Source organism: Chenopodium quinoa, unplaced genomic scaffold, assembly GCF_001683475.1.
Source record: "Chenopodium quinoa cultivar QQ74 unplaced genomic scaffold, ASM168347v1, whole genome shotgun sequence".
NCBI classification, from domain to species: domain Eukaryota; kingdom Viridiplantae; phylum Streptophyta; class Magnoliopsida; order Caryophyllales; family Amaranthaceae; genus Chenopodium; species Chenopodium quinoa.
In genome coordinates this window covers 945564-1006511 of record NW_018744143.1, presented here as the reverse complement: position 1 = coordinate 1006511, position 60948 = coordinate 945564, and the positions used below count along the sequence as shown (strand labels likewise).

Genomic DNA, 60948 nt, shown 5'->3' with positions numbered 1-60948 from the left:
AATTAAACAACGGGAAGTATAGAAGAAATTGAACTTTGAGGGTCGATTCATTTTTTAGGTTAAGTATTGGCACATAGCTGCTATTTATATGGCAAGTAAATAGCAGCTATAAGACAAAAGAGTGGTGATTTTTTTTTTCTTCTAGTGGTACAAATATTGTACCATTGTTATCTATAATGGCTATAAATAATACTACTAAAACAACTTATATTTTAGTAGTATAAAATACATGTATAATAGTACATTAAAAATACCATTGTAGCAATAAAAAATCACAAAAATTAAGTGAATTTACCAATTAGCCCTCCTATATACATCCCAAACAAATAGCAGCAATGTGCCTAATTGCACTCTATTTTTTGATTGTGTATAATCTCTTTCATTATTCTAATTTAACTCGCTTGATTATACGTACATGTGCGCACTAATACCTTATTATTAAAGCTAAGAAAGTTGCAATAGTATAAATAGTTTCCCTTGAGCTCTAAACTTTACCATAACTCTACTAACTTATTAGCATATCGATCCATCCCTTTAGTTAATTGTTCCTATTATGACTAACTTGCATTGCTCTTCACAATTTCTAATGACGACAAATCTTTAGAATTAATCTGAGCTTTCTCCTTAATGGTAATCTAGAATTAACATTCTTTGTACTGCCTCCATTCCACAATGTTAAAGTCATTATATATTCACTAATAGCTTAATCAAGAAAAAATTTCATCAACAGTTCTTTTTATTTTGTTGCAAAACTCATCCACAATCCACCAAATGAAACTATATATCTCAAAACTTTACTAGCACCTCGTCTTTGTTCCAATATGATTCCAAGGAACGTCTATATTATCACATACTTTCCATGAATAAGTTCAAACTTTACTCCAATTGTGTTAATATGTAGAATTGTGTATTTGTGTAATTCCCCTTGAGATGGAGTATTTCTATTGATCAAGATACATAGTTTATACAACTGTAATGCGAATGGAATTATATTTACACAAATATATCCATAGATAGAGAATCTTTACACCTTAAATTGGGTTCCCTCTAGGTTTTCTCCTTGGAAGGGTTTTTTTGGTTCCTTTTAGGGTTTCTCCCTTAAGAGGGTTTTCCTAGCCTCCATTGTTAGGTTTTTTCAATTTTTTTTTTGAAGGTTTTCCTTTTCCCTTCTCCCTTGCGCAACTTTGTAGGGGCTTTCCCTGGTGTTCTTACCGGTGGTAAGCCCCAAAAACCTTTTATTTGCTTTCAATAAATAGATCTCATCCTTGAGATGATGATTTTTCTCTTGAGTTTATTTTCTTTTTATGTTTGTATGGCGAGAATTGAAAATTTAGGGTTCCATATGCATAATATCTATAAGAATCCGAAGAACCACATGAGTATTTTCACTCAAACGACTACGTATCAGTGGATTTCAAGCCGAATCAGTGTGAACTCACAGATTTTATTGCTTCACATGAAGTTTTTTATTAAGGCGATTGTTGATCAAATCTACGATGCATTTAGTTTTAAGGTGTTATGTACTTGTGTTGGAATCCTCGATTTCTTAGGAATTATATGTAAGTCTTGTTTGGCTATATTTTATTAATGATATCTCTTTTCTTCTTGTACAAAAAATAAAAAAAAATAAAAGAAGAAGAAGAAGAAGAAGAAGAAGAGAATCTTTACACCTTTATGGATACATACATAGTCAATTACCGTGAAATGTAAGCCCAATATAATTTATACTCCGTATATTTAGAATATCTTATTACGTGTATGTTATGAAGTATATCTTATTTGTATCAAAGTCATTTCCCAAAGATGACTTCCTTTGTCAAATAGAAGTATCATTTCATACTAATTAGCGTGTTTTGAGCTTTCTACTTTTATTTTGATGATGATGTACAAGTTGATAGGGATTGTTGGTTTAATATAATGGTTTTATTCACTTAACTCATTTTAGACAAGTTAGGGTAAAAATGCTTGAAACAAAATTATCATGTCCTAGTACATTGTACCAACTTAATAAACAACAAAGATATTATATCCTTGTTGAAACAAAGATATATATATATATATATATATATATATATATATATATATATATATATATAGATATATATATATATATATATATATATATATACCCTTGTTACATGGAATAAATTGGTCCAAATATGAGAAAAATTTATTTCTTGGATAATTTCTTTTACATTGCCATTTGAAGTTGCTATTAAAATGAAGATATATATATTCAATTGGTAGACCGTAGACTTAGATCAAGGGTGGACATTTTGAATACATGTTAATTTTATACTCCGAAGTACATTAATTTGGAAAATCTACTAGGATATCTATTTTAAAGAATTATTGTTTAGTACAAATTTATCATTCACTGAAAATCATGATTACAACTTTAACTTACATAAAATACAAAAAGGGATAAATGGAGCAATTAATTAAAGAAATATTAATGAGATATATGTTAGTTCTCCTGATCTTATTGTTGCAAACCTTATAAAAAATCAAATGTACTTCGTACTTTATATATATTTGTCCGAAAATAATAATCACATATTTCGTCCTCTATTCGTTTTAAAATTTGATTTTTGCACTATTTAAAACATACACTACTTTTGGCCTTTGTTTGTGCTTTAACTTATACAGAATACATACATAAGATTAAACATACGGAGTAATCATGTCCTATGTGGATATTTGTTATAATCGTCTTAATGATTTTTCAAATATGGAGCATCAATAGTTTTCTATAGCAAGTATTTTATACATTTTGATAATTTTTATACTTCGTACTAGTGTATCATTGGTCATCATGATACATTAATACATTTGCCACATTGTATTTCATCTTAGCATTTCCTTACATAAAAAAACAAATTCAAAAAGAGAGAGTAGCACTGAAAAGGACATCCAAAAGACCAAATTTCTTTCTGACTGAAATTCATGTTATTTGGTTTAACCTTTATATACCACACCACACCGCACTTCATCTTCATATTCTTTTCTACCTTCACTCCACTCCTTCATTTCCTCTCTCTAACTATCTCTCTCTACACAAATAATGGCAACCCCTCTTCATTTCATGACCTCAAACAATGACCCAAACACAACCTCCTCAAACACCAACACCAACACCAACCAATGGTCCATCATCAACCCACCACAACCCACCAACCATCACTACCCCGTCCTCAAGCCGGTTTCGAACCCCAAACCTCGAGGCCGAAAGAGCGGTAACAAGTCCCAAAATGGTCCCAAAAACAAGACTCCTCAAAGAGGTGTTGGAATGGCTGAACTCGAACGCCTTCGCCTTCTCGATGAACAACACTCTTCCCCTTCTAGTGGTAATATTATTAATAATAATGTTGCCGTTAACCATCCGGTTGTTTCCGATCCCCGGGTTAACCCGTCTTTTCATCACCCGAATTACCCGCTTTCCGGTGTACCGGTGATTCGTTACTGTTTACCGAGTCAACCCATTTCTGACCCGAGGTTGACTCACCGGGTCGGCATTCCTGAGTCAGCTTCAGCTCCTTACTATCCAGAGCTTCCTTCAATGCCAAACCCTTCTTCACTTGATCACTCAATTCTTACTTCTTTCAAGGTTTGCTTACTATTTTTACTGTTCCATTGATTTTTTTGGGGTTTTGGGTTATTATTGTTATTAGTGGATTCTTACTTCTTTCAAGGTTTGCTTAATATTTTTACTGTTCCATTGAATTTTTAGGGGTTTTGGGTTATTATTATTAGTGGATAAATGATTATATCTGTAGTAAAAATAATTGTTATTAACTGAAATTTGGTTTAAATTTGATGTTGCAGAAGAAGAGGGTAATTGGTGAGGAAACAGTAGGGTTTTCAAAAGGGTATAATGGTCATTTTGGTGGCTTTGATATGAAAAATGGAGACAATTATAATCAATTCTTGGCATTTAACAATGGAGGATTTTCTGCTCTTTCTACTACTATAAATGGCAGTGAGGTATGCATATTGAATTTATTTATATTTCATCACTTTTTTTTTTCAAAAAAAAATTAACATAAATTATTAATTTCTCAAAGTTTATACTATATGATCATGAGTACCTACTTACAAAAATTCTTGTAATATTTAATTTCTCAGTTTTTAATTTATGGAATTGTTAAAAGAATGGAGCTGAGTATATTTGTTGATTTGTAATCACCTCTCCTTTTTTTCTTTTTTTTTTTCTTTTTCTTTTGTAAAGGAAATGATAGCATATACGAGTAATTTCTAATTAAATTCTCAAAGTTTAAATCATGAATGATAACTAAAATTTTATGATTTGAAAATTTGAGTTTTAATAAATTTTCCATGAAAATTGTTGGTTTTTTATGCTCTATTTTTGAATACAAATTGGTCATAATAATGAGAAAATGATGAACAAATATATTTCAGGTGGTAGCAATTCACAGAAAATGGAGTGGATCAGGAAATGTAATGATGGAGTATGGATTTTTCCCAGGAAAATCTGAAGAAAACATGATCAAACTCGACCGCGACGACAATGATAACACCATCAACAATTACTACAACAAAATGGAAGATTTAAACCTTAAAATGGGATTTATTTCAGATTCTTCATCACCTTCTCCATCTCCCTCTTCATCATCATCCCTATCTTCTCTCACAACATCAACTACAACCACTTCCAACTCTTCCGTTGACTTGTCCTTAAAGCTTTCTAATTACTAAATTAATTACAAGTTTTTATTATCCTTACTAAAATCTGTTCTTAATTTGAAGCCGTAATTATAAATTAATTAATGGGTTTTTTTTCCTTTTTTTGGGATGAGAAAATTAACTTTCTGTTATTTTACATAATTTAGTGAATTGATCAGACCTAAACCTAAAAAGTACTGATTAAATTTTGCTTCTTTTGCTTACTCCTTTTCTTGCAGTAAGTCTGTTCTTATTCTGCTACCAAAACTGTAGTATGGCATTAATTATCAATTTATAATACAGTACAAGTATGTTTTTATATTGGGTATTGTAGTATCTTTCTTGGGTGTGATTATTAAATGAGTGAATCTTATGTTATTTATGATAATAATGATAAATATAAAGCCTAGACATTTATTGATTGGGTATGTACAGTATATACTTCTATAATTCATGATTCATAAATAAATATGCATGATTTTAAATTTAATTTTTTTTTTGTTTTAGCAATGCAACATTAATTAAAAGTGGTCAGGATCTATGATTCAGTTTTTAGATAGCCAGTGCGGTTAGTGTGATTGTACTTTTACAAAGTTTTTGATGTTCAGCACTTATTTGCTGTTTTGTTAATCTAGCACACAAATTAAGCATTGCTTTAAAGTTATGACATGATCGATAGTACTTGTAGTATCAAGTATGTTTCTACTCCCTTCGTCTCTAAATTGTGTTTCTTCACGTTAATTTAATAGTGTATGGGACATTAGTGCAAGGATTGGACCTTAATTGTCCATATATCAAAGTCTATAAATTAGAGTTAAAAATAAAGAAATTCATATCACGAGGTTAGCTAACTTAATGTATGTACTCATATGAATGAATTAGTGTGAAACAGTCTCGATTAGTCAATCATACATTCATACAAGACTTTATCCAATTATCATTACATTTCCACATTAAAATAAGTAGCTAGCTTGTCATGGATCAGTCAATTATATGTTGATGATGAACAACATTATTTGTGAAGTGAGATTGACCAAATGATGAAAAAGTTTACATTGACACTAACACATTATAAAAATGTCAAATCAATAGTACTCGATGAGTTCACTGAGTATAAACTTCAGTTAAAATGTGCCTTTTTGCACAAGTAGACAGTAGTACACAAAGTTCTTGAGATAGCAAAACTCTATCAGAATAAGCTTTTCCCTATCTAGCTTTGTGATCTCAAGGCATGAGTTAACTTTGTTTTGCACATATTTGTATAAGTGCGTATGCTGATAATGTATGTGTTGATGGATTTTAAACCAATTGGTAAAATTAGTCGGTAAAAGCACGAATATATATATATATTTTGAAACGAAGGGAGTATATATCCAAACTCCTGAGTACGGAGAAGTTTGAAGCTAAGGTTAATATCATGCCAGCAGACAATATTATCTACAGTACTTCTCTAGGGATGTAAAATTCCATATGCCCCTATGAATGAAGCAGCAGATCAAGGTTTTTTCCGATCCCAAGGAATAATATAGGGATAAGGGTTAGGGTTGAGGAGGGTGCCTTTTCATTTAAGTGTTAATGTCCTCATTAATTTGGAGTGATTTTAGCTAGCTAGCTACCTACAGTATATATATGCTAGTGGTTATATGTCCTAAATAGCTTTTGGCTTGATCTAGGGCATTCTATTAATATATGAGCTATGAAATCTCCAAGAGATATGGGGTTAATAGTGTTTTTAATTGAAGGGTTGGGCTGGGCTGGGCTGGGCGGGCTAGCAAAGACAACATCATGATCAATTGTCTACTTCGTATTATCGTAAAGATGTACAAAACTCCTACAAGCGTACATATATAGCATCAAAGATTTTCTAGGATTTCACTAATATAGTTGTCTCTTTTCCATCATCACTTTATCCCATTCACAATTATCACTAAGAAGTGCTATACAAAAAGTTGATTTAATTGACAATATTTCCCGACTTTCATAACTTGTATAATTCCATTTTAAATAAGATTTTGTATTTATTTATTTATTTTTTACTCGTATGTAGTGATTTTTTTAAATGATCATTTCAGATATTCTTACATCCCAAAATGGTGAATTCTAGTACCAAAGTTGAAGCCAAAAAGTAGCTTAAATATAGCATTGGCTATATACCTAGAGACCAACACCCTTAGACTAGCTACCAAATCTCTCTGTAGTATGTGCCTCTTTAACAGCAGACTCTTGAAAGTTCAAACAAATACTCCGTAGGCTTTTTTTTTTTTAGTTCTACTTACAAAATTCGCTATATTCTCTCCGTGTTTTAATAAGTGTAACACTTCCTTTTTTTTGGCAAAAGTTACATTTAAATATAATATCTCTCTTCTCTTATGATCCCCAATACTACTTTTTTATTATTTTTTTCCTCTCACATTCATTATTTTTCAATAAACTATTAACCCTACTATCTTATTTTTTTTTTACAATTTTTTAATACTCCAACTACCCCACTCACCTCTTATTTTATTTAAGTCAACTATATTGCCTAAAACTATGTGCCAGACAAAGTGTAACATTTATTAAAACACGAAGGGAGTATCTTATTTTAGGTAATGCATAAAAACCCATGAAGATCATATATATCATATTTATATTTACATTAATATTATGTGAATAATACATGAAAAGAAAAAAGAAAAAAAATAGAAAGAAAAAAAAAAGAAATGAAAAAGCAAAGTTAGAAAAATGAAGCATAAGAATGGTAATGTAAGAGGGGCAGCAGAGAGCAGACTGATAGTATGTCTAAGCTAATCGGCTCATCATCTGATATGCCGACTTTACTTTACTTATGCTAATAGCCAAATACCATTGTTATTTATTTTTATCAATTCAAACAAAAAAAAAAAAGTGTGGACTTTTTTTTAAAAAAAATCTTCTCTTTTGATTGGCTGATGTTGGATAATGATCTTGATCATCTCGTTGTTATATGATCGGCGTTATCTTCGGCAGCTATTATTATCCATGTAAATATTGTTAGCTTAGTTTTCCCTTAATCTTAGGGATAAATATTAACTTTGTATATTTTGTAATTATCCATGTAAACTCAGAATTTATGACTAGCCAGTCTTTCTGTATCTTATTTCATTAAAAATGTTGTTTGTTGGCTACTACAATACGTAGTACATTGTTTTTACTAGTATGTACTTGATTGACATTACCGTTGTAGTACATCTTCTAATCTTCACTGTTTTCTTAAGTACTAACATTTTACCAAAATTCATACGAGTACTAGTAGAGTTCAAGACTCAATATAAGGTGGTCTAATTTCCTTCAAAAATAAAAGTTTAAAATCTTAGACTGTTATTTGTACATGTATATATATTGTGTTATGTGTTATCAATTAACTGTACAAGTGCAGTTCAAATGATTAATATGCTAAGGAATTAAAAGTGTACGACTAACTATTAGGTATAATTTTCAAAAATAAATAATGCATGGTATTTGAGATGATTCTAATGTACGGAGTTTTACAAATAATGAAATTTTTTCAAATAAATCGTATCCTATCTAGAAATCAGATTAGAATAAAACGTTTTACTTATATATTAGTGTAAAAACGTGGTCAAATTATGATTAGATCAATAAATACATACGGAGAACGGAGTAAAATCAAACAAGACTTATGTATAGTAAACAAATTAAATCATACTTAAATTCATAAAATATTATAATTTTTATTTTTTGTCAACATACTGTAACAAAGGGGGAAAAAAAAGAAAAAAAAAAAAAAAAAAAAACTTGTAAAGGAAAAAATAAAAAGCGTGGACGGCAGGATTCGAACCTGCGCGGGCAAAGCCCACATGATTTCTAGTCATGCCCGATAACCACTCCGGCACGTCCACTTTTGATAATTGATTTGCTTACTTTAAATACATGACGCCTTTTTTATCTTCTCATTAGTGTGCAGGACGACATAAATTACGGATTATATCAACAAATTATGTCGGAATGTTTACTTTTTTATTTATTTATTTATTTTTATTATTTGATGTTAGAAATTTAACTTTATATGGAGTAATTCTTTTTTTTTTGTTACGAGAAGGCAAGAAGCTCTAACAAATAAACACAAAACACACAATAAAACTAAAAGGATTAAAAAAAAAAAAAATACTATCGTGTCGACTTTTCACAGCCAACCAGTAAACAGGAGCAATTCAACCACGACAAACCTTACGAATTCGGCAAGCTGAAAACATCAAAAGAGTAGATCTATTGTCCTGAAGTAACCTAATAATAAGCAATGCAAAGTCATCCAAACCGTAATTCAAGTATCAAGTATATGAAAAATGTAACACAAATGTAGCCATGTTATTACCAAGTATGAAGTATAATTTAGAGTCATAAAGGTTGAGAAAAATCTTTAATCTAGTGTTTTAATACCATTCATGAATTTACTATGTCTTGTGCACTACTTTTAGAAAAGCCCAAACGCTCATGATAGAGTATAAAACATATTCCTGGGCTTTAACCATCAGCTTAAGTTTTTGGTTGAGATGGTCCTCTAACATGGTATCAAGAGCCAGCGTAGCACAAAGGTCACGGGTTCGAATCTCATTCATCCTTCCTTTCAAAGTGGAATATTAAACGCTGGGTATGGTGGGCCCATGCTACATCCACCCATCAAGCCCAATGGGCTATCTTGTGAGGGGGTGTGATAGAGTATAAAACATATTCTTAGGCTTCAACAATCACCTTACATTGGTGGGAAATGAGAGTCTTGCTCTCTTTATATATATATAGAAGTGTGTAGTATACTTGGGTGTGGCCCAAGGGCTACCCACATTTTGTGGAGAGGTAAGACTTACCTACACACACGCGCGCGCCGAACCGAGCCGGGCTGGGTTGGGTCGGGTCGGGTTTATTAAACAAGCTTAATTTTTTATACAGATTTTGAACAAGGTTTAATTGAGTAATTAATGCCTTGATTTTGGTAACTGATTTCCTACCATTTAAAAACGGTTAATATGCTATTATTCCAGATTTTGTGCTAACTGATTACCGTTTACAAATTGATTCCAGATTTTATTACTTACCGTTTTGTAAATTAAATCTTATTTTAATTTTTGATTTTGGTAATTGTTGGTCTTGAACGGATTTAATGGTTGGTTTAATTGATTTAATTGGTACCGTTATGCTGCCATTTTTTGCTGTAAAAGATCTCCTTGTTCATGGTTTTCATACACAACAAAAAACAAAAATACAAATAATATCCTTTCTTCCTCTTTCAAAGATAATTCAAGCAGTAATTTTCTGGCATTTTTTGGTGTTTGGTTGCCCGGTGGTTCTGTGCAAATCCATCAGTACGTTATACTTTTGAGAGGCTGTTTTATCTTGGGGGACATCCGGTTGTAGTTCGATCTGCTTGCACAATTTAAAGGCAGTACCGTGAATGTTCTAAAGAAAGCGACATAGTCCGCGACTCAACCTTATTCCCGATAACATTGTTCTTATTATTTTTGTTCCTGCAAGTTTCGTTTATAACAGTTTTAGAACAATTCTTTTCTGCCTTCGTGAACATTATGTCTACCGAAGATATGACTATGTTCAATGACCTCAACAAACCCTTCTGTTTTGAAGGCGCACACTTTAAAAGGTGGAAACAGAAAATGCAATTTTTCTTGATTGTTAAAAAAGTTCATTCTGTATTGACTATTCCTAGGCCTGTTATTCCTGATAATGCTGATGAAGGTGAAATAGTTTATCTGAATAGTGAAATCGAAACTTGGAATGAAACTGATTTTATGTGCAAGAACTACATTCTTAATGGTCTGTCTGATAACTTGTATGATTATTACAACATGGAGAATTCTGCTAAGGATTTGTAGGATGCCCTGTAAAAGAAATATGATACTGAAGAAGCAAGTGCCAAAAAGTATGATGTCAGTAGGTACCTGAAGTTTCAGATGACTGGTGAAAAGTCCGTGGAAGTGCAATCCCACGAGCTTCAGAAAATTGCCCATGAGATAATTTCCGAAGGTATGGCCCTTGATGAACAATTTCAAATTGCTGTTATTATTGACAAATTGCCTCCTTCTTGGAAAGATTTCAAAAATAATCTCAGGCACAAGACTAAGGAATTCTCCTTAGAGAGTTTGATCACTCGGCTCCGTATAGAAGAAGAATCCAGAAAACAGGGCCAAAAGGAAGAAATCTTACAGGTCACTGCTAACAATTCTCCTAAGCGATCTGCTGCAGTTCTCAAGCCTGTTGGTAAGAATTTCAAACCTCAGAACCGGAAGAATAACTTCAACAAAAATAAACAGAATGTTCAAAAGAACAATGGAAAGCAACAGTCTCAACCCCCTAAGAATGGTACTGGTCAATTTCTATGCTATAGGTGTGGAAAACCAGGCCATATGGCACGATAGTGCAGGAACATGCCTAACCCTGCACCTACGCAGGCAAGCATGATTAAAGAGCCTCTTGTGGCTATGATTACTGAGATCAACCTTACTGGTGGATCAGATGGGTGGTGGGTAGACACTGGTGCTACACGCCATGTCTGCTATGATCGACGGATGTTTAAAACATACACTGAAAAGACCGATGATAAGAAAGTGTTGTTGGGTGATTCCCATTGCACTAATGTTGCTGGTATTGAAAATGTTGAGTTGAAGTTTACTTCTGGCAGGACTCTCATTCTGAAGGATGTACTACACACTCCGAAAATGAGAAAGAATTTAGTTTCTGGTTTTCTTCTTTCTTTATAAGGCTGGTTTTACACAAATCATAGGTTCTGATTTGTTTACTTTAACTAAGAATGGAATGTTTGTAGGAAAAGGATATGCTACTGATGGTATGTTTAAACTGAATGTTGAGATTAATAAAATTTCTGATTCTGCTTATATGTTGTGTTCTACTATTAATGTTTGGCATGCTAGACTTTGTCATGTGAACAAAAGACTCATAAAAAATATGAGCAATTTAGGCCTTATTCCTAATATTTCTCTTAATGATTTTGATATATGTGTATTTTGTAGTCAGGCTAAGATTACAAAAACACCTCATAAGCCGGTTTTGAGAAATTCAGAACCATTAGACTTAATTCATTCTGATATTTGTGAATTTGAAGGAAAGTTAACCAGAAATGGACAACGATATTTTATCACCTTTATTGATGATTGTTCTGATTATACTTGTGTTTAATTGATGAAAAATAAAAGTGATGCTTTTGAAATGTTTAAGTTGTTTGTGACATAATTTGAGAACCAGTTCAACAAGAAGATAAAAAGGTTACAAAGTGACCGTGGAACTGAGTATGATACTAATGCATTTACAGAATTTTATAACTCACATGGTATCATACATGAAAGGTCAGCCCCTTATTCTCCAGAAATGAATGGTAAGGCTGAAAGGAAAAATAGGACTTTTACTGAGTTAGTAGTTGCTATTTCCTTAAATTCTGATGCTGCTGATCATTGGTGGGGTGAAATCCTTCTCACCGTTTGTTATGTCTTGAACCGTGTTCCAAAGACTAAGAGTAAGGTTTCTCCTTATGAAATACTTCATAATAAACAACCTAACATTTCTTATTTCAGAACTTGGGGTTGTCTAACATATGTTAGGATTCCTGATCCTAAAAGAGTTAAGTTAGCTAGTAGAGCTTATGAATGTGTATTCATTGGTTATGCTATTAATAGTAAAGCATCTAGATTCTTTAATTTAAATGCGCGTGTAATTATATAATCTGATGATGCTGATTTTTATGAGGACATGTTTCCTTTTAAATCTAGAAATAGTGGGGGTTCGTCCTCCTCTATTATTCCTGAAGTCAGGTCTAACTCACAAGACTTGGATGCTGAACCCGAACTAAGAAGGAGCAAACGGGCTAGAGTAGCAAAAGACTTTGGCCCGGACTTTGAAGTTCTCAATGTAGAGGAGGATCCATCTACCCTCCAAGAAGCCCTAGCCTCAGTTGATGCAGACTTATGGCAAGAAGCTGTAAATGACGAAATGGATCACTTGAGTCTAATCGAACTTGGCACTTAACTGAGTTGCCACCAGGTTGCAAGACAATTGGCTGCAAATGGGTCCTAAAAAGAAAGCTGAAAGTTGATGGCACCGTTGATAAGTATAAAGCTCGTTTGGTAGCTAAAGGCTACAGACAAAGGGAGAATGTTGATTTCTTTGATACCTATTCACCTGTAACTAGAGTAACATCTATTAGAGTACTAATGTCTCTTGCTTTTGTTTATAATCTTGTAGTGCATCAGATGGATGTAAAGACTGCATTCTTGAACGGTGAATTGGAAGAAGAAATCTACATGGACCAACCGAAGGGCTTTGTCATCCCAGGAAAAGAGCATCTGGTATGTAAGCTAGATAAATCTCTTTATGGTCTCAAACAAGCACCTAAACAATGGCATGAAAAGTTTGATAACTTAGTCATCTCATATGGTTTTAAGATAAATGGTAGTGACAAATGCATATATGTAAAATTTGAGAATGACATTTGCACTATAATTTGTCTGTATGTGGATGACTTGTTAATTTTTGGATCGAATATTCATGCTGTGAATAATGTAAAGCTGTTGTTGAATGCTGAGTTTGACATGAAAGATCTAGGAGAGGCAAATGTAATCCTTGGAATCAAGATTACTAGGACAGAAAATGGAGTTTCTTTGGATCAATCTCATTACATTGAGAAAATCCTAAAGAAATATGGTTACTTTGACTGTAAACCTGCTAGTACACCTTATGATCCCAGTGTAAAATTATTTAAGAACACTAGTGATGCCGTAAGGCATTCTGATTATGCGAGCGTCATTGGCAGCCTTCGGTATGCCACTGATTGTACTAAACCCGACATTGCCTATGTCGTGGGATTATTAGGCAGGTTTACTAGTTGTCCTGGTAATGAGCATTGGCATGCTATTGAAAGGGTCATGAGATACCTTAAGAGGACCATGAACCTAGGGTTACATTATGAAAGGTTTCCAGCTGTTCTAGAAGGCTATAGTGATGCTGATTGGAACACCTTATCAAATGATTCTAAGGCTACTAGTGGATATATTTTTACTATAGCCGGTGGAGCTGTATCCTGGAAGTCTAAGAAACAGACTATTTTGGCTCAGTCCACCATGGAGTCAGAGATGATAGCACTAGCTACAGCTAGTGAAGAAGCAGGTTGGTTAAGAGACCTGCTAGGTGAGATTCCCTTGTGGGAAAAACCATTACCGGCTGTCTTGATCCATTGCGATAGTACCGCGGCTATGGCAAAAGTTCAGAACTGTTACTACAGCGGTAAGAGACGACAAATACGTCGTAAGCACAACACTGTAAGAGAATATCTTTCAATCGAAGCTGTTAGAGTGGATCATATACGTACTGAGAATAATTTGGCTGATCCTTTGACGAAAGGATTGGCTAGAGAGAAAGTCCATTATTCTTCTAAGAGAATGGGACTATTGCCATTAAAATGAGTCACACATAATGGTAACTCAACCTATGGACTGGAAATCCCAAGAAATAGGTTCAATGGGTAATAACAAGTTATGGAGTGATATGAGTTGATTATGTTCAAAAGACATAATTCCTGAAGCGATCAAGGATGAGTTAATAGGAACTCTTAATGAAATCTATACTCCATTTTGGAGTGGAGTACCTAGCTACAGGAGTACTCTTGATAGTTTCACCTATGTGAATGTGGAAGTTAGGCCGCTTCCTATGAAATTTGTGGCAGCATTTCTAGAGCGTTCACCATACTGGGATAGACGTGCATGGCCGTTATAGCACGGGTCTATAACAACACCAAGAATAAGTCGTGTGTGGTACGTTGTCAGAGATAGGGTTCAAAACTTCGAGTTACCCTTGTTAAATCTGAATCGTATTTACTACGCACAAGTTCAAGTTGAAAAATACTTCTGTTTATGCACAACCTATATGTGTAAGGATTCCGCTCGAAAATGTTTTCAAAAATTCAAGTGAGGGATTGTTGGAACAAAGTGTGTTTTGGGTGTGAATTTTGTGAAAAATCACAAAGTCACACATTGGTGGGAAATGAGAGTCTTGTTCCCTTTATATAGAAGTGTGTAGTATACTTGGGTGTGTCCCAAGGGCTACCCACATTTTGTGGAGAGGGAAGACTTACCTACACACACGTGCGCGCGGAACCGAACCGAGCCGGGCTGGACTGGGTCGGGTCGGGTTAGGTTTTATTAAACAATCTTAATTTTTTATACAGATTTTGAACGAGGTTTAATTGAGTAATTAATGCCTTGATTTTGGTAACTGATTTCCTACCATTTAAAACCGGTTAATATGCTATTATTCCAGATTTTGTGCTAACTGATTACCATTTACCAATTGATTCCAGATTTTATTACTTACCGTTTTGTAAATTAAATCTTATTTTAATTTTCGGTTTTGGTAATTGTTGGTCTTGAACGGATTTAATTGTTGGTTTAATTGATTTAATTGGTACCGTTATGCTGCCATTTTTTGCTATAAAAGATCTCCTTGTTCACGGTTTTCATACACACCCAAAAAAAAAATACAAATAATATTCTTTTTCCTCTTCTAAAGATAATTCGAGCAGTAATTTTCTGGCATTTTTTGGTGTTTGGTTGCCCGGTGGTTCTGTGCAAATCCATCGGTACGTTATACTTTTGAGAGACTTGTTTATCCTGGGGGACATCCGGTTATAGTTCGATCTGCTTGCACAATTTAAAGGCAATATCGTGAATGTTCTAAAGAAAGCGACATAGTCCGCGACTCAGTCTTATTCCCGGTAACATTGTTCTTATTATTTTTGTTCCTGCAAGTTTCGTTTGTAACACTTTTGGTTGAGTTAGTCCTCTAACAGACCATCAAGGCATCAACTAGCTAGGAATTTGGATTTGAAATTGACACATATGTTAAGAATGCATATGGACGTAAAAGAACATTTCAAGGGGCCATTTGGTTCCTTAAAGGCTTTCATAGGTTATGTTATTGTACTTAATTTGGATATAAATTTGTGAGTGCTTAATGAGTTCCCTTGTGGTGAGATTAATCCTAGTTGAGTTGTTTGAGTTTAGTATAGTCCAAACTTTTCTTTAGTGAAGATTTATATAGAATAAAAAAAAACAATGTCAAATTATCGACCAAAATTAGATGAATTGCATTAAAATCTTCTTTACAAATATAACATATTGATAGACCCCTTCATTAGAAAGGGTTACAAACTATAATGATATGAAGATTGTATGTTTAATATGCAAAGATTATCATAGCTTTGTGAAAAGGAAATTATACTTTGATTTAATTTGCAATGTACTTTTACATTCATTTTTTTTTTAAAGGAAAAAGAAATGGACATAACTTTAAGAAAGAAACTTGGTTGAGTAGTAAACACGACCTTTCTTACTTGGACCCTATTTGGTCTATTACAAACTCAGTTCACTCTCAGCAGCTGTGAGCCCATCAATTTTTTTTTTTTTAGGTACATTTAAGGATATTCCTTAACACAACGTATACAGGTATACTTGTATTAGTTGTATTTTGTATCTAGATTACTACTCCCTCCGTTTTTAAATACTTGTTTCACTTTTTATTTTCGATCTTTTTTAAATATTTGTTTTATTTCCTTATTTGGAAAGTTTTTACAACATTTAATTCATTTCTCTCAACTATTGAACCCAACATAAATCATATTTTATTAATTTTATATTCTTTTTCCTCCAATTCTCTCAACTACTTTTGTGTTTTATAATTTTTTATTCTTCCACCTACCCCACTACCTTCATATTTTAATACTTTCTTCAATTTCTCCTAAAACTCCGCGCATGGAGAAATGGAGCAAGTATTTAAAAACGGAGGGAGTAGTTTGAGTAATACTTTTCAAGAAATTATACTTATTATTTTTTCTTTTTAATAAAGATTGATTTATAAATAAAAAGTCATACGATATCTACAAAGAGATTTAAATGTAATAAATACATGACAATTGAATCAAATAAAAGCTTCCTCTCAGCAGAGCTAGCATCGTTATTGCAAATTATACATTCTTCATACCCTCTTTTATATCGCTGTGATTTACAGCCTTTTTCGACGAGGGGGTCTATCGATTTGTTGTAGTTGTGAGGAAAATTTTCGTCTGATTCATCTGATTGTAATCGAAGGATTAACCTCTTTTTCGATTCCGCAGAAATCTTTACCCATGAAACAACTTGTACTATACTAAACTTAAAAAACAAAAACAAAACTAGAACAAAGCCCACCATAGGGACACTTTTTACACTCAAACCCACTATAGGGATACTTACTATCTTCAAAGAGTGTAGATTTATTGAACTTAATAACAAAAACATAAAGAAACTAAAGGGAAAGGGGCGGAAATAGCCTCTGTCAAAAAAAAAAAAAAAAAGGGGGTCGGAAATAGCCAAATTTCCGAAGAAATTTGACTATTTCCGGCCTATGAACACTTTTTTTTTGAAGAACCCTAGAAAGAAAAAATAGAGAGGAGACGGCTAGTCAAGAAAATATACTTATTGTAAAAGGCAAGATTGCTTTTTTTTTTTTTCAATTTAATTTTTTTAAAACTAAGAGTAGATACATTCAAATAAGAGATATGCTATCTCTTTCAAAAAACAAAAAAAAAAAAAAAAAAACCAAAAAGAGATCTGCTATCGCTGATCGCATAACCATCTTGCAAAATATTACGGAGTACTCAAAAAAAAAAAAAAATTAGGCTCTCAAATTGAACAAAAAATAATACAAATTAATGCAATAACACCAGTTAACTTTAAGTGTCCCAACCAAAGCACTATTTTTTCTAAGACTTTAAGAATTTTGGAACAAAATACACTTTTTTTTTAAAAAAATAATAATAATTAAAGTGCCTTAATTTAATTTTTGCATTCTTTCAAAAAAAAAAAAAAAAAAAAAAAAAAAAAAAAAAAAAAAAAAAAACCTTTTGCATTATTACATACCCCGTAATAAAAAAATAAGTAATATACAGCTAAATAACACTCACACAAGGTAACATACATTGTTTAAAGCTTAATAAATTCGATACATCTAATTGACAACTCTATTAATCTCGATGCTTTTTCTAGGATGATGTGGTTTAAAATTTTCGAAATTTGTTATATACATAATACATTACTAAGATATCAGCTGCTCTTCTGTACACCCGGGTGTACTTTCCTCTAGTTACACCCGGGGATATTTTTGTAATATCGTAGTAATTATTCCACATTGTTGACGTGTGCTCAACGATCTCCCTTTTCTACGATAAATAATTTTTCTCTCTTCACTCTGTTCATTATTTCTCCCAAAAATTAATAATTTCTACAAAAATTCACTCAATATTTTTACAAAAATTCGCTCAAAAAGTTATTTTCTATAAAGATTATTCATGATATTAAAGTTGTATATTATGAAGATTGAAACGAAAAACCTTCAACAAGCTTGGCATTAATGGCGGAATTGGTTTTACTCAATAATGATCCAATTTAGACAATTGTTCATCAATCTCAACAACAATCTATTCTACCAGGTATTGATTTTTACATTCATTAGTTAATAATTTTTTAAAAAACGAAATTATTAAATTGACTTACTTGTTCAATTTCAGCAACGTAAATTTAAATGAGCATAAATTGATCTTGATTATTTTGCAAAATTTAAATGAGCATATTCATAATCTATTCATTGATTATTGAGAAAATTTGAATTGTAGTGTAATTGAACAAACTGAAGTAATTAATGAGCATAATAAAAAATTGATCTTGAATTCTGCTTAAAATTTTAATTTTGATGATTGAGCAGATTTAATTTGGCATATTCATAACCTATTCTGGTATAATTTAGTAAACTGAGGTGATTAGTTGAGCAAGCAGATATCGAATGAGCAAATTTAATTGAAGAATTAATTTTCAATTACAAAGTATTAAAACCATATAAGAAAACTTAAATGAGCAAATATATTTCAACAAGTGATTTTGAACTAAATTGATCTTTTTGCATTTAAACAATTATATATATATATATATATATATATATATATATATATAGGAATAGGATCATGTAAAAAACAAGTGTCAAAGTAAAAACTGAAAACGTTTAATCTGAGCCGTTCATCAAATTGTATGGCTCAGATTTCTTTCTTCTTATTTTCAGACATTTCTGAATTTCTCTCTCCTCTTTAATTTTCAGGTTATTTTCTCTCTCCTCTCTCTTCTCTTTCGTACTTTCTCTCTCTTCAACCAGCTTCTCTGTTTTCTCTCTCTACCGCGTGTTTCTCTTTCTTCGTTCTCTCTCTAAACGCGGCGGAAGGAGGAATGCGGCGAGTTTTGGTGGATTCGACTTTCAGGAGAAGCGGCTAAGGTATTTTTGTAGTTCGATCTGATATTTTTAATGTTTTTTGGTTTTTTGATATCTGAAAAATTACATTTTCAGTGCATGTCTGATCTGTGTTGTTGTTATGTTATTGTATATTTTGGAATTTGCTGGAACTTTGAATTGATTTTCTCATTGAATGAGAGGTAGAATCGGAAAAAGGAATTACGTTTAATGTAGTCGAATTTTGAGTAATTTGAAGTGTTTTTAGTGGATTTGTGAGTGAATTAGTGAGAGTTTGGAGTAGTTAATTCGAATTTTGAGTAATTTGAAGTGTTTTTAGTGGATTTGTGAGTGAATTAGTGAGAGTTTGGAGTAGTTAATTCGAATTTTGAGTAATTTGAAGTGTTTTTAGTGGATTTGTGAGTGAATTCGGGAGAGTTTGGAGTAGTTAATTCGAATTTTGAGTAATTTGAAATGTTTTTAGTGGATTTGTGAGTGAATTAATGAGAGTTTGGAGTAGTTAAATCGAATTTTGAGTAATTTGAAGTGTTTTTAGTGGATTTGTGAGTGAATTAGTGAGAGTTTGGAGACATAAATTAGCTACACTGGTTCCTGCTTCCACTTGGTGTCCAACTCGATTTGTATTTTCCCGTGTTCCGTTTGGTGTGGGCAACAGGAATGGTCAGCAATCTCTTGCTAATGATGATCTGGAATTGAGACCTGACCAACATGGTGACATGTCTGGAGATGGACTAACTGCCTTGGTTGGACTGAGTGACGGAGGAAGAAATATTAATGTTCAAGGGTGGCAGACAGAGAGTGCTTTTGATATAGCTCTAAGAAATAGTTTTATTGAAACCTCTGCTGCTGGGCCAAGTGGTAGTGGTACTCAGATGGGAGAGTCTTCAGACCAAAATATTGACGGCCAGTGTGAGAACACAAGCAATGCATCTATATCCTTAGATATGAAGACACCTCTAAGTCACTTCCCTCCATTTCGATTTGGGTTGGTTCCCCTCCCCCCCCACCCCCTCTCACTACTAGAAAACAGGCCATTTTCGACGGAAAAATTCCGTCGGAAACACCCTGAATTCCGTCGGAAAACACTGTTCCGACGGCATTTCCGACGGAACGTGTTGTCGGAAGACCCTTTGTAGGAAAATCGGCCATTTCCGTTGGAGCAGTTTTTCCGACGGATTATATCTTGTCGGACCCTAGTTTGACTAAAATCGTAAGTCCGTCGCAAGCTTACGACGGAAACTTTTCCGTAGGAAGAAGAGAATCTTCCGACGGAATATTCCGTAGGAAGTTAAACTCCTTCCGACGGAATATTCCGACGGAGGTGGTAATTCCGACGGAATTTTCCGTCGGAAAAGCCAATAAAAAAATAAAAAAAAAGCCCACACCAGCCCCACCCAGACCCACCCCCTCCACCAGCCCACCCCACAGACCCGGACCACCACCCACCCCACAGAACGGACCACCACCCACCACCCCCCCACCCCACACAGACCCCCCCCCCCCATACACCCTCCACCCCACACAGACCCCCCCATACACCCACCACCCCTAACCCCACCGCCACCCCACCCTACCACCACCACACCACCACCCACAAATAAAACCAAATTAACCCAAAAAAATCCAAAAAAAAACAAATCCCCAAATAAACGCAAAAAATCAAGCAAATTAATCCGAAAATTAAACAACGAAAATCAGAAATTAAACAACCGAAATAAAACCCAAATAAACAAAATTATATTAACACAATTTATTTAAAAAATACCGAAAATTCAAAAAACCGAAAATTAAACAACGAAAATCAAAAAAATTATATAATTACACAATTATAATTACATTCAAAATTAACTACATCTACACTCAAACCTATATTAAAAGATCTACAAAACACAAAAAACTTGAAATACGTGGCTGGCGACGGTGGTTGTTGCGGTTGATGTTGCTTGTTGTTGACAGTGACGTGCGACCTCCTTTTGTTGATTGTTGTTGTTGTTGTAGAAGAGGAGATCAGAGAGGAAGAAAAGAGGAGAGAGGAGAGAGAAAGGGAAAAGATTGAGGAGAGGAGAGGAGATCAGAGAAGAAGAGGAAGAGAAGAGGAAGGAGGAGAGAGAAAGGGAGAAGATGAGAGGAGAGGAGAGAGATAGGGAAAAGAGGCGGAAAGAATAGGATTAGGGTTCCCAACGAAATTCCGGGTTTTATGTTTTGTTTTATTTTATTTATTTTTTTATTATTAAAGGCTAAAAAATTTCCGGTTTTTTTTATATATTAGAACGTTCCGACGGATAAAAAATCCGTCGGAATATTTGGGTTTTCCGAGGGAATATTCCGTAGGAAAATTCCGACAGATTTAAATTCCGTAGGAAAACTAACTTTCTGATGGAATATTCCGTCGGAAGCCTATTATTCCGAGGGAATTAACTTCCGTCGCAAGAATTCCGACGGATTTTCCGTCGTAACGAACCTTTTCCGACGGAATGTTCCGACAAACCCTTATTCCGTCGAAAAGTTCGGATTTTCCGACGGAATTTAGGTCCGTCGGAACGATTCCCTCGGAAAACAGTCTATTTCTAGTAGTGTCTCTTTTTCTCTGTATCCTATTATATCGTGTCTTATATTGTAGTAGCATAGATGTGTTACTCGGACACGGAAAAGTGCTGCCGTACCCTAAGCTATTTGCCCCTCATGGTCTTTGCTTAACGGAATGAGAAATTGCACTCAAAACATGTTCTTTGTTGTTCTCTTGACTGCTGAGCTGCTGCTTTGATACCTTTATTTATTATGTATAGAGCTTCCTATACTTTGAAAGCTACCTGTCATGGATGTCTCACTGTTTTTTAGAAACAACTAAGGTTTTGAGGTCACTTAATGAACTATTACCCTCGTGTCATTGTTAAATCATGTAACAATACATGGTTCATCTTTTGGGATGTATTAAGTCATGGTCATATATTAGTATGGCATGTCCAATGACTTCATATGAAGAGTATACATTACCGACTTGTTATTTATTGAACTTTTATTCAATCAACTGTTCATACTTCTTTATTCTCTTGTTAATTTCAACAGGGTAAATTTGCTGATGTGCATCGACTTAATGGTGGTCAAGAAGCATTTTATGCTGGTTCATTTTGGAAAGTACGATTTCAATTTTCTTTTCCTGTATGTTCTTGAATGTGTATTATTAGAGCATATACCGAAGAAAAAGCCTACTCATTTTCCAGAATTGATATTTTTAAACTTATTCAGTCTGTTGCATCTAACAGATAAGTGTTCAAGCTTTTAATGATGAAGATCCTCAAGGGCGTAGGACACTTGGTAATTCTTCATAGAGCATTTACTATTTTATGCAAGTAATTGGTTATTAAATCATGAATGACTGAAAAACAAAGGGAAATTATTTTGAATAAAATATTCCATTTGAAATATATGCTCTGTTTATTTGGATTTAGTAGTGAGTACATTGTAAGTTTAAATTACACAATAATAGCTACTCTTATTTCATTCGCTCTTCATTTATGGTTTATATTGTCAGGCTTATTTATTCATCGCCGGAAGGCTGAAATAATGGATCCTCAAAGGAAGGTCGTTGGAATCAGATAGCTTATGGTTCTTGAAAGAATCACAATTTGGCTATTACAAAATTATCTGATGACAAGCAGGAGCAGGAGAAGTTATCTGATGATAAAGAGAAGAAGGAAAAGTTATCGGATGATAGTAACCTTATATTTGTAAATAGTGACTTCTATATAAATGTGGTCAATGTTGTCGAAATTGATATAATTACCTTATTTTTATATATAGTGGCCTCTATATAAATGTGGTCAAAATTGATATAGTTATCTTATTTTTGCATATAGTGACCTTTATGTAAATGTGGTCAAAATTGATATAATTACCTTATTTTTGTATATAGTGACCTTTAAGTAAATATTGTAAAAATTGATATAGTTACCTTATTTTTATATATAGTGACCTTGGTGTAAATGTCATCAAAATTAATCTAACTTGATATAATTACCTTATTTTTGTATATAGTGACCTCTGGGTTGTTTCACACCATCAGATTATCTAGTGAACATTCAATGGCTAAGATTGCTTGTTTTTAGTTTTCACCATAAGTACTGTTTTTAGCGGAACCTCCCATATATATATATACCATTCAAATGGTTAGAGACATTAGTATTTGAGCTTAATTTAACGTGCTTTGCTCATTTGAGCTAATTTTGCTAATGATAAAAATCATGTTGTACAAGCTAAACGGTATTACAGTAGATGTATTCTTAATGCTGCAGAAGATCAATGTATGTTAATTGGACAACATATACAAAGAAGCTGCAGAATCAGAGCTACTTGGTTTCAATATAGTTGAAGAAGCATTCAAAATGTACAATGACTACGCTTTTAAAAAAGGAATTGGGGCTAGATAATACAAGACAAGGAGGCGTGAACCGAGTGGTGATGTTCTAATGTTATAATCAAACCATTTCAAAATGAGCATTAAACAAGCACTTTGACAAGGTTGTAAAAACTGTTGGTTTCTCTACTCCTTTTAATTGCACAAACTGATAAAATATAAAGCTGATACAGCTTGTTGTTTGAAGCAAGCACCACTCTTATGATTGAAGGGATTGAGTTTGACAAGTGTGAAGTTATTGGACAGAGCTTCATACCATGGATGTGGTTGTTATGAGGGATTTCGTTCTCGACTCGATTAATGAGAGAGTATTTGACCAGTAAGATAAAAAAATGATGGATTTTTTGGCCATATGTTGATCTTTTGATTAAGTGAAATTTGTCATATGTTTAACTTTTGATTAAGTAATAAATTCTAATACTAATGATGATTGCATAATGTTTTATGATGTTTTGTTTGTCTTTCTTAAGTCATCTTTGAATCCGCGGTCAATATTGTTAGTGTGTAGTTACAAATTTTTCTCATAACACTAACTTACTAGCTCAATTGGTAGAGCATTGTGCAAATGCACAAAGAAGTAGGTTCGATTTCCACATAAGTTTAATATATAATTAGATGCATTAGGTAAAAGCCTCTTTTCTAACCAAAAAAACATCACCAAAGATGTCATAATGTAATGTACTTCATTTATTTATCAAATGAGCTATACTTCTTTGCTCATTTATCAAATGAGCAGTAGTTATGTGTTCATTTATCAAATGAGCAATAATTCTTTGTTCATCTATCAAATGAGCAACAATTCTTTGATAGATGCCCCAAATGAGTCTTTTGGGACCAAATGATTATGGCTTACCCACAAGTGTAATGCTAAGGTGTTGATGTCCCTTTGTGCACTCATGTGGGCTTCATGGCATTATATTCAATAATGAGAGACCTAACCATGTAGTGGTTGCAACGGGTTTTTCATGTCTTGTGGGGAGTATGGAAGGTATTCAAGGTGGGTATTTGCCCCGAAGTGTGTTGCTGTTGTTACTCGTGTAATTGCAAGATATGTTGATGTGTAGTCTGGCATAGTTAGCAACACAACACAGTATGTGAGGGTTCCTGCATGGGAACTACTACCAGTGCTGATGGACCAGGGACTGCTACAATTGGCGTTAATCCAAGTGCTGCAGTGCTGAACTCACAGCTTTTGCCATGTTGTTGGACCTGAGTTTGCTGAGGCGCGTTTACTAGTTTGTAAACTGCTCATTTGCTTGTATTGAGTAAATGAGCTAAACAAAAAACTTAGAGATTATCAATGAAGGTGAATATGAATCAAAGTATAGAACACAAACAAAAATTTGAGATCACTACTCCAAGCTTTAAGTATGTGAGATGTTTAATTTTATTTGTTTATTTATCAAATGAGCAGTAATTATTTGTTCATTTATCAACTACTAGCAATTGTAAATGTTCCTCTACGTTCAAATTTTTAGCTTCTTGCCTTCTTAACTACCCTTTTTTCTTTTTCTTTTTTTTTTTTAAAGCATGCTCAGTACAGTGAGCAAATGTAGAATTATAAATGTTTTGAAATTAGTAGCTTATGTAGGATTTGAACCTACATCATTTGACCTCTGTGCAATATAGGAACACACAATGATCGACCAATTGAGCTAATAGGTTTACAATTTTATTAACACACCAAATAAGTAGAGATAGTGCACATAAGAGATAGTAGCCTATGTAGGTAACTATGAAAGAATCTATTTCCACATACGTAAAAGTAATATGATATGTAGGTCATTGTGATCAGTCCACTCAACTGCTCAAGTGACATCCTTTGACTCATCAAGAGAAGCATACCAACTCAAAAAGGATGACATGATACACATCACAAATAAATGCACGACAAATAGGCAAAATATCATCAGCATTTAGCACATGTATAAATGAATTACACTCCATAACATATACTTCGTAATAATTTTAAGTCACTTGATCAATTGCCTTTTGGTCCTCTACAAAGTAATTTGTTCAAAGTTTGAACAAACTATCCATGCTTCTATAACCCTGTATCTCTAAGGAACTCTTACTATTTGAGACGCTAATTCAAAGTGTGAACACGAACTAATACGAATCAAACCAACCAAATGGACATGAGAATGCTGCTCTTACATTGTCATACATAAACAACCGAAAGATTAACAAGTATTGAGGCCTGAGCATTTTGGTAGTCAGTTTATCTAACAAATTCATGAAAAGCAGTGGATGGGGATATGGTTTAGAACACAGACTTCTAGAATTAAGATTGAAGTATCATCAGATGCCCATAAATACCTAGAATACTGCTTCCACTATCATACAAGAAAAAAATGAACAAAAATATAAATGAGCAAAAAAATCGTAAAATAAACAAACATAGGAAAAATGAGCAAACATAAAATAGAATTTACACAAAAAATTGAGCAAAATGAGCAATTAATGACACATAAAAGGAAAATAATTACACCCAAAAAAATATGAGCAAAATGAGCAATTAATGACACATTAATGAAATTTAAACACATATTGAAGAAAATAAAGGACACATTAATGAAAATAAAACAGAAATTGAAAAAAAAAAATACATGAAATTTAATACGAAGTATAATTGATACTCCGTATAAAATTGAGCAAAATAAAATGAGCAAAAAATTCTGAAAAAATTGAGCACAAAAATTTTATACGAAGTATACATGAAATTGATAATTATGTAACCAAAAACACAAACAAAAATTGGAAAAAAAAAAAGAGGAAATTACCTAGATTCCTCCATTGTAGCAAGTAGACGCAATTCGAAGGAAAAAAATGAAAAATGTAGATAGACAACTCTGCAATTTGAAGACAGTAACGAAATTCGACTGAAAAAATCGAAAATGTAGATAAAAAAATTCTGGAAATTGAAGACAGGAAGAGAGAGAGAAGGTATAGAGAGAGATTAAAGAAGAAGAATAGAAAGACGAGTAAAGTATGAAACCTTTAAATATCATGTGTAGGTCGCATGCAAGCAAAAACGAGTAAAATGACTGTTATAACTCTGGGTGTACCATACACCTAGGTATATAACACTAATATATCTTAGTGGTACTCTTTTTCCTCTATGAATCACTCTAAGATAGAGAATTAGAGATGGAAAATGTAGGTGTGGGTTCCCTATATATTAGCTAGAATTATTTTGGACAATGCCTCTCAAAAATCTCAACCTTTAAGATAACTCTACCCACTTAATAGATGAATTGGTCAAGTTGACCGGGTTTTACTTGATCCAACTTGCAAATTAAAGAAACTTATCAAATAAGGAAACAAGCTCACTAACTAACCTCGTTGTTTTGTACTCCGTATATTTTTTCTTTTTTGTATTTAAGGTAATGACAATGACTTGACTAGACCTTAAACCCTCACGATAATTCTAGAATCACATACTTCTAGAATTTAAGGTAAAAGTCTTATCAAATGAGCCAAACTTTGCTTAATAGGTCTTTTTTTAATACTTGTATTTGATTTTTATTGAGTAATCCAATCAACTACTGAGTCAATTCTTACTACCTCTAATATCTAAACAACAAAATCAAAATTGAAACTACTGTATAAGACAAAATATAGACAAAGTTAGGTTTAGCCCAACCAAACTTTTATCCCTTCCAAGTTACAACTCACCTTAACCCAATCAGCACTCCTTCACATTAATTAGCCCAAAAGCCATTATGCCTTAAAATTAGGTACATAAAAAAAAACAAAAAAATTAATTAAACAATCTATTTATAACTAATACTAAATAGAAACCGCTGACATCATTCTCTTTTTAAATTGTACTCATGTCATGCTCTCATAAAAAATTTCCCGCCTTAATGTATTGATGACATCATTTTAAATTTTTTTTTTCTTTTGTGCTAAATCCTTCCATCTATTATGCCTTGAAAATAGAACTAATCCGATTCCCCCCAATTATTGAAAACCCTTATTGCTTTTCTTCTTCCTCAATTACGTTGTTTTGTTGCCTTTTTCTTATTTCAATATTTAAATTCTCTCTCTCTCTGTCCTTTTTTTTTTTGTTTTGTTGAATGTGTGCAGTTATTGATTCTTTTGTTTTATAATTTTGATTAATATTCAATGTAATACAATTGTTTTATTTTTAAAAGTATTTCAATTAATTGTAACTAATACTAAAATAGAAACCACTGACCTCATTCCCTTCTTGAATTGTACACATGTCATGCTATCATAAAAAAATTTCCCGCCTATATGTATTGATGACATCATTTTAATAATTTTTTTTTCTTTGGTGCTAAATCCTTCCATCTATTATGCCTTGAAAATAGAACTATTCCCATTCTCCCCAACTATTGAAAACATAGTTGTTAAAATCCCGATCCGGATCTTACGATCCTACGATTCTACGATACAAAATTGCGTGATCGATCCGGATCTTTGTTAGGATCTTAAAGTTTGTAGGATCTTACGATCCTACTCCGATATTAGTTATGAGTGGTCGGATCTCAACACGATCCTACGATCCGATCCAACATTTTACGATAGTATGAGACTTTAATTTTTTTGACATATTTTTTTATTACTCATTAGGTTATATGCACCTAAATTTAATTTATTCAATAATTATCGCTAATAAATTAGCGAATCCGAGACATTAATATGATTTTATCAATTGACAACTTGCAATTGTCATATTAAGGTCTCATTCTTGACAAATTTGCGCATAATTTATTAATTTAAACTTGTGTTATCAATCTTCTAACTACCATAAAGACAAACCTAAATGAAGATCGACCTTTCTTAAGCAAACCAATGTCTTTTAGCATTAAAACCCCTTAGAAGAAATGTTTTTAAGTCAATTTATAGCATAATATATAATATTATTCGTTATTAAGTAGGATCTTACGATCCGATTCTATCGATTCGATCTCACCCCCCCCCCCAATCGATCCAAGGTAGGACCCCGATCCTAATAACCTTGATTGAAAACCCTTATTGATTTTCTTCTTCCTCAATTGCGTTGTTTTGTTGCCTCTTTCTTATTTCAATATTTAAATTTTCTCTTCTTTTTTTTTTTTTTTTTTTGAATGTGTGTAGTTATTGGTTCTTTTGTTTTATAATTCTGATTAATATTCAATGTAATACAATTGTTTTATTTTAATAAGTATTTCAAATAATTGTTAAAAATTATGATGGTTTTAATTTTTTTTTTGAAGGAATGGTTTTAAATTTGTAATTATTAATCAATTTGCGTTTTTTTATTAAACCGTACTTAGTACGGGAGCTAAACTAGTTTCCTGGTAATAAGACCATACCATAACAAATTCATTCCCTTTTACAAACAACAACATAGAAAACCAAAACCCCCAAAATTCAACCCAAATTAATCCCTAGAAATCAATCGAAAAAAACCCCCAAAAAATCAAAAATGGCAAGTAATCAGAAAAACCCATTTTCTGATCAACAAAATCAATCATACCCAGAAATGCCACCAATTCGTGTAAAACCACCAGCATCAACAACAGCATCTTCGCCAAGAGTGACTGTTTCAACCCCAACAGCCACCGCAACTGGCGCCGCTGCCGAGACTCCGACGGCTGGTGCGGCGAGGAAGATTGCGATTGCTGTGGATCTGAGCGACGAAAGTGCTTTCGCTGTTAAATGGGCTGTTGACCATTACCTTCGTCCTGGTGATGCTGTTGTTCTTCTTCATGTTCGTCCTACTTCTGTACTTTATGGTGCTGATTGGGGTTGCGTCGATTTTTCTGCTTCTGATAATGCTGAGGGTAACGATAATGAAGAGTCGCATCAGAAGCTTGAAAATGATTTCGACGCTTTTACTAGTTCTAAGGCTGCTGATCTTGCCCAACCCCTTATTCAAGCTCAGGTTTGATTTTTGATTTTGTTGAAGAATTGGTAATTTTTTTGATTAGGGTTTTCTTGGGGTTTTTGATTGTGTGAATACCCAATTCTAATTTTGCATAAATGCCCTAAACTTGGATGTTTGGGGGTTTTGGTATCTGGGGTTTTGTAAATTGTTTGATTTTAAAAGACCCATTTCTCCAATGTTTCTATTTTTGCACTTGTGAAGTATTTGGGGTTCTGCAATATTCTAATCCCTAATTTGGTATGTTGAAATTTTAGGGGTTTAGTAATCTGGGTTTTTGTAGAAATGTACAGTGATGTCCAATTCGATCCTCCAAACCTGTTAATTTCGCGGTTTTTGATTGTTCTAGGTGACTTTAGAGGGTTTTTTGACTTGGGATTTGTAAGGATTTGCTGACTACTGCCATTTTGGTGATCAGCATTAGTTTGACTCTTGTTGAATTGTGATGATTAAGCTGTAATCTTTGTCGTGTTTGTATTGAATTTATCACACAGACACTGGTAATTTTTTTGATTGTACATTTGCAAAATTTGAGCCTAAGTGATGAGTTTGGTGGGATTTTTGAAGGCTTTGATTGGGAAATATAACAGGTCTTAACTTATTGATTATGCAATTATGGATGAGTGCAGATTATGTGGTGGCCGGTGGGTGCGATTAACTTTAATAAAAACCAATTGTTGAAAGGTGATGAAGTTGTCAATTCTGGGGATGTCATTTGTTTACTTTGTTGGATTGGACTTTTTGATTATTCTATCTTCTCATGAAAATGTTATGGTGGTGTTGTGTATTGAGTCTGTTGACCTTGTAGAAGTATTGACTTGACCCTTGTAGTCATTGGTTAGAATTTTTTATTTCTAATTTAAAAGTCTTTCATGCAACTCATGGTGACAGGGTCACTGGGGTCTTGCATTTGCCTATTTCCTAGTGAGTTCGCCTAGAAAATGATTGAATCTTTGTCTTTTTTTTCTGCTTGGTAGTAGTTTATGTTGTATGAAATGATCAGTCACTTTGGGTTTCTAAGAAAGAGAAGATAAATTTTCAAATCAGGGGGTTGTTGAGTAATACATAATTCCTTCAACTGACTTTCGTGATTTCTCAGGGAAATCCAAAATTAGACTACTATGTTTTCTGCTCAATATTGGTTTAAATTTACTTTATTGGTATTAATATATCTAGATTAAGATTTTTTTTAAGCATTGACATTAGTGCTGATGTTGTTTAATTTCCATTACTGTTTTAGGTGCCATACAAAATTCACATTGTGAAAGACCATGACATGAAGGAAAGACTATGTTTGGAGGTAGAGAGGTTGGGTTTCAATGCTGTAATCATGGGAAGTCGTGGCTTTGGTGCATCTAAGAGAGGAAGCAATGGTAGGCTTGGGAGTGTCAGTGATTATTGTGTGCGCCACTGTGTCTGTCCTGTAGTGGTTGTGCGTTATCCTGATGAAAAGGAGGGAAATGATGGAGATGATGAAATGGTTGCTGTGGCTGAGGCAGATGAAGTAAGGGCAGTCGAAGAGGATGAAGAGTACCATGATGCATCAGATGAACGCAAGGGTTAGTGATTTACCTTATTGACTGAAATGATTGATTTAGGTGTTTTATTGATTATCAATCCATCTACATGTCAATAATGTGGTGTCATTGTGTGGTTGAATGTTGATTATGTGTACTAAGTATTGTTTTCCATCTGGTACTTAGGGTTCATAATTTCTGACGCTGTTTAATTTTTATTAGCGTGAGTGGGGATTAAGAAGTATTGATACCTTTTTTGTTTACTCTATCAGAAGTCATTATCCTCTATGAAGGTCATTTGAATGTGCTTGCTTGTATTATGTAGCATGAAATTTATATATCTAAGGCTGATGTGTGGCTTTATATACATCCATAACCTTTTCATGTTATAAAGAGTAATCTGTAAAAAAAAAAGCCTTTAAAAGTTAAATGCATGCAATTATATAATGGTGCTCTTTTCCGGAAGTTAAAAATTGAAGTTCTTTATGTTTGTAAACACGGGGAACATTATTTTATCAAAAATATGTGAATTAGGCGTGGCAAAGTCACTCCCACAAAATCTTCATGAATAATCTTCTTTAACTCTGTAGGAAGATCTTGAAGGAATCAAGGTTCTAAAGTATTGCCAAGATGGCATCTAGTCTGGACAAGGAGAATCTGCTAACGAATATGAATCACTTCTCTGTGCAGATTAATTCAACTATTAGTATGGCATTGTGATTTAATCTACTTCTTTCCTTCTTATATTCTTGCAACAATAGCAAGTGGATGAACTAGCCCAAGTTTGAAGAAAAAGCAAAAGGGAGAAATTTCGACTAATTGACCCTATGTGATTATATATAGAAGAGAGAGATATATAGGTAAATAAGTGGCTTGGGCAAGTGTAAACTTGTAGCTTATAATGTGAACTCATTCTAAAATAGAATTGTTGCAGCAATTGTGAAACTTCCCAAAATTGCTTTGTTGCAATTAATTAAGAACGAAGGAAGTATGTCATATGCTTGGGTATTTGATAAGTTGCGATTACCCTTATTTTATATTTTACGTATGTGTCTATAAAGTCTTAAATAGGTGGTTGGGCCCAATCATCTTTTGTAGTTGTGCTCTACTAGGGTTTCATCATTTGAATCTTAAAAGGTGTCACTAGGTCATTAATTTTTCAAGACCCTTGGGTGAATGTGAATATTATATTAATTTCTTTGTAACTGATTTTTATCTCAAAAATTATGTTACCCTGTGGAGATTGGAGTATGCGGTACAACACTCCAAAAAAAGGTGACAATACTTTAGTAGCCATGTCTGTCCCTTGGATTTATGCCCACAGTAGACCTTTCCGACTTTGTGTAATGTATGTGTTTAATATGTTTTAAGTTATAAAAAGCGCACCTAGGCGCAAGGCACAAGGCTCAAAGACCTACAAAAATCATGTGCCTATGCGTTTTTTTTTCTAGGTTGCTTCTTGTGCCTTTGCACCTTATGTTGTAAGGCATCAATAGGTAATGCTTAAGATAATATTTTTAAAAAAATCCAGGGAAGTTTGTGACAGTCAGGTTTACTTAAATTCTAGAGGTGATAGAAACCCCATATCTCACAATTCTATAAGAAGAGGCCTAGCTATTGATCACAGAGACCTTTCATCTTTTCTCAGAATTCCTTTTTTAGATGTATTTGATAGAAATCAATATATTTTCTGGTGTATATGAAGTGCTCCTCACCTACGAAAGGCGCGCTCCTTTGCCTTGCGCCTAGGCTTCAAAGACTTTTGCTCCTTGGTGCGCCCTTCAAAACTAAGAGTATGTTTCACAGTGTCATAAATGAGTCATTGGAGGGCATTAAGTGGGCTGGACTTTCTCTTAATATTTAGAGTTGTCAATTTAAGGACTGCAGCTGGAATTTTCTTTGCAATTGAGACGCTTTGTTTTTGAGATGCTTCATTGTTGGTTTTTACACTGTAACTTTAAATGAGGATTGTAGAATTGATGCTTTGGATTCTTACAGAATAACAAAAGCATCACTTTGACAAGGAGTTGAAATTTATTTGATTTCCCTTGGCATAGTATTTAAAGAGCTTGAAGATGTACAACTACTTGGATATATTGCCCATGAAACTGTGATAATTAATGTAGCCTTGGTCCCTGAGAAATATCACCTCTTACAATATTTAAGCTCCACAATGAAAATGAAATGCTTATTCTTATTTTGTGTATTGCTGCACCTAGGAGTGCTAATCGAGCGAGTCGACCACGAGCTAAGGGGTGCTCGACTCGATTCGAAAACTTTTTTCATGTGCTCAACTCGTGCTAGTTAAAGTTTCGAGCCAATAAAACCTGCTCGTACTCGTTAAAGTTTCGAGTTGAGTTGAGTAGCTCACAATCTACTCGTTAGAATTTCGGCCCTTCTAAAATTATAGGCCTTTATTGATTTTTTCACTTTATATAGTTTTCGTTTAATTATTCTATTTAATATTAAAGTTACTCTTTCTTTTTTACAATATAAATTAACTCTTATTAAGTGTCAAATTTGTTTATGGTAATAACTTTATTTGTAAATTTTATATTAATAAAATATATTATCGAGTTGCTCATGAGCTTATTGAGTCGAGTTAAAGCTTGCTCAACTCGTGCTTGTTAACATCTCGAGTCGAGTCGAATTCGAGTCGAACCAACTCAAGTCGAGTTTTGACCGAGCTTTGCTCACGAGCTGCTCAACTCGATTAGCACCCCTAGCTGTACCACAGTTTTTAAACTTGCTTGAAGTTGTAGCGTATCCAATTTCTTATTAGTTTTGTGGATCCTTGTTAAGGTACGGTTTTCCCTACTTCCCTAGTAGTAGGAAAAGGGGCAAATCAGCCCCTGCAACTATTGCACAATGTGCAATTAAAACTTCAGTTTGTTAATTTCTGGCAAAATTCCACCGTAAGCATAATCATGCCAAAAACAGACATGATTATATTACCCCACTAAATACACGCATATCATTTTTTGTTATTCATTTGCATTTGGCTTTAGGTCTTCTTTCACACAACAGTGCCTCGTAACCTCAGTGGATTCTCTCAATTCACCATCTCCTATTTACCTCTCAATTCTTGTAAATAACAGCTGTAAGATGAAATTTCTTTCATTTGCCTCCCTCTTCCACTTTTATTTAGTTTTAGATGTAAAGTTGCAGAAAACGAACTATGATTCCCACTGTATGAACTTTAACTTTCTGCTAAAACCAAATTTCCATCTCCCAAATGCTGTACTGCTGTCTGCTGCTAGAAGACAAAATGTATAATCCTACTCTGCAGAATAGATCTTGCAGGCTGCAGCAAAAGGAAAAGGATATAAAGTGATTAATTTGGGCGGATTTTGGCACATATATACGATTTTATTGTCTCTATGTTTTGGATTGTATAATGCTCTTGTTTCGATGAAAGTTTGCCTGCAAATTAGTGAATGGAGTTGATTACTCTGTAAATAGAGTTGCGGAGCTGAATTGCTGTAATTAAAAGTTGGGGGCTGATTTGTACATGAAACATAAGTTTTGGGGCTGATTTTCCACATTCCCCCAAGCTATCCTGTTTTAGGGTTTGGACACAAAAATTGATAGAAGTTTTGCTAGTTTTTTTTTTTTATTTTTATTTTATTTTATTTTTTTTTTAACTATTTTTTTTTTTATTTTTATAAAAGGTTACCTAGGTTTTCATCATGGAAATTAGGATCCATTTCAACCTGCCCTTATATTTTTGGCGGTATGTAGTAAGACCAATTAGCTTATCTCCCACCCAACCATCAGGGTATGTTTATGTTCCCTGCCTTTCCCCTGGAAAATGTTTAATTTCAATGACAATTCAGTGTTCTTGCCATTATTCTTTAGTATAACCATTCACTTTTGTGTGCTAATGTTGTTTATTGTGCAGCGGCAGCCTGAAGACCCTGAGCTGATACTGGGATATGGTGTGATTATTCAGTAGCAGGTACAAAAATCTGACTTGACGTCTATATGATGGTTGCTTGTATACTCGAGAGTCTCAACTAAAGAAGAAGAAGAAAAAAACGTGTTCTTTATTAGAGTTTGCTTATTGCCATTATCTTCTGCCTTTAGGCTCTATGTTTCTGACATGCTGTTATTGTTACTAATGTGTCAGATTGTTATCTCAAGAACAAGGAAATTTACTCTTCGCTTGTGTATTTTGCTGTGTAGAAATTGCATAGCTGGTATTGGGATCTATCAACATGAGCTGAAGCATGTTGGCTTTTGTGTGGAGTCTTGGTGCCATCTTCTTTTACTTTCCTGGATTTTACCACCTTCTGAATTGTTTTTTTTTTTTTTTTTTGTTTTTTAATGTGTATTTATTAGCTGTGAATTTCTGGTTTAGCCGTTTCAGAACCTGCCTTGCTCCTTGTATAACATTTTGCAGCTGCCTTAATGCTGATATAAGAATAGGCTATCTTTGATATCTAAAATTGCTTTGGCATTGTGGATGATTTTCATTTCTTATATGCTTTTATATGGCACCATTTGTTGGATTAATTCCTTTATATTCCGTTTTATAAACTCCAATGTTATACAGTATGCAGTAGTAAATCTTTGGGAATAGATTTCACATCCCATGTTCTAATGTTAGATGCTTATCACCCAATTAGTTTTGTGCCTGTTACTATTTTTTTAAAGCTCACCTCATTACAGGCTATACAGCTGTGCTCTTACATGTCAGGAGGGACTTCCGAGGGGTGTAGGCAGACAGGGTGTATTATGGGACTGTTGGTAAGTACTAGAGATTGAGGTTGTGGTTGCTTGATTCTGACTCGTAGGACAGATAGAGGGCCAATTGGTTGGATAGATTTGGGAGAGGACTTGGCTCTTATTGGAACCCATTCTCATCTAGAAAGGTTATAATAAGATTACAACTCTGAGATACTGAACTAATTCCATAGGACTGCTAGAGACCGCGAATAATGTGAAGGCCATGCATGCTAAGCGTGCAATGATGGCTGGTCGCTGTTCTTGTTGGGTATGGTTATCTTTTAACTGTAGTTGATTTGGTACTGCTGGTGTAGTGAAATACTGGAATCCAGTAATAGTAATGAGGTAAAGGATTAATACAGTATGAAATATTCCATGAGATTGTTTAACTGTCATGCTTTTCGATTGTGTCACTAGATTGGTGCTTAAAGTAGCGGGGGTTGCAAAAAAATTCTGATTACAATTTAAATTTACTCGGGATATTCGCAATGTTATATAAACCCAGATTTTTGCTGGAGGCGAGAGTTTAGTTCAGTACATTTCTTAAGGTACCTCTCGTTCGCCTCAACAACAGACGGCTAGGTACTATAATGTGTACCTGGTTGGCTTTGGTGTATATCTTATGTGTCAAGAGTTTTCTGTGTACCCATTACTCTCGAGTATTCTAGCTAGAGAGAATAAGAGAGATAAATGGCCAGGCTTGCTGACCATTGACGAAGGCTTGTTCTAGTAGCTGGTTTCGGTAAGTCCCAACTGGCAGGCCGCCAAAATTTGCATTCACAGAGCAAACCAGATTGATTGCAGTGCGGGATTAGCGTTCTCAACTGCAGGCAACTATGGATTCTTGGCCATGGCATAGGAATATTACGGAAAGGATGTATGATTATATCTGCTGCATTGTCTGTCTTTTATTTCGGCTACCTGAGTCTGTGGTTAGATGGGGTGATCCTTATTGAGTAATTAGTTTAGGCATTTGTTTGATCAAAGCGGTTATGATAAACTCTACTAATTAAACTACTGTATCTCTTTAATCTAATAAAGATTGGATGGTGATCTAATTTTGACATCGACAATTTTGTCCCAAGTAGAGTAAATTTGAGCTCATCACTTTGTTTCTTTGAGCATTGATTATAAGAGTAGTGCTGGAAGGTGACAAGCTTGGATTTTGATGGGAGGATCGTTTTGGGAATTCTGTTAGTATAATGGGACATTTCTTAGCAATGCAACAAAGAAAAGATTTTATGATGGTTGTGTTTTGAAGACAACCCCTTATAACGGAGCATTATGAACCACGACACTCGTCAACTTGCGTGTAAAAAATCACTTTAATTTGAAATTAGAGGTGGCTAATGATTTTCGAGAGTTTGGTTGCAGTTGGTTAAAGTTTTGAGGAATGGTATATTATTTGTTATTCGACTTTTTGAATAGTGTTTAGAATCGTTAGATCTAGCTTGACGAAATGAACAATTGGTTTAGCCCAATCAATTTCTACAAATTTCTTAAAAGTTTCAAAAAAAAAAAAATATGATTGTGGAATTTCCTCCTTGTTAAATAAACGAAAAATATTGTGTAAGGATCTTATTAAATTAATGAATGAAAGCGAAAAAACGTAAAACACTAAATATACTCATATCGTACCCCTTTCTGATTTTAAATTCACCAATAACGAGGACATTTTTTTAGGATTTTGTTTGTAAAGATTCATGGAGTACACAAATATTTGTTATCAATTGATGACCACACAAATGAAGACTATAAGCCAAATCAATGACCTCAAATCTCCTGAAGTATTGACAATCTCTGTTAAAATATCTAGTGGCCAAAACTAGATTCAAAAAATTGGTGTTTCACAAGAACCTCACAACCCCACTTAGGAAAACAATATAACATTGACAGTGTAGGTACCAACCAACCCTACCAAAGAATTAAAAATTGGCCTCTTTAATGTGGCTTGTCAGGTGCTCCCATCAACTATTTAATTAAATTTCACTCTAATTGTTTGACCTTATTATTCTTTCCAATTTCCTTCCTTCATTCCTTTGTCCCTCCAATTACCACCAATTGAACCATCCATGGTTTTGTTTTAGCTAATTTGTTCAATTGTATAAATCATCTACTAATGTACATGTTTTTAAGTTTATAACTTGTCAGGTTATCAACGCTAAAATTCTATTAAAAAAGAAATATAGTATAAATTTATTTTCTTTTATATGGCTAGTGAAGATCCAAATAAAGAAAAATACAAGTTAGAAATTTCAGCTAAACTCATGTTCATCCAATTATTTTTATTTTTTATATTATTTTTTAACCTCGTGTGCGACTGCTTGAGGTAAATGTTGAGTACGGTTTCAGTAAATGAGTTGAATTCAAACATTATAGTGGTTGAGTTTCAACAAATAACACCATTAACTTATTCAGTTATTCATTTAAGAGGTTCAGTGAGATTTTAATTATTGCAAGAAATGTATTCTAACAATAATTTCTTTGTATAATAATAATATAATAAATATACGAAGTATTAGAAGATATTTTTAATATAGGTATGCGACATGGGTCGAATTCGTATGTCAGAGTTTAGCTTTTGTAAATCGGGTAGGCTTTCTAAAATTATTACTCCGTAGAAGATATTTTTAATGAATGAACAAATTTATTAAAACAAAAATGAAATAAAATTCAATGTAACCTAAAGTTCCAATCCACTCAAAATCAATAAAAAGTAAAACAAATCAACCAATATAAATATACAAGTATAAATGTATAATACTTGGTATAAATATTTTCCCCAAATTACAAATATAAAATTAAATGAATGTAGATAAATTAAAGTTCTGCTCCACCAGACTTTAGCTTGGATGTATCGGTGCATGGGATGGGCAAAGCAAAATATCAAAGCAAATGAAGTTGTTTTTATGGATTTGCGTGAAAAAAATTTGTGTAATCGTGGAATGTGTTTTATGGAGTAGAAGCTTCATTGTCAAGTTTACCAAGTTGGCAGTGGGCCACTTAATGTAATATCACACTCAGTTGGGGGGCCCACTTAGAATATTTGAATGTGCCCTTATTGTACTTGTAAAACTTTCAACTTTCTCCAATTTTTGCCTCATTGTACCTAAAATAGAAATACATTATTGCCTCATTCTTAGCACTGTCAAAAACCGAACCGAACCAGTGAAACCGAACCGATTCAAACCGATCCGAATGAGAACCGAACCGATTAAAAACCGATTTTTTGAAACCGAAAACCGACCCGAACCGCATTTTAGTAAACCCGAAACCGAACCGATCCGAATAACGTTAAACCGTTTAAGAACCGAACCAAATCTAAACCGAACCGGAAAGGAAACCGAACCGAAAATAAACCGAACCGTTTACAAACCGAAACCGTTTAAACCGTCATAAAAACCGTTATAAACCGAACCGTTATAAACCGAACCGTTTACAAACCGAACCGTTTACAAACCGAACTGTTTACAAACCGAACCGTTTATAAACCGAACTGCTTATAAACCGAACTGTTTATGAACCGAATTCTTATAAATCGAACCGTTTACAAACTACTTACTACTAAGAGTGGTTATTGGGCGTGTCAGTGTGGGTCGATGCAAATCATTTAAGGGGCGAGTCGGTTGCAGGTCAAGATGAATATTTAGCGGGACAGAAATAATAACCAATAATTCGAGACAAATAAGGAACAACATATCAATATGTAATGTGACTAAAACTATTAATACTTGTTCTATGAAATTAAAACATTTTAACAATGAAGCAACACAATATATATTAAACATCACTAGTTCACTACAATACAACATCACGTCTTCTTAATTAGATGCAACACTTTCATCTATCACTTGTTTACCAATTTCAAAGACGTCTTCTTCAATATCACAATCATAACCACGTAACCAGCAATCAACTCACCAGAGGTGGAAAAGGCAATAGAACATGCACAGCCAAACGTACAAATTTGGCACTGAGAGCTTCAAAATCCTTTCAATTGCATACAATAAGTTTGCTTTCAGAGGATGCTGTGAATTTTGTACAATTGGATTGATATACTACAAAAATAGCAACAACAAAAAACAAAAAACAAAATGTCAAGATAACGTCTGAGATAGGAAAGCAGGGGGAAAAGATGAAATTTAATAGATAAAAGGAACAGACATTGGTGTAAACCACTCAAACAGCAAGAATTCAGAAATATATGACCCCCAACCAAGATCCCAAAACAAGACTGCTAACCTCACATAACCATAACCTCACATAACCAAAGCCAGCAGTGGAATTCACATCTGAGTTTAAAATGAATGACCATCTGAATAATAGGGTGGTCTTTCTATTTTACATCTGAATTTTACATTTCAGTAAGTGGTCTTTCGTTCTAGCTAAGAGTTTCCTAATCTATAAGTCTAAATGCAGCAGAAGATTGTTAAAAATAAAATTCTAACAAGGATCAATCTCACATCTTGTATTATTCACAAATACTTCTTCAGATGATTAAACTTGAGGAAATCTTTAACACATTACTACCAATAAGATTCCAGTAACACCACTAATCTCAGCTATTAAACAATTTTAGAATACAGATAATGTATAAGAAATTAATTAGTGAAAAAATACATGTAATTGATTAATACGAAGTATAGTATATCACAGAATCATATAGCTGGGATGGTATGGTTGTAAAATCGTATAAATTGCTAAAAACAAAAACAAAAAAAAAAAAAAAAAAAAAAAACAGAAAAAAAAATCGGAAACAATCAAAATCATGAACAATCGGAAAAAAAATCGAGATTAGCTTGAGTAAGTATAAATTTACCTTCAACTTAGCTTGAGAGTAGCTAGAGAGAGATTGAAAGAAGGTGCTGAGCTTGGAGATTGGAAGAAAGAACTGGAAGAAAGAACTGGAAGAAAGAAGCTAAGAACGAAAGAAGAAAGAAAGATGGGAAAAAAAAAATTATATATGACGGCTGAGAATCAAGGTAGAGAAGGAAGCTAGGGTTTTTTTCTTATTTTGGGAGGGAAATTCTAACTCAAAATATCTAAATTCTAAATCTAAAATTTGTTTTTCCTTTTGGTTTTTGGAGGGAAATTTCCCACCATTCATATTTTGAAGAAATTGTCAACCAAAAAATAAAATCAATTTTCCACTTTGTAATAATCAAAATTTTTAATTTTTGTTTAACAACATTAAACAAACTTTTATACAATTGATTAATTACATGGTTTCAAAAAAAAAACTAATTACATTTCTCGAATCCCGATAAAACGATATACACCTACATAATATCAGTTTTTAATTTTTTATAAATTTTTTTAACACACACATTAAAATATTAAGTTCTTTAGATTATAAAATGTGAATCAGTTAGCGTGTAAATGTCTAGCGTTGCAATTAATAAAAAAATCGAAGACCGTTTAATAATATAATGACGTCATATCTTAGAGAGCTAGTAATATTACGGATTTGTACGTATAAGCAATACACTTGTAATCGTGTAAACTTATAAATGATATAATTGACTAGTAGATTAGTACATAAATACAAATTACTTAATTAGAAATGTGTTATGACTACATGAGTGATTGACTAATATCGTAATATGACTATATAGTATATAAGCAATTGTCAATTTAGCATAGCTGCATAATAGAATAATAGTGTACTAGACTATCCTACTCGGTAATATACTAATACCATTTCAGTATTTGATATGTTAGACTTAAGTTAAAAGTTAGTCTTTCTTATTAACTTGTTAGTCTAATTAAATAATTACTAATTACTAATTAGTGACTTAAGCCTTAGGGGTAAACCAGTAAAGGATATAGAATCAATATTACCTTCTTCTTCATTAATGTGTTCTTTCATTATATTGTATAAATCAAACTACTTTGTAATATCTTCATATATAACTTTATGCAAATATATAATGATAAACGAGCCTTAATTATCAGTCTTGTTGACTAATTAAGAATCGAATACCAAATTGCAAATTTCGATGTTACAACAACTCATCAAATCATGATTATGACACTGTTAACTAAATGATCAAATCAGAAGCAGATAATAATCTGATAGTAAAACAATAATACATTAATGCACTAAACTTTTATAATCTACTTCGTAATAAACTAGTAAGATCAGTATGGCTAAACTTGAATCATAACATTATATGTATTTATAAAAATAATGAGAATTTGCATATAATATGATGCCTCAATACGAAGTGATGAAGTCTCGGCTTGATATAAAACTTGTTAACTAGCAAAAAGTTAGAAAGTAGTACAAAATTTTTTGAAATCAAAAACAGATCTAGACTCGAACCGTAATTTAGTAAATCTGAAATAAAACCGATCTAAATAATGTTAAATCATAGAAGAACCAAACCCGTGAACGAACCGAACCAGTTATAACCGAACTAAAATAAAACTACACCAAAAAAGAACCGAACCGTTTCCAACCTGAAACTGTTTGAACCGGTATAATCACCATTTACACCGAACCATTAATAAACCGCAACCCGTTTGCACCAAACCGTTTACTACCGGGACTATTTACAACCCGTACCGTTTACAACCCGAACCGAATTTAAACCGAGTTAAAAACCGTTTACACCAAACCGTTAACATACCGCAACCCGTCTGCATCGAACCGTTTACAACCCGGACTGTTTACATCCCGGACCATTTACAACCCGAACCAAATTTAAACCGGGTTAAAAACCGTTTACACCAAACCGTTAACAAACCGCAACCCGTCTGCACCGAACCGTTTACTACCCGGACCGTTTACAACCCGAACCGAATTTAAACCGGGTTAAAGACCGTTTACACCGAACCGTTAACAAACCGCAACCCGTTTGCACCGAACCGTTTAGAACCCGAACCGAATTTAAACCGTTCAAGAATAAACCGAAACCGAACCGAACCGATAATTATTTAAACCGAACCGAAACCGACCCGTTAGACATTTAAACCGATTTCAAACCGACTCGATTTCAAACCGAACCGAAACCGAACTGTCAAACCGTTTTGACAGTGCTACTCATTCTAGTGATCCATATCATGTGGGGATAAACCCTTTTGTGTCTAAATGGGTACCAAAAGTAGATTAGGTTTTCTACTTGAAATTTTTAAGAATCTTTTTCCCCAAATGGTATAAGATTATAATTCTTTTTTTTATATATATTATTTGGTTTGAAAATGTTTGTCATCACACAATTTACGTGGATTGAGTTGGATAAGTAGTGGATGTAACTTTTGTTCCAGTATAAACAAAAGGTGTATTGTTTAGCTTTAGGCACTGAGAATAGTTCTAAGATGACGCCATTTGTAAGATTCGAATGCCAATAGTCTTGTGGATTTATGATTTGACATATTGGTATGTAGAAAATTTAATTTAAGAAAATAGAGTGTTAAGGGTTTAAGATTAAATTAATAGTTGAGCGTTGTTTTTTCTTACATGTTTATGGAGAACAGTGGCGGAGCCAGGATTTGTAATCCGGGGGGACAGTTTTTAGATGTTTCATAATCGACAATAATTATAAGAAAAAAGAAATTGATCACATAAATTGTTTAATATATATTTGAAATCGCTTATGAGATATGACAATTATTCTTATATGGTGAAAGAGGAGTTGTTAAAAAATTAATTGCATATTAAGAAATTTATTAACCAAATTTTTTTTTTTATGCTGGTAAACCCCAATTTTAAGGTATGTAATCCTTAATAATCGATAAATATGATTTATCAAATGATAAGCATTTACACAAATTGATAGTAGATGTAAAGGGATTTGGGTTACATTTTAAAAAAAAAAATAATAATAAATAAATAAACTTTCTTTGACTAAAAATAAAATTGGAAACTTAGTTCCAAACAAGCTATAAAAAAAATAGAATTTAGGCACACATAATTAGAGAGATAAAAAAATACGGAGACATGTGTTCATTACAAATAGTTTAATAACACATTAGTAATCACTATCAACAAGGCGATACTTGATTAAACAGTTAAATGAGAGTAATTAGAGGTTTGAAGACTTATAATACTTTGTATATATAAATTACATACTATATAATGAAATTTAAAAACCAGTAAAAAAAAAAAAAAATAGCAAAAAGAAACAAAAAAAATGATCGGGTAAAGAATCGAACCTAGGATCAAAGAGAAATACAAGCTTTACTCAAGCCCATCAACCACCAGACCAAATGTTGTCTTTGTTATATAAGGTATACATGTAAGGTATTTATTCTTATTTACAGCATTTATTTAAGCTAACATAAATTAAATTTTTTTTTGGAAAAATGGGGGGACAACCGTCCCCCCTTGTTCCTACATGGCTCCGCCCCTGATGGAGAAGTCATATGATCCAACAAAAAGGAACTTTCAAATGATGTATGGCAATGTGAGTTTAGAATTGTGAATGACTCAAGAAAACTCCTTAAGAGAACATAGTGTGCATTGTTTAAAGTGTTTCTTTTGCTACTTCTTCGTGAAATGCCAATGAAAGGATTCTCGACGTACTTCTTTTCATTACATAGATTATCTCACGCTCAACTGCAATGTTTTGTTTATTTAATTCGATGTGATGAATCAATCAAATGTTAGCTCTATATAAATAAACAAGTAAAATTTCCATGCACGAGATTTGATATGATTGGAATTGATGAAGAGCAAAGATAAAACAATATTAACCTCATCTCTCATAGTGTAAATAAATATAAAGTTGTCTAGCTAGTTAGGTTTTTTTATTTTATTTATTTATTTATTTATTTTGAGACAAACTAACTAATATTCTATTTAAATTTTCAGGAAAAAATCTTTTTTAAAAAATATTCGAGGGAAATAAAAAGTATACCCAACTATAAATCATCGTGTTTTATGGAATCTGTCTATCACTATCATCTCACATCCCTCACACATCTTCTTGTCGTCTTTGAGAAGTTTTATCCCTGTCAACCACTAAAGATGCCAAAAGCGATCCCTTTTTTCTTCATCAAATTTTTGCCTTTAATATTTGAGTTCTATCCCTACTCTCACCACCACCATTGGTATTCAATGGTGGGTCTTTTGAGTTTCTTTTAGCCAAATACATGAACAATATAAGTCATATACTCACATGTGCTCTATTATTACCAAACATTGCTTACTTTGATCGAATGGACACAAATTTGGACATATATGTGGTGTAGTGATCTTTTATATCATCAATTTCTAACATGACTTGTTAATTGTGACAGTCTAACAAATCGAGTTAGTTCTTCAAGTAGTATTATCAATCGAATTCTTGTTGACAAGAATTGATTGAGACTATTGGTAATGGAGTAGATTATAGCCAAAAGAGACCATAAATATTAGTCATATTATTTAGGGCCCAAAAAAACAGACTTAATAGTTGGTAGTTGACGTACCACCTAGCTTCGAAAACAATCAATCCTGCAATCCACATGTCAGTCAAGGACTCCGTACTCCCATTACTTGAGGCTAATGGATTTATAATTTTATTGGAATAGAGCTGAGGCTACTACTATAATAGTATAATACAACCTTTAAAAAACATAGTAGTGCTTGCTAGCTACATACTAATAAAATTATTTATTACATTCACAATTTATCATTCAATAACTATATCAATATGTGTCTCTACAACAAAACAAACGAAGATCATCATATTCTAAAAAGACCTAAGCTAGGAATTCAAGCCGTTGTACAAATTAGAACAAATCTACTTATACTATATATATATATATATATATATATATATATATATATATATATATATATATATATATATATATATATATAATTAAACTAACTACTACATACTCGTACTATTTATGTTATTGGTGTAAGAGCTAATTAAAAGTTAATTAATATCACAAGTACAATAATATTAATTCATCAAAATTAATTAATAATCAGTACTAGATCGAGAATAATTATTATTCCCATGTAATTAATTAATTAATTAATCATGAAAGCATATAAAACTGCCGCTTACGCTTCAAAGATGATGGTAACATCATTGATGAAATGCGACCATCATCACCTTAACGATCCTCATCCTCATCTCCGTCCTCTGCTTCATTGCTACTCGAGCAAGAAACATTGTTTAATCCTCGAGTTATAGCATTATTAGATGTCGATCGACGACGTTGTCAAAGGTACCACTTGATTATCATCCTCATCCACGTCATCACCCGTGTGCCTCGAGTAGCCTTCCTCATATGCGTCCTCGTCCTCGTCATCGTCCTCATCCTCATCCTCATCCTCGTCCTCGTCCTCGTCATCGCCGTAACTCTCATACTCCCCATCGTTTTCGTCGTGGTGGGAGTGAGCCAGCGGCAGATGCGCCGATTGCACCGGCGTCATCACAGCCGCGGCATGCCTAGAAGAAGTTGTGGAAGCGCACGCTACGCAGAAGGATAGCGAAGGAGGGAGCATAGGACCGGAAGCGGTCCATGGAGTTGGTTTATTACAGAGATGACATAGTAGTGTTCTACAATGTTTGCTGACCAAGAAATTGGCCTTGTGTACCTTGCCGTCGCAGTGCCAACATAACCTCGCTCGGTCCGACTCGCAGTACGTCGTTGCCGGCGAACTGCATAGCTCGCAACAAGATTTACTATTTTCCATAGAAAATTAACTTCTCTAAATTTTGCTTGGAGAAAAATAAAATTTATTACTTTGAGAGATTATGTATATATTTTGATATGGTATATCTAAGAGTTTGTTGTTGGTATTATGAGGAGTATATATATATATTTTGAGTTAAGATTAGGGGTGGAACTTTTCAAACCGAACCGTGAAACCGCCCGTTACCGAACCGAACCATCACGGACCGATCCGTTTATAAACCGATAAATGTAAACCGAAAACCGAACTGAACCGTTCAATATCAAACCGAAACCGAATTGAACCGCTCAATGTCAACCCGTTACGGACCGTAAACCGATAACAAACCAAACTGCGCAAATCCGAACCGAAACGAAACCGAACCGAGTGGTTTATAAACCCGTTAATGACCCGAACCGTTTATAAACCGAAACCGTTTAAACCGGAAAAAAAAACCGTTTAAACCGAACCATTTGTAACCCGCTAACCGTTTAAACCGACCCGTTTATGAACCGAAACCGTTTAAACCGCACGTATAAACCGAACCGTTATAATCCGCTAACCGTCTAAACAGAACTGCCATAACCCGTTAAACCGTTAAAATCGAACTGTTTTCGAATCGCAACCTGTTTAAACTTATCCAATTACAAACTGCTTAATTCAAATTGAATTATTTACAACCTAAATGGCTAAATAGTAAATACAATTAAATAATTAATGTTAATAAATGTAGATCTAATCAAACGGCTTAGGTTTATACAAAGGTTTATATCACCTAGATCTAGGCCAACGACATTATTAATATCGTTTTAGATTACTTATTTATTTTAATTACAAGATATATCATTTGTATCTTTTCATTCCAGTAATAAAGTCCACCCAAATTATCTTCATTGTTCCTTGATATTCATGATCATCCAATAAGATAACATAAGATTGGAGATAAATAACATTAAAATTAGAGTAATATCAACAAGCAATTAAAAAAAGTCACCATTTTCATTGATTAAAATTCACAATACATATACCAATACATTATGAAACTACTATCACTACTACCCAGATTAGATTTCAGATTTATCAACTGAAACATCATCAAGTTTAGGGTTGCAAAAAATGATACATGATAAGATGAAGGGAGGAGTGAGAATGTGAGTGATTTGGGAGCAGAATCTTGAAGCAGCAGCCCAGCACCCAAGAGCAGAGGAAATAGCAGCAACAAGCAGGAACCAGCACACGCAATAACAGATCAGCAACTTATCCGAAGCAAGGAATAATATAAGCAGAAGGGACTCAGCAGGAACTTATTTTTGTTTTTCAAAATTGCTCTCAGATTTACGTTTATCGTATCATCACTGAGCAATGGCTGTTTTAACTTAAAACTTGAAAAATGCTGCCAGCAAGTACATATACATTGAAGTCTCAACATAAATGACAAGGGCAACGATGATTCAAGAAAAATTAAAACAGCAAGCATAAGAAACAGCAGCAACAAAACAGCAACAAGCATAAGAAACAGCAGCAACAAAACAGCAGCAGCAACAACTCAGCAGAGACATCAACCAAAAGGCAAAAGCACTACCAGCAGGCAGCAGCTCATAACAAGTTCAAGCAACTTCAAAATTATAGCTTTTGTTTTTTAAAATTCCTCTCAGAGAGCAATGGTTGTTTTAACAAAAACTTGAGAAATGCTGCCAGCAAGTACCAAAATACATTTAACTATTTAAGTCTCAACATAAATGACAAGGGCAACGATTTTAAAAGTCGTGAAAAATGCTGCCAGCAAGTCTGAAAATAAATGACAAGGGCAACGATTTTAAAAGTCTTGAAAAATGCTGCCAGCAAGTCTGAAAATAAAAGACAAGGGCAACGATTTTTCAAGATAAAATAAACCACAATGAGACACAAATACCAGTTATGCAGATGAAGCACTTTCGGTTTCAATCTCTTTACCAATAAGAAAGGACGTCTTCCTCAACATCCGCTTGATAACCACGGCACCAATTTTGGGTGGTAACCAATGCCTCAACATTTTTTGGCAAAAGTTTACCCCTATATTTGTTCAAAATACGACCACCCAAACTAAAAGAAGATTCAGAGGCCACCGATGTAATAGGAATGGCCAAAACATCCCTTGCTATATTAGCTAAAATAGGAAGAGAAGAAGCTTGTGATTCCCAATACTTGAGAACATCAAAATGTTCCCCTTGAATTAATCACGAACGAGGTCCATTCAAATATGCCTCAAGATCAGCCAGAGGGCATCTAGTTGAATCATCACATTCGTCATCAACCTCACGCAACTGCAACAGATTTTTTATTATAAAAGTTAAATTATGACATTACAAATAAAAATAGAAGACTACCATTAATATTGAGTATATTGTATAACATAAATACCGTGAAAATATTTTGAGATCTCAACGTACGATTAGAATTTTCAGATTGAGCTGTGTTTGAAGAGGCAGGATTTCTGCAGCTTGTATTAGATGCAGTAGAATAAAATTTATAGAGGTCATAAAAAGCTTCCTTTATCATCATAATCTTTTCGTCGCATGCCTCATCATTATACAACGAGTTCAACATATGTCTCACTCGAAACAACTTATAACGAGGATCAAGAGCAATAGCAACTGAAAGTATCAAACTATAATCCTCCCAATAACTCTCAAACTTCTCAAGCATAACTGCTGCCATGGGTGCAAGTTTAGGGTCTTTAAAGGCTTGAGTAATAGCGTACTCAATTTTTAAAACACTAACAAAATACAAATTAGAAGTGGGATATTTGGTACCAGAAAATAACACAGTTATATCATTAAATGGCTGAAGGAAATCACAAATTTTTTGAATGGTATCCCATTCATCAGCATCAAGTCTATAAGAAATACCCAAAAACCTACTAGTATATAGAATCAAGGCATCCTTAGCTTCTAAGGCTTTTCGGAGCATTGTATAAGTGGCATTCCAACGAGTCACAACATCAAGACATAACTTACCATTAAAAGCAGAATCTAACTCAGACAAAGCATTCTCAAATTGAGTTAATCTAGAATCAGAAGCATCAATATATTTTCTTTTAAACCTCTTTGAACAATAAGATTTAAAACATGAGCTGAACATCGAACATGAAAGAATTTCCCATTACAAGGAAGAGGAGAGCATTGCATTAATTCTTTTTTCAAATATTCAACCATAACATCCATAGAACGAGCATTATCAACAGTCATTGAAAAAGCCTTACCTTGAAGGTTCCACTCTTTAATCAGTTTAAACACAAACTTTCCAACCTCAACACCAGTATGGGGAGGGCCACAATATCTAAAATTTAAAATTTTAGACCTAAGAGACCAACTGTTATCAACATAATGAGCAGTCAAAGTGAGATACCCTCGGTTAGTACATGCAGTCCACAAGTCACATGTAAAGCTAACTCTACCAGAAACATTAGCCAAAGACTCAAGCAACAAGGATTTATATTTATCATGCTCAACAATAACATACTTTAACATAGTTTTTCTACAAACATGCTGCACCTTAGGATTCAAATATGCATGAAGTTCCCTAAGATATTCATGCTCTACAATATTTAAAGGATATGCATGGCAGATTATAGCTTTAGCAAACTTTTGTAAATAAGTTTTTTGATCAAATTGTGATTCGTTACCGGACTGGAGACCATGCTTTTCCAAACATGCATTAATATGAGCACTACAAGTTGAAGTACCCGCTTTACCAGGTGCTTTATATTCTTTGCCACACAAATTACAACGAGCATAATCTACATTTTCATTACCTATCGTCTTTACAAAAAAAGTGTAATGCTTCCATATACCTGCGGTTCTTTGACGTTTATTAACAGAAGGATTGATAGTGCCGGTATTACTAGCATCATCAACCGAGACAGAGGCAGCTTGAGAGCTAACAGTATCAAAATTTGATTGCCTCTCATAGTCAAATTCATCATACTCGCGAGACATGACTGAAACAAAAAAAAACAGCATTTATAACTTATAAGTACCAAATTAAGTGACAGATTCTACTAATAGTGAGCAATTAAGCATGCATTGTCTCATGTGACTGACACTGAAGTCACGACAGTGAATCCTATTCACTCAATACCAAAATTCAACTAAATAGATAGTTCATATTTCAGAATTTTATTTGCACTAGTCAATGTTTCAAAATTCAGAATTATACAACAAACGTGATTACAACATATATCCTAACAGAATATAGAAAGTTATATACGATACAGTCACATATGTGTACATTTTAAGTACTAACTTTAAGCCAATCATATACAATGCTTGTATTCCAACAATATGGGTTAAAAATATAAAGCTAAAATCCCAATAAATAAACAATGCATGTATTCCAACAATAATAATCACATAATCTGAACAACCCATCATCATTACTTTTAAATCGAGCATAATAAACAACAAAACAGCACAAATCTACCATTTTCCCGTAAAAAACAAAAATACAATCAACAACAGATTTTACTCATTTTAGGCATATTTCGACTATATTCAAGCAAGAACAACAACAATAATCAAATACAAAAACAGAAAAACTGTATTAAAAAAAAAACAAAAAGGAAAAAGTAATTACCTTTGACGGCTTGAAGGAGATTTGAAGATGGAGAACTACCTGAACTGGAGATCAAAAGAAAAAATCAAGAATGTAGATTATCAGAACTTGAAATAAAAAAAAACCGAAACGAAAACGAAAAAAATCGAATAAATTAACAAAAAAATTACCTTAGGGTTTGACGGCTTGAAGGAGAGGAAGATTTGAAATCAGAAATCAGAAATCAGAACTTAGATCCAAAACAAAAATGAAACGAAAACAAAAACCCTAAATAAACAAACCGAAACAAAAACGAGAAAAATCAAAACGAAAACAACAAAAATTAACAAAAAAACGAGAATGTAAAGCGAGAAATCAGAAATGTAGATCCAAAACACAAATGAAACGAAAACAAAAACCCTAAATAAACAAACCGGAACAAAAACGAAAAAAATCAAAACGAAAACAACAAAAATTAACAAAAAAACGAGAATGTAAAGCTAGAAATCAGAAATGTAGATCCAAAACACAAATGAAACGAAATTGAGCTTGAGATTCTTGAGAATTTCAGAACGAAAGAGTGAGAAACTGAGAAGTTAGAGAGAGAAACTATGACAGATTGAGAGAGAAACGGCTGAATGAGTGAATGAGAATGGCTGAGAGAGTGAGAGTGGGTTTTTTTTCTAGGTTTAGGTTTTACTTCAGTTGATCTAACCGTCCATATTCAATCTCAACATCTAAGTTAGATCTAACCGTTCATTTTTTTTATTTTTTTTTTTTGTAGATTCTAGAATATTCATCTAGATCTAACGATCTAGATTTTCTTTGTGCTTTTCTAGGTCTTTTTGACCGTTTTTTTTAATTATTTATTATTATTATTATTATTATTGTTAGTATAATTATTTGTTAATATTATTATTATTACTAGTTTACTACTACTATTATTATAATATTATTATAATTATTATTATTATTATTACTATTATTATTATTATTAGTTTATTACTTATAAGTTATAAATTGTAAGAAACGCAAATGTTTCAAAATTGAAATTGATTCAATATGACATAGTTAATGACTTAATGAGTTAATGGTTTAATGCTCATCAATATGACAATATCTGACATCTGTGAGTCTGTGATTATATATCAGTATATATAATAAACTATAAAACTAATAATAACTTAATAAGTAATAATACTAATAACTAATAAAGTAATGAAAATCTAACCATTGTTTTTCATGGGCATTCAATCTAACCGTTGTATATTTGACTATTCGTACATTAGTATTGCATAATGCTTTCATCACCACTTTAATTAGTGATTTCGTGATTTCGTCCATTTAACTTATTAAGTTGTTTGAGTTAGTAATCTAAATAAAGTAACAAACTAAATAACGAATCCATTTAATCTCGTGTAAGTTATAATTTATAAGAAATGCAATGTTTGGAAATGAAAATTGATTCAATACGATATTGTTAATGTATATGTAATTATAGATTAATTATTATGTATATCATATCGTACGAATGTATGGTTGGTATCATTATCATACTATCATAAGTATCATTGCCTCATTGAATTATTGGTATGTACTACAAATCTACAATCGATAAACATATTTACATATCTGATTATTAAAACTTAAAAGTTTAAAACACTTGTTGATCAATCTAATTGAATATTTGTACATTCTTAATTATCGATTTATCGTATTATAAGTATCAACTCATTAAATCATGGTCATGACGCGATCTTTAAAACAATCATGAATTCAATTCATGACCCAAACCGCTTATAAACCGAACCGACATGATCCAAACCGTTCATAAACCGAACCAATTGAACTGTGTAAACCCTCTACTAAACCGGCCCATTTCAAACTGAACCGACATGATTCGCACCGTTTATAAACCGAACCGATATTGACCCGAGTAAATCCGCCCCTAAACCGACCCATTTCAAACCAAACCGGCTTGATCCAAACCGTTTGTAAACCGAACTGACATTGACCCGGGTAAACCCGCCCCCTTAAACCGACCCGTATCAAACCGAATCGACATAATCCGAATCGTTTATAAACCGACCCGCTTATGACCCAAACCGAATTTAAACCGCAAAGAAATAAACCGAAACCAAACCGAGCCGTGACTAACCCAAACCGAACCAAACCGACCCGCCAGCTAAACTAAACCGTTTCAATCCGAACCGCTCCAAACCGAAACCGACTCAAACCGAGGTCAAACCGAACTGCCAGACCGAAGTCCCACCCCTAGTTAAGATAGAAGGGTGTGCAAGTTGGAGGTATGTTAAGGATATTCATTTAATTTATCTTATTTTAATTTAATTTTTTCTAGAGTTTGGTAAGACATTATAATTATTGAAGAGTTGCCTTTGGATTCTATATTTCTTTCCTATATATTTTGAGTTAGAGAATTGTGGGGTATGAGACTTGACAGCAGGGAAAGTGTGTGGAGTGTGACGCAGTTCATTTTGAACATTCAACACGTGGAATTTTTTTTTTTTTTGAGTTATGCAAGTGTTAATGTGTATAACGTACATCTACCCTTCTTTTGTGTGGCTATTATTGTTTTCATTGCCGCTGTTATATACATGATTGATGTGGTGATACTTTGAATGTAATTCGTGAAATTTTTATACTCCGTATTTTGTTATACCACGACATTATACCAATATATCGTCATATCCTTTATAATTCATTTATAATAATTACATTTTTTAGTAGTAATTTGTTTATTTCTTCGTGTATACTCCGCATATCTATATATTTTGTATATATTTAAAGACAGATTGAGAATATATCCAGTCTGCTATCACAGTTTGTATAGCATGAAGTGGCATACAACCTAATTAAGTAGTTCTGATTTCAGATGATATTTTTGCTGGATATGTTGGCTTTATATGATCATTTGCAACTTGCAAGATTTTACAAAGAATAATGATGCAATGCTAAATTCCTAACTAAATGTGATGTCAAAGTTTTATTTATTTATTTAATTTTTAAAATTTATAATTTCCTAAGAGGAAAAAACGTCAAAGTTTAGATATTGCTCCTAAGCCCCACCTTCTTTCTAATAATAGCCACCAGAAAGTTGATTTTTTTATTTTTTTTTTGTTTTCTTTTTTTAATTGCCTGTTGCAAGATACATCCGTCAAAAAAATAAAAATAACACTCAATTTTTTGGTTATATTTTCTCCGTTCTAGTAATATTGCAATAACTGAACTTTTACACTATTCATCACGCTTGTTTGACCACATATTATGATTTATACGTAAAGTCAAATATAGTCATGCGGGGTCTTGTTAGATTCGTATTGTAAAATACTTTTACAATGTCAACTTTTTATAATTTTTACTCTTATATAATTCTAAATATTTAGCATATAAAATGTGTTTTGGAATGCGTAATTTCATCCTTGTTGCAATATTTGTGAAACAGAGAAAGTATAGATTGGACATCGGTTAACCGATATTCGAATTTAACCCTAAGCCGATAATCAAAATCCGACTTATTTGGGATACTCGAAAATCTAAAATTGATATTCGAATAGATATTCGATATTTGAAAATTTTGGATCGAATATTTTAAAATATCAATCGAATGCGGATTGAATTTCGAATATTTAGATAGTTTTGCTTAACCCTATATAATAATACCCCCTGTTCCTATTTTTTTGCCCCATTTGACTTTTCATGGTCACTAAGACGTGGACGCGTTTAAAACATATACATCGTCATTTTCATACACGTAAAAATTATAAAAATGTGATATTCATAAAAATATATAATGAGATGAATCTAATTAGATTACACGTGATTATATTATCTTTTATAGATTATCAGTAATTTAAGGTTAAAGTTTTCAAAATTTAACCCAAAAATGACAATTAAAGAGGCGAAGGGAGTAGTATGAATTACGAGTTGGTTATAAGCTGTATTAGATATGGGGCCCAACCATAATGGTGGTATTTGCCTAGAATTGTTAGTGTCCACACAAATTAGAGAAATCTCGTGGCTTCAGTATTGGCTCGATAAAGATCCTTGATGTCCTCATTGTGCCATTTCAATAATAATAATATTGCTTTACACCACTAAAAATACACTTATATTAGTTGTATAAAATTATTATATTTTGCTTCAAAATAAAGTTTACTACTCGTATACTTCTTTGAGGTTCCTCCTTTTTTTTAGCATATTTATTACTCCGTGTGGTCATAAATCTTCTATCTCATTCTCATACTTTAGAAAGTTTGTTCATTCCCCATTTAAAAAAAAAGAAAAAGAAAAAAAGGATTCCTAGTGATGTTTTTAGTTCGAATTTCTGAAATTAGGGTGCATGATATTTTTTCAAATTTGTACATTTTTTATTCCTCCTACATGTGAATCTTAACCTTTATTTATATATATTTATATGTTATCTCTCGATTGTTATAGTAGTTAACTATTTTTCCCTTTATTATTTCTAGAGAAACTTTTAATTTGATTGGATTTGAAAAGGAGACAAAAATATAGACAATTAATAAAGCAAATCAAGTTATGATGCAAAAACAAGTGTTTAGAATGGGTGGCTCAAATTACATGCTATCATATCACATTATTATTTTTGAGTGTTTTAGTAATTACGAATGCTAATTAGTTTAAGTGAAAAAGTTATGTGAGACTGGAGGCATATTAAAGTTTTAGAATCAAATTTAGTTTACATCATCGATCTATCTACACTGGACCATCATAATAATTTTGCTCCACTCAAATATGGATTCCTTTTTTGGCTTTCAACTTACAAATAAAGTGAGCTATACTTTTGTGAGGTGTCTCATGTTTTAAGCATACTTAGAATTGGTCACAATTTTTCTATCTTTCTTCTTGAAATTTCCAATAAAATTCAATCAAAGAAGATAAGAAACCTTATTGTTTTCATTGCCGCAATGTGAGGAATTAGGTTAAATTTTAATGTAAATTCGAATCATTTTTGTTTCATTTGCCTATCTACTATATCTCTAGTTTGTTTTTATCCATAGAAAAACTTTTAATTTGAGACGACATGTAAAGAAGTTAACAATATAAACAAAATAAACTAATAAAGCAAATCAATTGATGAATAAAGACGTGTGTATAAGAATCTGTAACATAAAACATCATGTGCTTAAGTAAATAATAAGAATGAAGTAATAATTGGCTTAATTGATGAAATTATAAGAGGTCGGTACTCAAAATTCGACCATGCATTCCAATTTATATTTTTCACCACTAAAATATGTGGTCCTTATTTGGCTTCCTAATAACCTTTACTATACTTTTGTAATGTGTCTCATGTTTCTAGCATATTTATCTCTTTATGTGGTGCAAGTGTTTTTAGCATATTTATTATTGATCATAAATCATCTATCTCATTTTCTATAGTCCGATCAAGTCCAAATCATTGAAGAAAGGAATACTTATTGTTTATCACGAGGATTCAAGTTAGAATGTCCGAATATGAAGTACAAGATATTTAGACATATATGCATTTTTCGTCCCTCACACATGTGATTATGTAAATCTTATTTTTTTTTTTCAAAACATTATAATTGAGAGTGAGGAATAGCTTAAGTGGTTAGAACTTCCTTCCGGTTCCAAGAGATTTTTTAATCAATACTTATCATCCGCCCTTTTAGCTCTCTAAATACCACAAAAACTTTTTTAAAAAAAACATTATAGCTACACTAAGTAGTAGTTATCCATTTTTCTTGAAAGTAACTCTTAATAGATACAAGCCATATAGGCAACTTATATAATTGATAGATTATATCAAATGTGATAAAAGAATATTATTTGAGAGTATAAAATTATGGCTCAAGTTACTTTATATCATATTACTAATAATCAAATACTTTAATTAGTAAACAATGAGTATTAACTAGCTTAGTTGATGAAATTATAAGAGGTGGTACTTAAGATTTGAAATTAAATTATGTCCACATATTGATTAGTCTTTGTTATGAAGGAATTGTATATTCTTGATTAATTAACAAAGATGAGTATACAGCCTATATTATATACAAGAAGCTCTACGTACAGCTACAAGAAGATAAACATAAAGCTACAAAGAAGATAATAATACAATCCTATAAATAAGTGATAAGATAACTATCTTGCTAAGCATAGGATAATTATCTTGGTAACTAACGTGTGACTCTATCATGCCCCCGCAAGACGGACGGTGGTTCAGACAGTCCGATCTTGTTAAGCAATAAATCCAGTCGAGGACGAGATAAAGGCTTGGTAAGAAAATCTGCAAGTTAGTCCCCTGTGGAGACATGAACTACCCTCAGCGCGCCTTGCTGAACTTGTTCTCGAATGAAGTGGTAGGATACGGCTAGATGTTTCATTCTGGATTGGAAAACAGGGTTTGCAGTGAGGTACGTGGCGCTGAGATTATCACAGTAGATGACTGGGGTGCAAGGCAAGGTAACACCCATTTCAGTAAGTAAGTTGCGAACCCATAGTAATTCTGTTGTTGTGGCAGCAACCGATCTGTATTCAGCTTCAGTGGAGGATAGCGCCAGTGAGCGTTGCTTCTTGGAACACCAGGTGATAGGAGTGCGACCTAAGAACACAACATACCCCATAGTAGAGATATAGTCGTCCCGATTACCTGCCCAATCAGCATCCGAAAAAGCATGTAGAATAGGTGAGGTGTCACGATGAATTGTGATTCCTTTGTCAAGAGTACCACTTAGGTATCGAAGAAGTCTCTTGAGGGCAGTCCAATGAGCCGTTGTTGGGCAGTGCATGAACTGAGATAGCCGATTGACTGCAAAGGCAACATCCGGACGAGTGAGTGTGAGGTATTGCAAGCCCCCTACTGCAGCTCTATAGTCCTTTGGAACGGTGAGTGGAGTGCCTGAAGATGCCGTGAGATGCTCTGTCAAAACCATGGGAGTTGAGGCTGGTTTGGCATCAAGCATGCCGAGTTTATCTAACATATCAATAATGTATCTGCGCTGATTTAGAAAGAGGCCATTAGTTGTAGGCATGACTTCGACACCCAGGAAGTACGAGAGGTCACCCAAGTCCTTCAGTGCAAACCTGTTAGAAAACTGCTTGATAAAATTGGTGAGAGTAGCGTGGTCAGGACTAGTGACGATAATATCATCAACATAGACAATTAAATAAATAGGATTGGCTGTATGATGCAGAATGAATAACGAAACATCAGAGACACAGCGACGAAAACCAACACCAACAAGATAGGAAGCCAACTCAGTGTACCAAGCCCTAGGAGCTTGTTTTAGGCCATAAATTGCTTTCTTCAATTTGCAAACATGAGAAGGGTGCGCAGGGTCTGCAAAACCAGGTGGTTGAGCCATAAATACCTCCTCATTCAACGAGCCTTGCAGGAAGGCGTTATTGACATCTAGTTGGCGAATGAACCAACCTTGAGAAATAGCAAGGCTAAGAAGGATACGGATTGTGGCTGGTTTTACAACCGGGCTGAAGGTTTCGGTGTAATCGACTCCTGATCTTTGCTGGAAACCTTTTGCAACAAGGCGTGCCTTGTACCTTTCAATGGAACCATCTTTGTTGTACTTTATTCGGAAAATCCATTTACACTTCACAACATTGGAGGCAACTGTTGGAGAGGTTAGGTCCCATGTACCAAGACGATGAAGAGACGCAATCTCTTCTTCCATGGCTTTTCTCCATTTCGAATCTTTCAGGGCTTGTGAAATATTGCGTGGAATTTCTGGTTTAGGATGGGTAGTAGTGTGGTTTATGTATTTTTTGTTTGGTTTAAAAATGTTATTTTTGGAGCGAGTAATAATGCCGGATGGGATGGAAGAGGACTGAGGAGTGTGGGTGGGGAGGGTGGGTTCGGCGCTAGGTATATTGGGCTGGGCAGAGTGCATGGAAGAGGCTGGGGAAGAGTGCGCTGGTGGGGTTGAGATAGAGGAGGAATGCGGAGTTGGGCTGTGTGGTGAGGGGCTTGGGCTAGACATGTGGGGCTGGGTAGAGGGCGTGGAGTCAGCAACTTCGGTGACAGGTTGATGTATTGGGTTTTGTAGTATGGGCAGGGAGATTTGACACCATGTGCTTGGGCTAGGAATAGGGGTGGAAGAAGCATTGCTAGTGAGCTTGGAGATTGGAAATTCATCTTCAACAAAACGCACATGACGAGAGGTGTAGACACGGTTAGAAATGGGGTCTAGGCAATGATACGCGCTTTGTGTTTTAGAATAGCCTATGAAGATACAAGGTTTGGATTTTGGCTCTAATTTGTGAGAGGTGTACGGTTTTAGCCACGGGTAGCATAGACAACGAAGGAACGTAATTTTAGGTAATTAGGAATTGAGCCAAACAGACAGTGATATGGAGATTTCATAGACAGAGTGGGTGTGGGGAGCCTATTTATCAGATAAGTGGCAGTGGAGAGGGCATAAGACCAGTAGGAGAGAGGGAGATGAGAGTGGGTTAGAAGAGATAAGCCTGTTTCAACAATATGACGATGTCGTCGTTCGGCAAAGCCGTTGTGTTCAGGAGTATGAGGAGGGGAAGTGAGATGAGAGACGCCATCGATAGTTAGGAAAGATGCTAGGGCTTCATATTCCCCACCATTGTCCGAGTATAGAATTCTGATAGTTTTAGAGAAAATTTTTTCAACTAGAGCCTTAAAGCGAATAAAAACATGTTTGGTATCGGATTTGTGTTTGAGAGGATAGAACCAAATGTACTTAGTGAAATGATCTACAAATATAACATAGTATTTGAAACCATCAAGAGAGTGAACCGGAGAGGTCCATAAATCCGTATAAATAATATCAAGAGGGGCGTTGGAAAGTAAGGTAGAATGAGCAAAGGAAAGTTTATGACTTTTATTGCATTGACAAGCATTACAACTGAAATTTAAAGTGCTAGAGACATGTAGATTAAAATCAGAAACAAGATGCTTGAAAATTGATGACGAAGGATGGCCTAGCCTATGATGCCAATTTATTGCCGGTGCTTTAAGAGTAGAGTAAGCTGAAATATTTGAGGAAGAGGGCCATTCGTAAACCCCATGATTAACTGGCCCCTTCAGGAGTTGTGCCCCCGTAAGTCGATCCTTCAAAACGAAAAAATCAGATGAGAATTCAATAGTAAGATTATTGTCAGAACACAATTGAGATATAGAAATAATATTGCGAGACATAGAAGGAGCACATAAGATGTTAGATAACATAATAGACTTTGATGAAGAAACAGGTAAGAAAAGAGACCTAGTGTGAGTGATATGAACACCAAGACCGTTACGTATAACTATTTCTTCTGTGCCATCATATGGGTGATGAAGGGACAGTGTGGATAGGTCTTGTGTGACGTGGTGGGAAGCACCCGTGTCTAAAAGCCACGAGGGAGAGGAGTTTGATGGAGCAGCAGTGGCGACATGCGCCTGAGGAGAAGTTGAGCCACGGTTCTGGGGTGGCAGCGTGGGTTTTGCGGAGGGGAAGCGTTGGTGAAAAGTGGGGCATCTATATAACGAGTGCCCATGAGTGTGGCACCATTGGCAGCGACCTTTGTAGCCAGTGCTAGAAGGTTTATCACCGACTGGTTTCTTAGAGTGATAGGTAGCGTGATTATGGTAGGGTGGCTTGCGAGATGAATCATGAGGATGGGCTGGAGGGGGAGTGCTACGAGTGGAAGTAGCATGAGCAGAGGCAGAAAGTGGGGATGAAACAGGAGTATTTCGGAGACTAACTTCTTTGATGAGGAGTTTTTCATGGAGCTCATCAAAGGAGATCAAGGTGTCACGGTTGTTAGTGGCGTCAATGACAGATTGGTAAGCCGAGTCTTGAATTCCTTCAAGAACTCGTTCAATAAGATCATCCGGTTTGCAAGGGTCCCCTAAAACTGCTAGTTGGTCAGCGCAAACACGGATAGCATTCATGTATTCTGTGATACTTTGGGTGCCTTTTGTAATGGACCTAAGATTGGCTTTGAGAAGTTTAGCATGACCACGAGTGTGACGTGCAAAGGTGTGGGCTAGAATGTCCCAAGCCTCTTTGGTAGTTGTGGCTCGAGAAACTAACGGAGAAATATTCGATTCTAGAGTACCTAGGAATGCACCAAAAAGGAGCTTGTCTTGACGAACCCAAGTGGTGTAGGCCGGGTTTGGGGAGGTATCATTGTCAGTGGTAAGGGTGGGTGGCGG

The 60948-nt window shown here is 33.8% G+C and overlaps 2 protein-coding genes, 1 long non-coding RNA gene and 1 other non-coding gene across 6 annotated transcripts; 3 read left to right on the top strand and 1 right to left on the bottom strand.

The window, feature by feature from the left end:
* The first annotated feature begins 2717 nt into the window (after positions 1–2717).
* LOC110693321 (protein SPOROCYTELESS) lies at positions 2718–5455 on the top strand. Its single transcript, XM_021870474.1, has 3 exons — positions 2718–3607; positions 3826–3984; positions 4420–5455. The coding sequence occupies exons 1-3, from the start codon at positions 3065–3067 to the stop codon at positions 4714–4716; spliced, it is 999 nt and encodes a 332-aa protein (XP_021726166.1). The 5' UTR covers positions 2718–3064; the 3' UTR covers positions 4717–5455.
* Positions 5456–8482: 3027 nt separating this feature from the next.
* Positions 8483–8564, bottom strand: TRNAS-AGA. Its single transcript has one exon. It is a non-coding gene; the product is annotated as a tRNA-Ser (tRNA).
* Positions 8565–17632: 9068 nt separating this feature from the next.
* Positions 17633–22838, top strand: LOC110693178. The gene is made up of 4 exons (XR_002505561.1): positions 17633–18202; positions 18862–19032; positions 22075–22323; positions 22541–22838. It is a non-coding gene; the product is annotated as an uncharacterized LOC110693178 (long non-coding RNA).
* A 5865-nt stretch (positions 22839–28703) lies between these two features.
* On the top strand, positions 28704–35353 carry LOC110693177 (universal stress protein PHOS32-like). Of its 3 annotated transcripts, none has more exons than XM_021870301.1 (4): positions 28709–29321; positions 30562–30880; positions 34740–34796; positions 34968–35353. In XM_021870301.1, exons 1-3 carry the CDS (start codon positions 28863–28865, stop codon positions 34748–34750), a joined length of 789 nt encoding a protein of 262 aa, XP_021725993.1. In that variant the 5' UTR covers positions 28709–28862; the 3' UTR covers positions 34751–34796; positions 34968–35353. The 3 variants fall into 3 exon arrangements, with proteins under 3 accessions (XP_021725995.1, XP_021725993.1, XP_021725994.1); XM_021870302.1 differs by having other exon boundaries at positions 28710–29321; positions 35024–35353; XM_021870303.1 differs by lacking the exons at positions 34740–34796; positions 34968–35353 and adding an exon at positions 31429–31940 and having other exon boundaries at positions 28704–29321.
* Positions 35354–60948: the final 25595 nt, after the last annotated feature.

What these genes read in the sequence shown, in the direction of transcription:
- LOC110693321 (XM_021870474.1), top strand. Translation starts at nt 3,065, where the DNA reads ATGGCAACCCCTCTTCATTTCATGACCTCAAACAATGACCCAAACACA. An exon ending in CAATTCTTACTTCTTTCAAG is followed by an intron (nt 3,608 to 3,825) that starts GTTTGCTTACTA and finishes TTGATGTTGCAG; the next exon opens with AAGAAGAGGGTAATTGGTGA. An exon ending in CTACTATAAATGGCAGTGAG is followed by an intron (nt 3,985 to 4,419) that starts GTATGCATATTG and finishes AATATATTTCAG; the next exon opens with GTGGTAGCAATTCACAGAAA.
- LOC110693177 (XM_021870301.1), top strand. Translation starts at nt 28,863, where the DNA reads ATGGCAAGTAATCAGAAAAACCCATTTTCTGATCAACAAAATCAATCA. An exon ending in AACCCCTTATTCAAGCTCAG is followed by an intron (nt 29,322 to 30,561) that starts GTTTGATTTTTG and finishes TTACTGTTTTAG; the next exon opens with GTGCCATACAAAATTCACAT.